The 72,089-nt window shown below is 40.5% G+C and overlaps 1 protein-coding gene and 1 pseudogene across 1 annotated transcript; both read left to right on the forward strand.

The window, feature by feature from the left end:
• The first annotated feature begins 36,555 nt into the window (after positions 1-36,555).
• Positions 36,556-37,494, forward strand: Or1j8b (olfactory receptor family 1 subfamily J member 8B). The gene is given in 1 exon segment (NM_001000831.1): positions 36,556-37,494. A coding segment is annotated over 1 exon segment (939 nt).
• Klf5-ps1 (Kruppel-like factor 5, pseudogene 1) lies at positions 58,641-61,597 on the forward strand (annotated as a pseudogene).

The following is a 72,089-nucleotide window of genomic DNA, read 5'->3' on the forward strand; positions in this document are numbered from 1 at the left end:
ATCCATGATTCCACCAGGAGGAAACAACTGATGCAAAAAGTTAGCACCGAGTTAGTGATTGTTTTAAAGACTATTATGAGACTTTTGACGCTAAAAATTCCAGTTACTGTCTTCAGTTACTGGTCTCTTATTAATGATATCCTTAGGACTATCCCCACAGCAGCCAGTTCCTGCCCCTGTGGTCACAATGCCCCAGGTTAGGGGGCAGAGGAGCCCCTAAAATAGTTTCAGAAAGAGTCTGCAGCAGACTGAGAGGAACTTTGTTTTGCCAGACAAAATTCAGAACAGGCTTTTGCTGGGTTTACCCTAAGATGATATCAGGAGAAAGTCTTGGCAGGGGCTCTTTAGCTTACTCTAGCTGAGGGCTGTGGCCAAGGTCAGGATCAATGTTTTTCCTTCCATGGCCCTTTAACCCAGTGAGACAGCTTGGTGAAGGACTGTTACTGGAGTCTTAGAATTCAGAGGCGTGGGGAGGGTTGTAGTTCTATTAAAGTCAGTACTCTGGTGTTAGTAATCTCTTTATTGGATGTAAGAGGCAGGAAGCCCAGCTCAACTGTGACTCCTGCCTCAGGAATGACAGCAGAAAGAGTCCTTATAGCCCCAGGTGAACCAGTTATCTCTGACTATATAGCTTACTCTCTGATACCTGAGGCTTCAATCGGACCACAACCCCAGCCCCGGCAAGCCTCCCTTCAATACTCAGATGCTATTTTCTCCTGGTCTCTTTACTCAAGGTTGCCAGGCGTGTCTGACTGCCTGGAAGAAACTTCCCCCATAAAGCGGATGAGCCATACAATTCTTTTGTCAGCCATTTGGCATCTAGCACCCAGGTCCTAGCCATATCTCCATCCTTTTGTTATTAGTTCTTACTGGAAGCCTCGCGTCCTTCAGAGGCTGGGTCTCTTGAAAGGCAGAGCTACTGAGCTGACACACTGAATGGAGGTACTCCTTAAGGAAGAATCTAAGTCGAGAGAGACAGTCAGTAACAGACTCCAGCTGCCCCTCTGTTCGCCTTTCTGTTTCACAGGCACAAAGTTTGTGCTCGTTTTTGCGTTGGCTTTTTTGTCCGAAGAAAGCTTCCTCATTTAGCTCTGTGACTGAATGCTAGTTGTCACCTGATCTGGTTATTCCACCAGCTCTCACTGGGCCACCCCTAGCTTTCTTGCCTGGGCCCTTTCCCCTGTTATTAAGAATTTTATCACCTAATACACTGCATTGTTTGACTTATGATACCTCCTGTCCTACTAATATGCATGTCCCAGATTCCCGTTGTGAAGGTTCTAATTATAAAACAAGGGGATGGTGCATCCCTCTAAATATTAAATTGACCTCCGTGGGTTGAAACCAGGATTGGACACGTGGATATACTTGGGGCCTTATAATGTTTCAATCAGGTGCCAGTACAGGGATTATATTTACCATAAAATTGTTAAAAGAACCTGTATATTCCTCCTCCCCAGTCCCCTTGGGCCCTAATCCAGTCTTAGTTCCTTCTGCCGCTCAAAAAACTTTCCAGAGCCCACAATAACCTCCATTGTATACAATGATTCCAGCCCAACCTGTTTATTTCCCTTGGATACCCTTAGCCCCCTGAAAATTAACCCTCCCAATACCTTGATCAATCAAACCTTTTGACCTTAAACCTTACAGATCCTAAATTAGTTGAAGATTTTTGGTTTTACTATCATTCCCAACCCCCTTTTTATGAAGGAATAGCTGTGGTTGAAGTCTTTATGACCATAAATGATTCCTGTCATTACAGATGGCAAACAGGGAAATGGAATGGTTTGTCCCTGTCCATGGTGTCAGGGCTGGGGCTTTGTGTTGGGGGGATCTCATCTCCCCACTATGTATTCCCACCTTTGTAATCAAAACCATAACCCCTGATAAATATTTTCAAAATTTATTACCTCAAAATGATACTTGGTGGATTTGCCTTAATGGCCTTACCCCCTGTTTGACTACTGAGGCTTTTTTCACTGATAGTTCTGATTGTATATTGGTTCAATTGGTTCTCCATCTTGTATATTATCATTCTGAAGAATTTTTCCACTTGTGGTACCAGTCATTTGAGTCCCCACCCGCTGTGCTGATGAGACAGCACAGAGAACCCATCTCAGTGCTCATAATCTCTGCACTCTTCGGTTTGGGGGTGGGGGGTACAGGAACAGGCATTTCTTCCCTGATCTTATCTAACTCCAGGTATCAAGAACTTAGTGCCACCATCAATGCTGATGTCCAGAGGCTCCAACAGGGGGTCGATGACCTTTCTGACTCCCTCTCATCCCTCACAGAATCTGCTCTTTTTACAACAGGGAGGACTCTGTGCAGCACTCAAAGAAGAATGCTGCTTCTATGCCGATAAGACAGGAATAGTTAAAGAGGACATGAAAAAGGCTTAGAAAAGAGAAAACAAGAAAGAGAAAAAGCTGAAAGCTGGTACCAAATTGGTTCTCCACCTCCCCTTGGTTGTCCACCCTGCTTCCCTCCCTGTTGGGCCTACTAGTAGGCCTTCTTTTGCGTATATCTTTTGGCCCTTGGGCATTTAATCATTTAACCAGCTTTGTCAAACAACAGGTAGATAATATGGCAGCAAAACCTATTCAGGTATATTATCATAGGTTATCTATGGAGGATGCCTTTGGTGAGGGCCAAACTCACCTACACATCTCCTCCCAGCCCAGGCAAGGACATTTTTGTCCTTAAGCCAAATGAGGCCAGCATTCTTTTCTGCCTGCTGTCCTGATGCCTTTGTCGAAACATTAATGAATCATCCCTGCTGTGTGCTGAGCTGGACAGTTAATGACGGGTAAGAGAATGATGTATTCACGAATAAAGGGCCTAAGACAGGAAGGCTGCCATTAGCTGCTGCCTTATCCCATGACAGACCCTGGCCATAAGATTCTCTTGGCCATGTGACAAATATCGCTCCAACCTAAGACAGACACAGTTCCTGAGGGGCTCATTCCAGGACAGCATGGCCATTGCTCACTTTTTCATTTGATTATGAGGAAGGGGGAGATGTTGGGAGCGATGTCCTTAAAATCCTCCATTATTGATGTTAATATTATAGAGTTAAGTATGACTGGGTTCATGGAAAATCCCTAGTCAACTACAGAAGACTAATACAAATCAGGTGGTCAGGATGCCCAGTGATAAGACAAATCTGTGACCTTTCTGAGAAACCAATATCCTGCTGACTTATGATATGACAAACCCGTGACCTTTCTGAAAAACCAACATCCTGTTGACATCAGCCTACCACAAGAGAGCTGTGTCTTTGGCCTGTGTAAATGTTTCCCACTTCCTCCCTTTCTCTCTGTTACCCCTGTTATGGTATAAATTCAGCCTTGGGAAAAAAATAAAATTGTTGCCTCTTGTCTTGGCATCCTTCTTCACTTCTCTTGTTCTCCATTCTCTTCCAGGTACCCTCTGCACCCTCATTGACTGTCCTGCAGGATGGAACAATTGGATGAGACAGCCATACCCAACAGTGTAACTCCCTGGGCTAAACATATACAAACCATAACATTCCACTCCCTGGCCCCCATAGGCTTGTTCAAACACATGAGCCTATGGAGACCATATCTAACCATAGCATAATAAAACGTACATTTAGTCCAACTTCCAAAGTTCCCATAGTCTATAGCAATCTCAACAATGTTAAAAGTTCAAACTTCAAGGTCTCTTCTGAGATTTATCCAACCATTTAAGTGTAATCCCCAAAGCAAGACAGGAAACAAGCTGGCCAAACTCCAAACTCTGCATATCCATGTCTGATATTATAGTAATGTTCAGATCTCCAACTTCCTTTTTATCTTTGTTGATTTCAACAAAGCTATTTTTCCTGGACTAGTTTCACTCTCTGTTAGCAGCTTCCCTCAGCAGATAACACACAGCTCTGGCATCACAACCATCTTGGGTTCTCCAAGGCAATTTCAATGTTACATCTTCTTGTTTCAATGTCTGGGATGCACATATGATCTTCTCAGCTCCTCCAAAGGGCTGGAAACACTTCTCCAGCTCCACATCTGTAGCACTTTAACCTCAGGTTGATCCACCTCACTGCCGGTGCTATTCTTGGTGATCATCCCATAGTACTAGCATCTCCAATATGCTGGAGTCTTTTGCTGCAACTAGGCTTCACTTATAGCTTCTCATAGTCTCTCCTCATGGTGCCAAACCTCAACACCTTTGCATGGCCCCTTCAGTCCTGGGCTGTCCACTACAACTGAGGCTGTACTTTCACCAATGGCCTTTCATGGCCTCTCAGAATGCCAAGCCTTCATGCCTTCAAAACCAGTACCATCTGGGTGATTCTTACCAAGTACATCTGCAGCATGGGGTACAACCTTGGCTATCTCTGGAACACAGCTTCTTTGTGCTCTCAGAAAACACTTTCTAGAATATTTCACCTCAGTGATGCTGGTCTCTTCTTTTTTTTTATTAACTTGAGTATTTCTTATATACATTTCTTTTTTTTTTTATTAACTTGAGTATTTCTTATATACATTTCGAGTGTTATTCCCTTTCCCGGTTTCCAGGCAAACATCCCCTCCCCCCTCCCCTTCCTTATGGGTGTTCCCCTCCCAACCCTCCCCCTATTGCCGCCCTCCCCCCATAGTCTAGTTCACTGGGGGTTCAGTCTTAGCAGGACCCAGGGCTTCCCCCTCCACTGGTGCTCCCACTAGGATATTCATTGCTACCTATGGGGTCAGAGTCCAGGGTCAGTCCATGTATAGTCTTTAGGTAGTGGCTTAGTCCCTGGAAGCTCTGGTTGCTTGACATTGTTGTACTTTTTGGGTCTCAAGCCCCTTCAAGCTCTTCCAGTTCTTTTTCTGATTCCTTCAACGGGGGACCTATTCTCAGTTCAGGGGTTTGCTGCTGGCATTCGCCTCTGTATTTGCTGTATTCTGGCTGTGTCTCTCAGGAGCGATCTACATCCGGCTCCTGTCGGTCTGCACTTCTTTGCTTCATCCATCTTGTCTAATTGGGTGGCTGTATATGTATGGGCCACATGTGGGGCAGGCTCTGAATGGGTGTTTCTTCAGTCTCTGTTTTTTTTTTTTTTTTTTTTTTTTTTTATTAACTTGAGTATTTCTTATATACATTTCGAGTGTTATTTCCTTTCCCGGTTTCCGGGCAAACATCCCCCTCCCCCCTCCCCTTCCTTATGGGTGTTCCCCTCCCAACCCTCCCCCCATTGCCGCCCTCCCCCCATAGACTAGTTCACTGTGGGTTCAGTCTTAGCAGGACCCAGGGCTTCCCCTTCCACTGGTGCTCTTACTAGGATATTCATTGCTACCTATGGGGTCAGAGTCCAGGGTCAGTCCATGTATAGTCTTTAGGTAGTGGCTTAGTCCCTGGAAGCTCTGGTTGCTTGGCATTGTTGTACTTTTGGGGTCTCGAGCCCCTTCATGCTCTTCCAGTTCTTTCTCTGATTCCTTCAATAGGGGACCTATTCTCAGTTCAGTGGTTTGCTGCTGGCATTCGCCTCTATATTTGCTGTATTCTGGCTGTGTCTCTCAGGAGCGATCTACATCCGGCTCCTGTCGGTCTGCACTTCTTTGCTTCATCCACCTTGTCTAATTGGGTGGCTGTATATGTATGGGCCACATGTGGGGCAGGCTCTGAATGGGTGTTCCTTCAGTCTCTGTTTTAATCTTTGCCTCTCCCTTCCCTGCCAAGGGTATTCTTTTTCCTCATTTAAAGAAGGAGTGAAGCATTCACATTTTGATCATCCATCTTGAGTTTCATTTGTTCTAGGGATCTAGGGTAATTCAAGCATTGGGCTAATAGCCACTTATCAATGAGTGCATACCATGTATGTCTTTCTGTGATTGGGTTAGCTCACTCAGGATGATATTTTCCAGTTCCAACCATTTGCCTACGAATTTCATAAACTTGTTGTTTTTGATAGCTGAGTAATATTCCATTGTGTAGATGTACCACATTTTCTGTATCCATTCCTCTGTTGAAGGGCATCTGGGTTCTTTCCATTTTCTGGATATTATAAATAAGGCTGCGATGAACATAGTGGAGCACGTGTCTCTTTTATATGTTGAGGCATCTTTTGGGTATATGCCCAAGAGAGGTATAGCTGGATCCTCAGGCAGTTCAATGTCCAATTTTCTGAGGAACCTCCAGACTGATTTCCAGAATGGTTTTACCAGTCTGCAATCCCACCAACAATGGAGGAGTGTTCCTCTTTCTCCACATCCTCACCAGCATCTGCTGTCACCTGAGTTTTTGATCTTAGCCAATCGCACTGGTGTGAGGTGAAATCTCAGGGTTATTTTGATTTGCATTTCCCTTATGACTAAAGATGTTGAACATTTCTTTAGGTGTTTCTCAGCCATTCGGCATTCCTCAGCTGTGAATTCTTTGTTTAGCTCTGAACCCCATTTTTAATAGGGTTATTTGTTTCCCTGCGGTCTAACTTCTTGAGTTCTTTGTATATTTTGGATATAAGGCCTCTATCTGTTGTAGGATTGGTAAAGATCTTTTCCCAATCTGTTGGTTGCAGTTTTGTCCTAACCACAGTGTCCTTTGCCTTACAGAAGCTTTGCAGTTTTATGAGATCCCATTTGTCGATTCTTGATCTTAGAGCATAAGCCATTGGTGTTTTGTTCAGGAAATATTTTCCAGTGCCCATGTGTTCCAGATGCTTCCCTAGTTTTTCTTCTATTAGTTTGAGTGTGTCTGGTTTGATGTGGAGGTCCTTGATCCACTTGGACTTAAGCTTTGTACAGGGTGCTAAGGATGGATCAATCTGCATTCTTCTACCTGTTGCCCTCCAGTTGAACCAGCACCATTTGCTGAAAATGCTATCTTTTTTCCATTGGATGGTTTTGGCTCCTTTGTCAAAAATCAAGTGACCATAGGTGTGTGGGTTCATTTCTGGGTCTTCAATTCTATTCCATTGGTCTATCTGTCTGTCTCTGTACCAATACCATGCAGTTTTTATCACTATTGCTCTGTAATACTGCTTGAGTTCAGGGATAGTGATTCCCCCTGAAGTCTTTTTTTTGTTGAGGATAGCTTTAGCTATCCTGGGTTTTTTGTTATTCCAGATGAATTTGCAAATTGTTCTGTCTAACTCTTTGAAGAATTGGATTGGTATTTTGATGGGGATTGCATTGAATCTGTAGATTGCTTTTGGTAAAATGGCCATTTTTACTATATTAATCCTGCCAATCCATGAGCATGGGAGATCTTTCCATCTTCTGAGGTCTTCTTCAATTTCTCTCCTCAGTGTCTTGAAGTTCTTATTGTACAGATCTTTTACTTGCTTGGTTAAAGTCACACCGAGGTACTTTATATTTTTTGGGTCTAGTATGAAGGGTGTCGTTTCCCTAATTTCTTTCTCGGCTTGTTTCTCTTTTGTATAGAGGAAGGCAACTGATTTATTTGAGTTAATTTTATACCCAGCCACTTTGCTGAAGTTGTTTATCAGCTTTAGTAGTTCTCTGGTGGAACTTTTGGGATCACTTAAATATACTATCATGTCATCTGCAAATAGTGATATTTTGACCTCTTCTTTTCCAATCTGTATCCCCTTGATCTCCTTTTGTTGTCTGATTGCTCTGGCTAGAACTTCAAGAACTATATTGAATAAGTAGGGAGAGAGTGGGCAGCCTTGTCTAGTCCCTGATTTTAGTGGGATTGCTTCAAGTTTCTCTCCATTTAGTTTAATGTTAGCAACTGGTTTGCTGTATATGGCTTTTACTATGTTTAGGTATGGGCCTTGAATTCCTATTCTTTCCAGGACTTTTATCATGAAGGGGTGTTGAATTTTGTCAAATGCTTTCTCAGCATCTAATGAAATGATCATGTGGTTCTGTTCTTTCAGTTTGTTTATATAATGGATCACGTTGATGGTTTTCCGTATATTAAACCATCCCTGCATGCCTGGGATGAAGCCTACTTGATCATGGTGGATGATTGTTTTGATGTGCTCTTGAATTCGGTTTGCCAGAATTTTATTGAGTATTTTTGTGTCGATATTCATAAGGGAAATTGGTCTGAAGTTCTCTTTCTTTGTTGTGTCTTTGTGTGGTTTAGGTATAAGAGTAATTGTGGCTTCGTAGAAGGAATTCGGTAGGGCTCCATCTGTTTCAATTTTGTGGAATAGTTTGGATAATATTGGTATGAGGTCTTCTATGAAGGTTTGATAGAATTCTGCACTAAACCCGTCTGGACCTGGGCTCTTTTTGGTTGGGAGACCTTTAATGACTGCTTCTATTTCCTTAGGAGTTATGGGGTTGTTTAACTGGTTTATCTGTTCCTGATTTAACTTCGATACCTGGTATCTGTCTAGGAAATTGTCCATTTCCTGAAGATTTTCAAGTTTTGTTGAATATAGGTTTTTATAGTAAGATCTGATGATTTTTTGAATTTCCTCTGAATCCGTAGTTATGTCTCCCTTTTCATTTCTGATTTTGTTAATTTGGACGCACTCTCTGTGTCCTCTCGTTAGTCTGGCTAAGGGTTTATCTATCTTGTTGATTTTCTCAAAGAACCAACTTTTGGTTCTGTTGATTCTTTCTATGGTCCTTTTTGTTTCTACTTGGTTGATTTCAGCTCTGAGTTTGATTATTTCCTGCCTTCTACTCCTTCTGGGTGTATTTGCTTCTTTTTGTTCTAGAGCTTTTAGGTGTGCTGTCAAGCTGCTGACATATGCTCTTTCCTGTTTCTTTCTGCAGGCACTCAGCGCTATGAGTTTTCCTCTTAGCACAGCTTTCATTGTGTCCCATAAGTTTGGGTATGTTGTACCTTCATTTTCATTAAATTCTAAAAAGTTTTTAATTTCTTTCTTTATTTCTTCCTTGACCAGGTTATCATTGAGTAGAGCATTGTTCAATTTCCATGTATATGTGGGCATTCTTCCCTTATTGTTATTGAAGACCAGTTTTAGGCCGTGGTGGTCTGATAGCACGCATGGGATTATTTCTATCTTTCTGTACCTGTTGAGGCCCGTTTTTTGACCAATTATATGGTCAATTTTGGAGAAAGTACCATGAGGAGCTGAGAAGAAGGTATATCCTTTTGCTTTAGGATAGAATGTTCTATAAATATCCGTTAAGTCCATTTGGCTCATGACTTCTCTTAGTCTGTCGACATCACTGTTTAATTTCTGTTTCCATGATCTGTCCATTAATGAGAGTGGGGTGTTGAAATCTCGCACTATTATTGTGTGAGGTGCAATGTGTGTTTTGAGCTTTAGTAAGGTTTCTTTTACGTATGTAGGTGCCCTTGCATTTGGGGCATAGATATTTAGGATTGAGAGTTCATCTTGGTGGATTTTTGCTTTGATGAATATGAAGTGTCCTTCCTTATCTTTTTTGATGACTTTTAGTTGGAAATTGATTTTATTTGATATTAGAATGGCTACTCCGGCTTGCTTCTTCTGACCATTTGCTTGGAAAGTTGTTTTCCAGCCTTTCACTCTGAGGTAGTGTCTGTCTTTGTCTCTGAGGTGTGTTTCCTGTAGGCAGCAGAATGCAGGGTCCTCGTTGCGTATTCAGTTTGTTAATCTATGTCTTTTTATTGGGGAGTTGAGACCATTGATATTGAGAGATATTAAGGAATAGTGATTATTGCTTCCCGTTATATTCATATTTGGATGTGAGGTTATGTTTGTGTGCTTTCATTCTCTTTGTTTTGTTGGCAAGACGATTAGTTTCTTGCTTCTTCTAGGGTATAGCTTGCCTCCTTATGTTGGGCTTTACCATTTATTATCCTTTGTAGTGCTGGATTTGTAGAAAGATATTGTGTAAATTTGGTTTTGTCATGGAATATCTTGGCTCCTCCTTCAATGTTAATTGAGAGTTTTGCTGGATACAGTAACCTGGGCTGGCATTTGTGTTCTCTTAGGGTCTGTATGACATCAGTCCAGGATCTTCTGGCCTTCATAGTTTCTGGCGAGAAGTCTGGTGTGATTCTGATAGGTCTGCCTTTATATGTTACTTGACCTTTTTCCCTTACTGCTTTTAATATTCTTTCTTTATTTTGTGCGTTTGGTGTTTTGACAATTATGTGACGGGAGGTGTTTCTTTTCTGGTCCAATCTATTTGGAGTTCTGTAGGCTTCTTATATGTCTATGGGTATCTCTTTTTTTAGGTTAGGGAAGTTTTCTTCTATGATTTTGTTGAAGATATTTAGTGGTCCTTTGAGCTGGGAGTCTTCACTCTCTTCTATACCTATTATCCTTAGGTTTGATTTTCTCATTGTGTCCTGGATTTCCTGTATGTTTTGGACCAGTAGCTTTTTCTGCTTTACATTATCTTTGACAGTTGAGTCAATGATTTCTATGGAATCTTCTGCTCCTGAGATTCTCTCTTCCATCTCTTGTATTCTGTTGGTGAAGCTTGTATCTACAGCTCCTTGTCTCTTCTTTTGGTTTTCTATATCCAGGGTTGTTTCCATGTGTTCTTTCTTGATTGCTTCTATTTCCATTTTTAATTCCTTCAACTGTTTGATTGTGTTTTCCTGGAATTCTTTCAGGGATTTTTGTGTCTCCTCTCTATGGGCTTCTACTTGTTTATTTATGTTTTCCTGGAATTCTTTCAGGGATTTTTGTGTCTCCTCTCTATGGGCTTCTACTTGTTTATTTATGTTTTCCTGGAATTCTTTCAGGCATTTTTGCGATTCCTCTCTGTAGGCTTCTCCAGCATCATGATCAAAAATGATTTTGAAACTAGATCTTGCTTTTCTGGTGTGTTTGGATATTCCATGTTTGTTTTGATGGGAGAATTGGGGTCCCATGGTGCCATGTAGTCTTGGTTTCTGTTGCTTGGGTTCCTGTGCTTGCCTCTCGCCATCAGATTATCTCTAGTGTTACTTTGTTCTGCTATTTCTGACAGTGGCTAGACTGTCCTATAAGCCTGTGTGTCAGGAGTGTTGTAGACCTGTTTTCCTCTCTTTCAGTCAGTTATGGGGACAGAGTGTTCTGCTTTCAGGCGTGTAGTTTTTCCTTTCTACAGGTCTTCAGCTGTTCCTGTGGGCCTGTGTCTTGAGTTCACCAGGCAGCTTTCTTGCAGTAGAAAATTTGGTCTTACCTGTGGTCCCGAGGCTCAAGTTCGCTCGTGGGGTGCTGCCCACAGGCTCTCTGCAGCGGCAGCAACCAGGAAGACCTGTGCCGCCCCTTCCGGGAGCTTCAGTGCACCAGGGTTCCAGATGGTCTTTGGCTTTTTCCTCTGGCGTCCGAGATGTGTGTGCAGAGAGCAGTCTCTTCTGGTTTCCCAGGCTTGTCTGCCTCTCTGAAGGTTTAGCTCTCCGTCCCACGGGATTTGGGTGCAGAGAACTGTTTATCCGGTCTGTTTCCTTCAGGTTCCGGCGGTGTCTCAGGCAGGGGTCCTGCCGCTCCTGGGCCCTCCCCCACGGGAGCCCAGAGGCCTTATACAGTTTCCTCTTGTGCCAGGGATGTGGGCAGGGGTGAGCAGTGTTGGTGGTCTCTTCCGCTCTGCAGCCTCAGGAGTGCCCACCTGACCAGGCGGTTGGGTCTCTCTCTCAGGGCGTCTGCGAGCAGAGAGCTGCTGCGGGCCGGGATCCGTGGGTGTGGGACTTCCGGTAAACACAGAATGTGCCCGGTCCTAGAGGAATTCTGCTTCCGTGTGTCCCAAGCTCACCAGGCAGCTTTCTTGGAGCAGAAAAGTTGGTCTTACCTGTGGTCCCGAGGCTCAAGTTCGCTCGTGGGGTGCTGCCCATGGGCTCTCTGCAGCGGCAGCAACCAGGAACGCTGGTCTCTTCTTAACCACCACTAATTTCTAAGCTCCAACTAACCAGCATCAATTGTCCCAGTAGTCTCCTCCTCTTGAAAATAAAACCAGAATCATATGGCTGAAGTTGCTGAGTTCTGCTGCTTGAATGGGGCTGAAATATGGCCTCCTTGTTCTATTACATTATCACTAGCTTCCTCCTTTTCAATTCCTCCACTGTCTAAGCTTGGCTGTCCTGGATCTTGTTCCATAGTAGATTGATCTTGAACTCAAAAGTTCTGCATGCTTGTCTCTTGGGATTAAAGGTATGTAACACCATGCCTGGACTTAAGCCTTTCTTCACCTAGCATTTGCTCTGTCCCAGAATGGCCTTGAACTCAGATATCTGCTTGGCTTTATTTCCTGGGATTAAAGGTTTGTACTACCAAGCCTGGACCTAAAACTAGCTAGGTGGGATCTTGCCCCATGTTCTCTATACCCTTAATTCAATTTAATATCCTTGAAGGAAGGATTCAGTTCCATCTCACTTCCTGGTGTCCCTTTAATACTCAAACTTTATATTTTGTATGTTTCCTTTCTCAGCTTGTTACATTTGTTCAAAATGCTCTTCATCAGACTTAACCAGAAAGCAAAGTCTCTCTTGGGCTTTTTTGAGTCTTCCTTTGTCAATGCAATTGATCTGAGTCTCTTCACCTTAGCCCCAGGCAGTTTCTTTGGACAATGACAAAAAGCAGCCACATTCTTCACCAAAACATCACAAAAACAGTCTCTCTGAAACATATTAAAGTTCTTCTCCACTGAAACTTCTTGGTCCAGTAGGCCTACACAGTTCAAATGACCCTCAGCATCACTGTATCCCATAGTCCTATTAGGTTTGCCCAGTAAGCCACACTTAAAACATTCCAAGGCTTTCCAAATCCATAGTCCCCAAATCCACATTCTTTCAAACAAAAGCATGGTCAGGCCTATCACAGCAATATCTCACTCCTGGTACCAAATTCTGTCTTAGGGTTTTAGTGTTGTAAACAGACACCATGACTAAGGAAAGTCTTATAAAGGACAATGTATATTTGGGGCTGGCTTATAGGTTCAGTCCATTATCATCAAGGTGGAAACATGGCAGCATCTAGGCAGGCATGGTGCAGGCAGAGCTGAGAATTCTACATCTTTATCTGTAGCTGCTAGTGGAAGACTTGCTTCTAGGCTGCTAAGGCCTTAAGCTCATGCCCACAGTGACATACCTATTCTAACAAGGCCACATCTCCCAACAGTGCCACTTCCTTGACTAAGCATATACAAAGCATAATAGTTGGGTCCTAGGAACCTCTTGTTTCCTTGACATCTGAGACTCTCTAGTAGCTACCCAAGTTCCCCATTCACTATTGCTACATATTTCTGTTCAATTTTCTGACCCTCTTTTCTTCTCTCCTGTTTCTTCCCCTACCTGACTGTTTTTTAAATCACCACCACCACCACTACCACCACCACTACCACCATCATCATTATTTAATCTTTTCTTTACATTCCAGTCATAATCCCTCTCCCTGTTCACCCTCTGACACTTCTTCATCCCATTCCTCCTTTCCTATCTCCAAGAGGATGTCCCCATCCCCATATCCAAGCAGACCTTCACCCTCCCTGGGACCTTAAGTTTCTTTTTTTTTTTTCAAAAATCTCTCTATGATGCTCCTTTTTATATTTTTTAATAATTTTTTTTATTAACTTGAGTATTTCTTATATACATTTCGAATGTTATTCCCTTTCCCGGTTTCCGGGCAAACATACCCCTCCCCCCTCCCCTTCCTTATGGGTGTTCCCCTCCCAACCATCCCCCCATTGCCGCCCACCCCCCATAGACTAGTTCACTGGGGGTTCAGTCTTAGCAGGACCCAGGGCTTCCCCTTCCACTGGTGCTCTTACTAGGATATTCATTGCTACATATGGGGTCAGAGTCCAGGGTCAGTCCATGTATAGTCTTTAGGTAGTGGCTTAGTCTCTGGAAGCTCTGGTTGCTTGGCATTGTTGTACTTTTGGGGTCTCGAGCCCCTTCAAGCTCTTCCAGTTCTTTCTCTGATTCCTTCAATAGGGGACCTATTCTCAGTTCAGTGGTTTGCTGCTGGCATTCGCCTCTGTATTTGCTGTATTCTGGCTGTCTCTCAGGAGCGATCTACATCCGGCTCCTGTCGGTCTGCACTTCTTTGCTTCATCCACCTTGTCTAATTGGGTGGCTGTATATGTATGGGCCACATGTGGGGCAGGCTCTGAATGGGTGTTCCTTCAGTCTCTGTTTTAATCTTTGCCTCTCCCTTCCCTGCCAAGGGTATTCTTTTTCCTCATTTAAAGAAGGAGTGAAGCATTCACATTTTGATCATCCGTCTTGAGTTTCGTTTGTTCTAGGGATCTAGGGTAATTCAAGCATTTGGGCTAATAGCCACTTATCAATGAGTGCATACCATGTATGTCTTTCTGTGATTGGGTTAGCTCACTCAGGATGATATTTTCCAGTTCCAACCATTTGCCTACGAATTTCATAAACTTGTTGTTTTTGATAGCTGAGTAATATTCCATTGTGTAGATGTACCACATTTTCTGTATCCATTCCTCTGTTGAAGGGCATCTGGGTTCTTTCCATTTTCTGGCTATTATAAATAAGGCTGCGATGAACATAGTGGAGCACGTGTCTCTTTTATATGTTGAGGCATCTTTTGGGTATATGCCCAAGAGAGGTATAGCTGGATCCTCAGGCAGTTCAATGTCCAATTTTCTGAGGAACCTCCAGACTGATTTCCAGAATGGTTTTACCAGTCTGCAATCCCACCAACAATGGAGGAGTGTTCCTCTCTCTCCACATCCTCGCCAGCATCTGCTGTCACCTGAGTTTTTGATCTTAGCCAATCGCACTGGTGTGAGGTGAAATCTCAGGGTTGTTTTGATTTGCATTTCCCTTATGACTAAAGATGTTGAACATTTCTTTAGGTGTTTCTCAGCCATTCGGCATTCCTCAGCTGTGAATTCTTTGTTTAGCTCTGAACCCCATTTTTTAATAGGGTTATTTGTTTCCCTGCGGTCTAACTTCTTGAGTTCTTTGTATATTTTGGATATAAGGCCTCTATCTGTTGCAGGATTGGTAAAGATCTTTTCCCAATCTGTTGGTTGCCGTTTTGTCCTAACCACAGTGTCCTTTGCCTTACAGAAGCTTTGCAGTTTTATGAGATCCCATTTGTCGATTCTTGATCTTAGAGCATAAGCCATTGGTGTTTTGTTCAGGAAATTTTTTCCAGTGCCCATGTGTTCCAGATGCTTCCCTAGTTTTTCTTCTATTAGTTTGAGTGTGTCTGGTTTGATGTGGAGGTCCTTGATCCACTTGGACTTAAGCTTTGTACAGGGTGATAAGCATGGATCGATCTGCATTCTTCTACATGTTGCCCTCCAGTTGAACCAGCACCATTTGCTGAAAATGCTATCTTTTTCCATTGGATGGTTTTGGCTCCTTTGTCAAAAATCAAGTGACCATAGGTGTGTGGGTTCATTTCTGGGTCTGCAATTCTATTCCATTGGTCTATCTGTCTGTCTCTGTACCAATACCATGCAGTTTTTATCACTATTGCTCTGTAATACTGCTTGAGTTCAGGGATAGTGATTCCCCCTGAAGTCCTTTTATTGTTGAGGATAGTTTTAGCTATCCTGGGTTTTTTGTTATTCCAGATGAATTTGCAAATTGTTCTGTCTAACTCTTTGAAGAATTGGATTGGTATTTTGATGGGGATTGCATTGAATCTGTAGATTGCTTTTGGTAAAATGGCCATTTTTACTATATTAATCCTGCCAATCCATGAGCATGGGAGATCTTTCCATCTTCTGAGGTCTTCTTCAATTTCTCTCCTCAGTGTCTTGAAGTTCTTATTGTACAGATCTTTTACTTGCTTGGTTAAAGTCACACCGAGGTACTTTATATTTTTTGGGTCTAGTATGAAGGGTGTCGTTTCCCTAATTTCTTTCTCGGCTTGTTTCTCTTTTGTATAGAGGAAGGCAACTGATTTATTTGAGTTAATTTTATACCCAGCCACTTTGCTGAAGTTGTTTATCAGCTTTAGTAGTTCTCTGGTGGAACTTTTGGGATCACTTAAATATACTATCATGTCATCTGCAAATAGTGATATTTTGACTTCTTCTTTTCCGATCTGTATCCCCTTGATCTCCTTTTGTTGTCTGATTGCTCTGGGTAGAACTTCAAGAACTATATTGAATAAGTAGGGAGAGAGTGGGCAGCCTTGTCTAGTCCCTGATTTTAGTGGGATTGCTTCAAGTTTCTCTCCATTTAGTTTAATGTTAGCAACTGGTTTGCTGTATATGGCTTTTACTATGTTTAGGTATGGGCCTTGAATTCCTATTCTTTCCAGGACTTTTATCATGAAGGGGTGTTGAATTTTGTCAAATGCTTTCTCAGCATCTAATGAAATGATCATGTGGTTCTGTTCTTTCAGTTTGTTTATATAATGGATCACGTTGATGGTTTTCCGTATATTAAACCATCCCTGCATGCCTGGGATGAAGCCTACTTGATCATGGTGGATGATTGTTTTGATGTGCTCTTGAATTCGGTTTGCCAGAATTTTATTGAGTATTTTTGCGTCGATATTCATAAGGGAAATTGGTCTGAAGTTCTCTTTCTTTGTTGTGTCTTTGTGTGGTTTAGGTATAAGAGTAATTGTGGCTTCGTAGAAGGAATTCGGTAGTGCTCCATCTGTTTCAATTTTGTGGAATAGTTTGGATAATATTGGTATGAGGTCTTCTATGAAGGTTTGATAGAATTCTGCACTAAACCCGTCTGGACCTGGGCTCTTTTTGGTTGGGAGACCTTTAATGACTGCTTCTATTTCCTTAGGAGTTATGGGGTTGTTTAACTGGTTTATCTGTTCCTGATTTAACTTCGATACCTGGTATCTGTCTAGGAAATTGTCCATTTCCTGAAGATTTTCAAGTTTTGTTGAATATAGGTTTTTATAGTAAGATCTGATGATTTTTTGAATTTCCTCTGAATCCGTAGTTATGTCTCCCTTTTCATTTCTGATTTTGTTAATTTGGACGCACTCTCTGTGTCCTCTCGTTAGTCTGGCTAAGGGTTTATCTATCTTGTTGATTTTCTCAAAGAACCAACTTTTGGTTCTGTTGATTCTTTCTATGGTCCTTTTTGTTTCTACTTGGTTGATTTCAGCTCTGAGTTTGATTATTTCCTGCCTTCTACTCCTTCTGGGTGTATTTGCTTCTTTTTGTTCTAGAGCTTTTAGGTGTGCTGTCAAGCTGCTGACATATGCTCTTTCCTGTTTCTTTCTGCAGGCACTCAGCGCTATGAGTTTTCCTCTTAGCACAGCTTTCATTGTGTCCCATAAGTTTGGGTATGTTGTATCTTCATTTTCATTAAATTCTAAAAAGTTTTTAATTTCTTTCTTTATTTCTTCCTTGACCAGGTTATCATTGAGTAGAGCATTGTTCAATTTCCACGTATTTGTCGGCATTCTTCCCTTACTGTTGTTGAAGACCAGTTTTAGGCCGTGGTGGTCCGATAGCACGCATGGGATTATTTCTATCTTTCTGTACCTGTTGAGGCCCGTTTTTTGACCAATTATATGGTCAATTTTGGAGAAAGTACCATGAGGAGCTGAGAAGAAGGTATATACTCTTGCTTTAGGATAGAATGTTCTATAAATATCTGTTAAGTCCATTTGGCTCATGACTTCTCTTAGTCTGTCTACGTCTCTGTGTAATTTCTGTTTCCATGATCTGTCCATTGATGAGAGTGGGGTGTTGAAATCTCCCACTATTATTGTGTGAGGTGCAATGTGTGTTTTGAGCTTTAGTAAGGTTTCTTTTACGTATGTAGGTGCCCTTGTATTTGGGGCATAGATATTTAGGATTGAGAGTTCATCTTGGTGGATTTTTGCTTTGATGAATATGAAGTGTCCTTCCTTATCTTTTTTGATGACTTTTAGTTGGAAATTGATTTTATTTGATATTAGAATGGCTACTCCAGCTTGCTTCTTCTGACCATTTGCTTGGAAAGTTGTTTTCCAGCCTTTCACTCTGAGGTAGTGTCTGTCTTTGTCTCTGAGGTGTGTTTCCTGTAGGCAGCAGAATGCAGGGTCCTCGTTGCGTATCCAGTTTGTTAATCTATGTCTTTTCATTGGGGAGTTGAGGCCATTGATATTGAGAGATATTAAGGAATAGTGATTATTGTTTCCCTTTATATTCATATTTGGATGTGAGGTTATGTTTGTGTGCTTTCATTCTCTTTGTTTTGTTGGCAAGACGATTAGTTTCTTGCTTCTTCTAGGGTGTAGCTTGCCTCCTTATGTCGGGCTTTACCATTTATTATCCTTTGCAGTGCTGGATTTGTAGAAAGATATTGTGTAAATTTGGTTTTGTCATGGAATATCTTGGTTTCTCCATCAATGTTAATTGAGAGTTTTGCTGGATACAGTAACCTGGGCTGGCATTTGTGTTCTCTTAGGGTCTGTATGACATCAGTCCAGGATCTTCTGGCCTTCATAGTTTCTGGCGAGAAGTCTGGTGTGATTCTGATAGGTCTCCCTTTATATGTTACTTGACCTTTTTCCCTTACTGCTTTTAATATTCTTTCTTTATTTTGTGCGTTTGGTGTTTTGACAATTATGTGACGGGAGGTGTTTCTTTTCTGGTCCAATCTATTTGGAGTTCTGTAGGCTTCTTGTATGTCTATGGGTATCTCTTTTTTAGGTTAGGTTAGGGAAGTTTTCTTCTATGATTTTGTTGAAGATATTTACTGGTCCTTTGAGCTGGGAGTCTTCACTCTCTTCTATACCTATTATCCTTAGGTTTGATTTTCTCTTTGAGTCCTGGATTTCCTGTATGTTTTGGACCAGTAGCTTTTTCTGCTTTACATTATCTTTGACAGTTGAGTCAATGATTTCTATGGAATCTTCTGCTCCTGAGATTCTCTCTTCCATCTCTTGTATTCTGTTGGTGAAGCTTGTATCTACAGCTCCTTGTCTCTTCTTTTGGTTTTCTATATCCAGGGTTGTTTCCATGTGTTCTTTCTTGATTGCTTCTATTTCCATTTTTAATTCCTTCAACTGTTTGATTGTGTTTTCCTGGAATTCTTTCAGGGATTTTTGTGTCTCCTCTCTATGGGCTTCTACTTGTTTATTTATGTTTTCCTGGAATTCTTTCAGGGATTTTTGCGATTCTTTCAGGCATTTTTGCGATTCCTCTCTGTAGGCTTCTACTTGTTCTCTAAGGGAGTTCTTCATGTCTTTCTTGAAGTCCTCCAGCATCATGATCATAAATGATTTTGGAACTAGATCTTGCTTTTCTGGTGTGTTTGGATATTCCATGTTTGTTTTGATGGGAGAATTGGGCTCCGATGGTGCCATGTAGTCTTGGTTTCTGTTGCTTGGGTTCCTGCGCTTGCCTCTCGCCATCACATTATCTCTAGTGTTACTTTGTTCTGCTATTTCTGACAGTGGCTAGACTGTCCTATAAGCCTGTGTGTCAGGAGTGCTGTAGACCTGTTTTCCTCTCTTTCAGTCAGTTATGGGGACAGAGTGTTCTGCTTTCGGGCGTGTAGTTTTTCCTCTCTACAGGTCTTCAGCTGTTCCTGTGGGCCTGTGTCTTGAGTTCACCAGGCAGCTTTCTTGCAGCAGAAAGGTTGGTCTTACCTGTGGTCCTGAGGCTCAAGTTAGCTCGTGGGGTGCTGCCCACGGGCTCTGTGCAGCGGCAGCAACCAGGAATACCTGTGCCGCCCCTTCCGGGAGCTTCAGTGCACCAGGGTTCCAGATGGTCTTTGGCTTTTTCCTCTGGCGTCCAAGATGTGTGTGCAGGGAGCAGTCTCTTCTGGTTTCCCAGGCTTGTCTGCCTCTCTGAAGGTTTAGCTCTCCGTCCCACGGGATTTGGGTGCAGAGAACTGTTTATCCGGTCTGTTTCTATCAGGTTCCGGCGGTGTCTCAGGCAGGGGTCCTGCCGCTCCTGGGCCCTCCCCCACGGGAGCCCAGAGGCCTTATACAGTTTCCTCTTGTGCCAGGGATGTGGGCAGGGGTGAGCAGTGTTGGTGGTCTCTTCCGCTCTGCAGCCTCAGGAGTCGGGACCTTAAGTTTCTTGAGAGTTAGTTGCTTGTTTCACTTAGGCTATACCACACAGCCCTCTGCTACATGTGTTTTGGGGGCCTCATATCAGTTAGTGTGTGCTTCCTGGTTGGTGGCTCAGTTTCTGAGAAATCTCAGGGGTCCAGGTTAGTTGAGACTGCTGATTTTCCGATGGGGTCACCCTCCTCCTCAGCTTCTTCTAATCTTTCCCACCAGCATCTGTGTTTTCTGTCTTTGGTTGGGTGTCAGTATATGCACCTGACTCTTTCAACTGCTTGTTGGGCCTCTCAGCCATGCATGCTAGGCTCCTGTCTGTAAGCACACAATAGCATCAGTAATTGTTCCAGGCCTTGGAGCCTCCCCTTGATCTGGGTCCCAATTTGGGCTAGTCACTACATGTCCTTTCCCCAGTCTCTTTTACATTTTTGTCTCTGCAGTTCTATTAAACAGGAACAATTCTGGGTCAGAGATTTTGACTGTGGGATGGCAACCCAATCCCTCCACTTGATGCCCTGTTTTTCTACTGGAGTTGTTCTCTATAAGTTCCCTCTCCCCACTGTTGGGCATTACATCTAAAGTCCCTCCCTCTGATTCCTGAGTGTCTTTCTCCTTCCAGGTCTCTGAAACACTCTAGAGGTCTCCCTTCTACTTCCTAAGATTTCCTGATTCCATTCTTTTTATTTTATTTTTTTATTGGATATTTTTTATATTTACATTTCAAATGTTATACCCTTTCACAGGCTCCTGTCCATAAGCCCCCTATCCCCTCAATCCCCTTCTTCTACAAGGGTGTTCTTCTCTCCATACACCCTTCCTTCCAACCCAATTCCCCTTCACTGGGGGGTACAACCTTGACAGGACCAAGGGCTTCTCCTTCCACTGGTGCCCAACAAGGCCATCCTTTGCTACAGGTGCAGAAGGAGCCAAGGGTCAGTCCATGTATAGTCTTTGGGTAGTGGTTTAGTCCCTGGGAGATCTGGTTGGTTGACTTTGTTCTTATGATGTTGCAAGCCCCTTCAGCTCTTTCAATCCTTTCTCTAATTCCTCCAACAGGGGTCCCATTTTCAGTTCAGTGATTTGCTGCTAGAATTTGCCTCTGTATTTGACATGCTCTGGCTGTATCTTTCAGGAGACATCTATATCTAGTTCCTGTCAGCATTCACTTCTTAGCTTCATTAATCTTATCTAGTTTTGGTGGCTGTATATATATGGGCCACATGTGGGGCAGGTTTGGAATGGCCATTCCTTTAGCCTCTGCTCCAAACTTTGCCTCCATATCTCCTCCTATGAATAGTTTTGTTCCTCCTTTTAAGAATGAGTGAAGCATGTGCATTTTGGTCACCCTTCTTCTTGAGCTTCATGTGGTCTGTGGATTGTATCTTGGGTAATTTGAGCTTTTGGACTAATGTCTACATATCAGTGATTGCATACCATGTTTGTTTTTCTGTGATTGGATTATCTCACTCAGGATGATATTTTCTAGTTCAATCCATTTGCCTATGAATTTCATGAAGTCATTGTTATTGATAGCTGAGTAGTGCTCCATTGTGTAGATGTACCACATTTTCTGTCTCCATTCCTCTGTTAGAGGACATAAACATCTCTAGCAATCCCAATCCTACATCTGATAGAGGGCTAATATCCAAAATATACAAAGAACTCAAGAAGGTAGACTCCAGAGAGCCAAATACCCTGTTAAAATGGGGTACAGAGCTAAACAAAAAAATCTCAACTGAGGAATATTGAATGGCTGAGAAGTACCTAAAGAAATGCTCAACATCCTTAGATATCAGGGAAATGCAAATCAAGACAATCCTGAGATTCCACCTCACACCAGTCAGAATGCCTAAGATAAAAAACTAAGGTGACAGCAGATGCTGGTGAGGATATGGAGAAAGAGGAACACATAGTGGAACACATGTCCCTGTGGCAATGTGGGGCATCTTTTGGGTATATGCCCAAGAGTTGTATACCTGGGTCTTCAGGTAGGCTTACTTCCAATTTTTCTGAGAAACTTCCAGATTGATTTCCAGAGTGGTGGTACCAGTTTACAATCCTACCAGCAATGAATGAGTGTTCATCTTTCTACACATTCTTGCCAACATATGCTGTCACCTGAATTTTTTTTATCTTAATCATTCTGATTGGTGTAAGGTGGAATCTCAGTGTTGTTTTGATTTGCATTTTCTGACTAAGAACTTTGAACATTTCTTAAATTGCTTCTCAGCCATTTGAGATTCTTTTTGTGAATTCTCTGTTTAGTTCTATACTGCATTTTAACATTCTATTTATTTATTTAAAATTGGATATATTATTTATTTACATTTCAAATGTTATCCCCTTTCTTAGTTTCTCCTCTGCAAACCCCTATCCTATACTTCCTTACCCTGCTTCTATGAGGGTGCTCCCCCATCCACCCCCCCATTCCCACCTCAGCATCCAAATATTTTTCTACATTGGGATATCAAGCCTTCAAAGGACCAAGGGCATCCCCTCCTATTGATGCCAGATAAGACCCCTTCTGCCCCTTCTGCCCCTTCTGCCCTTCTCTTAACTCCTCTACTGGGGTCCCTGTACTCAGTTCAAAGATTGGCTTTGAGCATCTGCATATGTATTGGTCAGGATCTGGCAGAGCTTCTCAGGAGACAGTTATATCAGGCTCCTGTCAGCAAGCACTTCTTGGCATCAGTAAGAGTGTCTGGGTTTGGTGTCTGCATGTGGAATGGATCCCCAGGTAGGGCAGTCTCTGGATAGTCTTTCCTTCAGTCTCTGCTCCACTCTTTATCTCTGTATTTCCTTTAGACAGGAGGAATTCGGGTTAAAATTTTTGAGATGGGTGGGTGGCCCCATCCCTCAACTGGGGAATGATCTTGACAGGTTCTCCCTCCCCTTTGTGGGTTATTTCAACTAACATCATCCCTGTGGTGTCATGGGAGGATCTTGTTTTCCTGGCAACTGGTTGCTACCCCTAGTTCCTCATCTCCCATTGCTACATGCATATGCTTAATTTTCTGGCTTTCTGTACATCTCCTCCATCTCCTCTCAGACACGATTCTGCCTCTCTTTTCCCTTCCCCCTCCTTTCTTCCTCCCAAGTCCCTCCCACTCTCTGCTTCCTTTGATTATTTTGGTCCCTCTTTGAAGTAGGAATTAAACATCTACTCTTTGGTCTTCCTTTCTCTTGAGCTTCACATGGTCTGTGGGACATATCCTGGGTATTCCAAGCTCTTTACCTACTATCTTCTTCTGAGTGAATACGTAACATGTGTGTTCTTTTGTGATTGAGTAATCTCACTCAGAATGATATTTTCTAGTTCCTTCCATTTGCCTGCAAATTTCATGAAGTTGTTTTTAATAGCTGAGTAGTATTCCACTGTGAAAATGTACCACATTTTCTGTATCCATTCCTTTGTTGAAGGATGTCTGGGATGTTTTCAGTTTCTGGCTAAGATAAATATGGCTGCTATGAACATAGTGGAACATGTGTCATTATTACATGTTAAAGCATCTTTTGGATATATGTTCAGGAGTGGTATAGCTGGGTCACAGGTAGTACTATGTCCAATTTTCTGAGGAACTGCTAGACTGATTTCCAGAGCTGTTGTACCAGTTTGCAAAACCACTAACAATGGAGGAGTGTTCCCTTTTCTCCACATCCTTGCCAGAATCTGCTGTCACTTGAGTTTTTAATCTTTGCCATTCTGACTGGTATGAGGTGGAATCTCAGGGTCTTTTGATTTTCCTTTCCCTGCTAACTAAGGTGTTAAATATTTCATTAGGTGCTTCTGGGCCATTTGAGTTTCCTCAGTTGAGAGTTCTCTGTTTAGCTCTGTACCCAATTTTAATAGGGTTATTTGATTCTCTGGAGTCTAACTTCTTGAGTTCTTTGTATATATTAGATATTAGCCCTCTATCAGATGTAGGATTAATAAAGATCTTTTCCCAATCTTTTGGTTGCCATTTTGTTTAGTTGACAGTGTCCTTTCAATATTATGAGGTCCCATTTGTGGATTCTTGATCTTAGAGCATAAGCCATTGGTGCTCTGTTCAGGACATTTTCTCCTGTGCCCATCTATTTGAGGATTTTCTCCAATTTCTCTTCTATTAATTTGAGTGTATCTGGTTTTATGTGGAGGTCCTTGATCCACTTGGAATTGAGCTTTGTAGAGGAAGATAAGAATGGATTGATTTTCATTCTTCTACATGCTGACCACCATTTGAACTAGCAACATTTATTGAAAATACTGTCATTTTTCCACTAGATGGTTTTAAGTTCTTCATCAGAGGTCAAGTGACCACACATGTGTGGGTTCATTTCTGGGTCTCCAATTCTATTCCACTGATCTACCTGTCTATCTCTCTACCAGTACCATGCAGTTTTGATCACTATTGCTCTGTAGTACAGCTTGAGGTCAGGAATTGGGATTCCCTTAGAAGTTCTTTTATTGTTGAGAATTGTTTTTGCAATCCTGGGTTTTTTGTTATTTCAAATGAATTTGCAAATTGCCCTTTATAACTCTATGATGAATTAAATAGGAATTTTGATGGGGTTTGCATTGAATCTGTAGAGTGCTTTTGGCCAAATGGCCATTTTTACTATATTAATCCCCCCAATCCATGAACATGGAGATCTTTCCATCTTTTTGAGACTCAAAGTTTTTGTCATATTGATCTTTGTCATGTTTGGTTAGAGTCATCCAAAGATATTTTATATTATTTGTGACTATTGTGAAAGATGTTATTTTTCTAATTTTTTCCCTAGCCTGTTTATCCTTTGAGTAGAGGAAGGCAACTGATTTGTTTGAGTTAATTTTATACCCAAACACTTTGCTGAAGTTGTTTATCAGGCTTAGTAGTTCCCTGGTGGAACTTTTGGGGTCACTTAAGTATACTATCATGTCATCTGCAAATAGTGATATTTTGACTTCTTCCTTTCCAATTTGTATCCCTTTGACCCCCTTTTGTTGTCTGAATGCTCTGGCTAGGACTTTGAGTACTATATTGAATTAGTAGGGAGAGAGTGGGCAGCCTTGTCTAGTCCCTGATTTTAGTGGGATTGTTTCAAGTTTCTCTCCATTTATTTTGATGTTGGCTACTGGTTTGCTGTATATTGTTTTTAGTATATTTAGGTATGGGCCTTGAATTCCTGATTTTTTCAAGATTTTTTTGGTTGTGAGCCTAGCCTTTAACGGCTGAGCCATCTCTCCAGCCCTTTTTTCAAGATTTTTAACATGAAGGTGTGTTGAATTTTGTCAAATTCTTTGTCAGCATCTAATGAGATGATCATGCGGTTTATTTCTTTGAGTTTGGTTACTAAGTGGATTATGTTGATGGATTACTGTTTATTGAACCATCCCTGCCCTTCTGAGATAAAGCCTACTTGATCATGATGGATCATCATTTTGATGTGTTCTTGGATTCGGTTTGTGAGAATTTTATTGAGTTATTTTGCATCTATAACCATAAAGGAAATTGATCTGAAGTTCTCTTTCTTTTTTGGGTGTTTTTGTGATTTAGGTATAAGCATAATTGTGGCTTCATTTAAGTATTTGGGTAGTGTTTCTTCTGTTTCTATTTTGCGGGATAATTTGGACAGTATTGGGATTAGGTCCTCTATGAAGGCCTGATAGACTTGTCCACTAAATTCATATGTTCCTGGGCTTTTTCTGATTGGGAGACTTTCAATAACTTCTTTAATATTTTAGGAGTTATGGGACTGTTTAGATGGTTTATCTGATATAACCTTGGTACCTGGTGTCTGTCTAGAAAGTTATCCATTTCATCCAGATTTTCCAGTTTTGTTGAATGTAGGGTTTCCTAGTAGGTTCTGCTGATTTTTGAATTTCCTCAGATTCTGTCTTTTCTTTTCTGATTTTGTTAATTAGGATACTCTCTTCGTGCCCTCTTGTTAGTCTGGCTAAGGGTTCATATATCTTTTTGACTTTCTCAAAGAACCAGCTCCTGGTTTATTGATTCCTTCTGTAGTTCTTTTTGTTTCTACTTGGTAGATTTCAGCCCTGATTTTGATTATTTCCTGCCTTCACCTCTTGGTATATTTACTTCTTTTTGTTCTAGATCATTCAGGTGTGTTATCAAGCTGTTAGTGTATGCTCTCTCCAGTTTCCTTTTGGAGATACTCAGAGCTATGAGCTTTCCTCTTAGCACTGCTTTCAATTGTTTCCCATAAATTTGGGTATGTTGTGCCTTCATTTTCATCATATTATAAGAAGTCTTTAATTTCTTTCTTTATTTCTTCCTCAACCAAGTTGTCATTGAGTAGAGCATTGTTCAACTTCCATGTTTATGTGGGCTTTATGTCATTTTTGTCGTTATTGAAAACTAGCCCTAGTCCGAGGTGATCTGATAGGATACATGGGGTTATTTCAATCTTCTTGTATCTGTTGAGGCCTGTTTTGTGACCAATTTTGTGGTCAGTTTTGGAGAAGGTGCCATGAGGTGCAGAGAAGAAGGCATATTGTTTTGTTTTAGGATGAACTGTTCTATAGTATCTGGTAAATCTGTTTGGTTCATAACTTCTATTAGTTTCTCTATGTCTCTGTTTAGTTTTTGTTTCCATGATCTGTCCATTGCTGAGACTCTCCCACTATTATTATGTGAGGTGCAATATGTTCTTTGAGCTTTAGTAAGGTTTCTTTTATGAGTGGAGGTGCCCTTGCATTTGGAGCATAGCTATTAAGGATTGAGAGTTCATCTTGGTTGATTTTTTCCTTTGATGAATATGAAGTGTCCTTCCTTATCTTTTTTTGATGATTTTTTGTTGAAAATCGATTTTATTCAATATTAGAATGGCTACTCCAGCTTGCTTTTTTGGACCATTTGATTGGAAAGTGGTTTTCCTGCCTTTTACTCTGAGGTAGTGTCTGTCTTTGTCTCTGAGGTGTGTTTCCTGTAGGCAGCAAAATGCTGGATCCTCTTTATGTATCCAGTCTATTAGTCTATGTCTTTTTAGTGGGGAATTGAGTACATTGATATTAAGAGATATTAAGGAATAATGATGGTTGTTTCCTGGTTTTTTTGTTGTTAGAGGTGGAATTATGTTCATGTGGCTCTTTTCTTTTTGTTTGTTGCAAGAAAACTACTTTCTTGCTTTTTCTAGGGTACAATTTTCCTCCTTGTGTTGTAGTTTTCTATCTATTATTCTTTAGGGTTGAATTTGTGGAAAGATATTGTGTAAATTTGGTTTTGTCATGGGATATCTTGGTTTCTCCACCCATGTTAATTGAGAGTTTTGCTGGATATAGTACTTAGGGTTCTCTTAGGGTCTGTATGGCATCTGCCCAGGATCTTCTTGCTTACTCCTAGTCTCTGATGGGAATTCTGGTGTAATTCTGATAGGTCTGCCTTTACATGTTACTTGATCTATTTCCCTTACTGCTTTTAATATTCTTTCTTTGTTTTGTGCATTTGGTGGTTTGACTATTATATGACAGGAGGAATTTCTTTTCTGGTCCAATCTATTTGGAGTTCTGTAGGCTTCTTGTATGCTTATGGGCATCTCTTTCTTTGCATTAGGGAAATTTTGTTCTACAATTTTGTTGAAGATATTTACTGGCCCTTTAAGAGTCTTTGCTCTTTTCTCTACCTATTATTTTTGATCTTCTCATTGTGTCCTAGATTTCCTGGATGTTTTGTGTTAGGGGCTTTTTGCCTTTTACATTTTCTCTGGTGGTTGTGCCAATGTTTTCTATGGTATCTTCTGCTCCTGAGATTCTCTCTTCTATATCTTGAATTCTGTTGGTGATGCTTGTGTTTATGACTCCTGATTTCTTTCCTAGCTTTTCTATCTCCAGTGTTGTTTCCCTTTTCAATTTCTTTAATGTTTCTTTTTCCAGTTTTAGATCTTGGATGGCTATGTTTAATTCCTTCACCGGTTTGGTTGTGTTTTCCTGTAATTATTTAAGGGATTTTTGTCTTTCTCTTTAAATTCTTCTACTTGTTTACCTGTGTTGTCCAGTATTTCTCTAAGGGAGTTATTTATGTCCTTCTTAAATCCTCTCTCATCATCATGATATCTGATTTCAAATCTAAATCTTGCTTTTCTGTCATGTGGGGATATCCAGTATTTGCTTTGGTAGAAGAACTGGGCTCTGATGATGGCAAGTAGTCTTCAGGTTGTCATCAGGTTGTTTCTGTTGTTAGCTGGTCTTGCTGTCTCTGACAATGGCTTGATCCTACTGTAAACCTGTGTGCCAACACTCCTGGATACCAGCTTTCTTTCAGTGGGATCTGGATATGGAGATCTGTGGGACTGGGTTAGCTCTGGGTTCAGGCAGAAACTGGAAGTAGCAATCTGCTCCTGGGTTTCTATGTCCTGAGGGCTCCAAATGGGTCCCTTGGAGCAGAAGTGGTGGTCTTCCCTCTGCTCTCTGGTGTGCCAGTGTTCATGGAGACTGGCTTTCAGTTCTGGTTGCAGGCAGGATCTGTAAGGATCCTGTCCCTGACTGCTCCTAATTTCCTATGTCTAGAGGGCTCTAGGCGGGTTCTTCTTGGGCCAGGAATGTGAGCAGAAGTGGTGGCCTCCCCTGAGCTCTCAGGATTGTCCTCACTCTCAGAGTCCAGCTCTCTACCTAGGGTATTTGAGTACAGAGAGTTGTGGGATCAGCTCAGCTCTGGGCACAGGCAGATACTTGAAGGATCCTGTTCCAGACTGCTCCTGGGTTAATGTGTCCTGATGGCTCCAGGTGGGTCCCTTGGAGCAGAAGTGGTGGTCTTATCTCTGTTCTCAGGTACCCCTACATTATTATCCTTGCTAACATTGACAGTGATGTAGAAGTTTTATCTTGGTAGGGTGGTCTCAAATTCAAGCTGGAAATGGCTAGTTACTCCCATAATATTTGTGCCATTATTGCCCCTAGAATTCATAAAAGTAACTGAATAACAAACCTCTAGCAGTTTCATTTTGTATTTGAAAAAGTTTATTGTGCAATAAAATTATTGTTATTTTCCTTATTTGAGAGTTTCATGCAATTATGTGGTATGTGCATATTTTGCTACCTCAATTCTTATTGCAGTTTGCAGGGTTCACAGCTAGGTAAGACTGATTTTTTTCCATAGCACCTTTGTGTACTATGAAAGCTATCCAGTAGGAATGTTTCTGCCAACATTGGATTGTTGGATTTCTACATGTTCTATGACTTTAAGTATGTCATTTCTTCAGCAATAGAGTCTCATGGTTACCCTCCAGAACATGATATTGAGACCCTAATATTACTATTCTTGGAACAAATTTATAATTTATAATATGTCTGTGTCCACATTTTTATACTTTTTACTGGATTTTTCATGTATTGTCCATTTAGTTTTATTTTATTAATTCACACCATAATAACTACTATTTCTTGTTTATATACTTGGCTTTAGTTTAGTTTTTCATTTTGCTAGAGCCTTGTGGTATATCATTATATTATTTGTTTAAAGTCTGCCTGGATTAAAAAATAGAAAAGATTATTTTATTTAATAACTGTGTTTTGCCTGTGTGTATGACTGTGTGCTACTCATATGCCCACCTGCCACGGAGTTCAGAAGAAGGCATTGGATCCCCCAGAACCAGAGTTATAAAGGTTTGTGAGTTGTTATGTAAATGCTGAGAATTAAACCTAGTTCTTTTGGAAAAGCAGCCACTGCTCTTTACCCACTGAGTCATTTCTCCAGCACAATCTTTTGCTCTCTCTCTCTCTCTCTCTCTCTCTCTCTCTCTCTCTCTGTGTCTGTGTGCGCGCATGTGCGCATGCGTGTGCATGCACAGAGTATGTCAGAGGACTACTTTCAGGAGTAAGTTGTTTCCTTCCATCATGTAGGTTCAGACATTGAATTCCTGTCATCAGGCTTGGGGTCATGCAACACTTAAGCCATCTCACTGGGCCCTTTTTAAAAATGTGAACACTTATAGCTATGAACATTTCTTGTACCACTGCCTTATTTGTATCCCAGAATATCTGTGTAGTCATGCTAGCATTTTTCATTTGTTTCTAGGCATAAAATTCTATATTTGATTGAGATCTAGCTAAGACCCTTGACTCAGACTCACTTGGACGTTCATGTCAAATTTCCCAGGCTAGCAGTGGTGTAAGGTGAAGGAAACTTTAAGAAGTGGGGTCTACCAATCACAGAAAAACACACATGGTATGCACTCATTGATAAGTGGCTATTAGCCCAAATGCTTGAATTACCCTAGATGCCTAGAACAAATGAAACTCAAGACGGATGATCACTCCTTCTTTAAAAGGGAACAAGAATACCCTTGGCAGGGAAGAGAGAGGCAAAGATTAAAACAGACACAGAAGGAACACCCATTCAGAGCCTGCCCCACATGTGGCCCATACATATACAGCCATCCAATTAGACAAGATGGATGAAGCAAAGAAGTGCAGGCCGACAGGAGCCAGATGTAGATCGCTCCTGAGAGACACAGCCAGAATACAGCAAACACAGAGGTGAATGCCAGCAGCAAACCACTGAACTGAGAATAGGACCCCCGTTGAAGGAATCAGAGAAAGAACTGGAAGAGCTTGAAGGGGCTCGAGACCCCATATGAACAACAATGCCAAGCAACCAGAGCTTCCAGGGTCTAAGCCACTACCTAAAGACTATACATGGACTGACCCTGGACTCTGACCTCATAGGTAGCAGTGGATATCCTAGTAAGAGCACCAGTGGAAGGGGAAGCCCTGGGTCCTGCTAAGACTGAATCCCCAGTGAACGTGATTGTTGGGGGGAGGGCGGCAATGGGGGGAGGATGGGGAGGGGAACACCCATAAAGAAAGGGAGGGGGAGGGGGAAGAGGGTGTTTGCCCAGAAACCGGGAAAGGGAATAACACTCGAATTGTATATAAGAAATACTCAAGTTAATAATAATAAAAAAAAAGAAGTGGGGTCTACCAGCTATACCTCTCTTGGGCATATACCCAAAAGATGCTCCAACATATAACAAAGATACATGCTCCACTATGTTCATTGCAGCCTTATTTATAATAGCCAGAAGCTGGAAAGAACCCAGATGCCCTTCAACAGAGGAATGGACACAGAAAATGTGGTACATCTACACAATGGAATATTACTCAGCTATCAAAAACAATGACTTTATGAAATTCATAGGCAATTCATGGATGGAACTGGAAAATATCATCCTGAGTGAGGTAACCCAATCACAGAAAAACACACATGGTATGAACCCATTGATAAGTGGATATTAGCCCAAATGCTTGAATTACCCTAAATGCACAGAACACATGAAACTCAAGAAGGATGACTAAAATGAGGATGCTTCACTTCTTCTTTAAATGGGGAACAAGAATACCATTGGGAGGGGCTAGGGAGACAAAGTTTAGACTAGAGACTGAAAGAACGCCCATTCAGAGCCTGTCCCACATGTGGTCCATACATATACATCCACCAAACTAGATAAGATGGATGAAGCAAAGAAGTGCAGGCTGACAGGAACAGGATGTAGATCTCTCCTGAGAGACACAGCCAGAATACAGCAAATACATAGGTGAATGCCAGCAGCAAACCACGGAACTGAGAACGGTGCCCCCATTGGAGGAATCAGAGAAAGGACTGAAAGAGCTTGAAGGGGTTTGAGACCCCATATGAACAACAATGCCAACCAACCAGAGCTTCCAGGGACTAAGCCACTACCCAAAGACTATACATGGACTGACCCTGGGCTCCAACTGCATAGGTAGCAATGAATAGCCTAGAAAGGGCACCAGTGGAAGGGGAAGCCGAGGGTCCTGCCAAGACTGAACCCCCAGTGAAGGGTATTGTTGAGGGGAGGGCAGTAATGGGGGGAGGATAGAGAAGGGGACACCCATATAGAAGGGGAGGGGGAGGAGCTAGGGAGATGTTGGCCTGGAAACCGGGAAAGGGAATAACGATTGTAATGTAAATAAGAAATACCCAATTTAATAAAGATGGAGAAAAAAAAGAAGTGGGATCTATAGTAGGAGGTTCTTTTGGGCTTCCAATTAGTGACACAATTAGGCCTTTACCTTCCATGCATTCCCATCATGATGTGCTTCTTCATCATAGGTGGGAAATAATGGAGAAAACTACTCATGGTTGAAAGGTCCAAAACTGGATAAAATATTCTAGACTTTGCCAGTTTATTGCATCACATATTTTTGTGATAGTGGCAGGTTCATGACTAATATAGAATCCTTGATATGGAGGACATATATAGCTAGGTGACTCTTGGATGAGAAGTTCAGTGTCTGCTCAGCTACTAGCCCTCTGGGCAAGCTCCTCCCCAAGGACTGGCAGGAATTGAAGCTCATTATTGTGTTTGATTATTTTTCCTAGCCAGAGCTCTGGAACTCTGCCCAAGTCTTTTTGTATCCTCCCACTTATTTATCTAGAACTCAAGGATAGACAGAGAAAAGCCAGGAGGTTATTATTTTTTTCTTGATGGTCTTAATGAAATCCAAAGTCTCAGAGATATGTGTTTGTTATCTGGTGCCTGAGTAAACCAAGGGCTGATAGAAGTCAGAAGGAGCTGGGAGCTCTTGGTGGGCAAGGTGTGTCTTTGTTTCTATATGTCTTTGCATATGGACTCCATGTATATTCTCTCTCTCTGTATGTATGCTTACATACATATACATATTTTATGTCTTGTAAAATGTGGCATTTTATTGCTTGTAAAATGTTAATATATTTACTCCTTGAGATTTCCTCATTGTGTGTGTGTTTGTGTGTGTGTGTGTTTGTGTGTTTGTGTTATGTAACTGACTAGTTTTTCCACCTCTAGATCCAGAACACACAAATCTGAATTATGCCTACAAGTGTTGGTCATTTATATGTGTTTTGGAGTCTCCAAATCAGTTCATTTATTCTAAAATATTTGCCATGCTCTCGTTTGGTTAACTCCTCCCTTTTTATATAATGGCAGATACAGTCAAGAAGAGGATATTGAAAGGTCTGAACACAAGATGTATTCAGCAGTCTGAAACCGTTTACTGTACTTGTTTGTTTTTACTCATGTGGGTGTGACCTTGCATTTTATATGAATCATATACTGTATATAATTGCATGTCACTGAGAGTAGTATGTGTGTGTGTATGTATGTGTTTGTGTGTGTGTGTGTTTTGCTATTTTAATTATTAAGAGGTAATGTTCTTGTAATATACCTGTGAGTGAAAGGGGCTTAGAGCTTCACTGACTGAACAGCTTCATGTATGTTAGGCACAGATTAGTGGGAACCTGAATTGTTGTTCTGAGTGGAGATGTATGTGTGCACAGTGTATATGTTTTGTTCCCTGTGGAGATGAGGGATATGTATGTAATTGGTATTTTAAAAATACTTTTATTCATTTATTTTTTATTTGATATTTTCTTTACATTTCAAATGTTATCTCCTTTCCTGGTTTCCCCTCTGAAAACCCCCTCTCCCATCCCTCCTCCCTCTGTTTCTGTGAGGGTGCTCCCCCACCCACTTATCCACTCCCTCTCTCCTCCCTGCCCTGGCATTCCCCTACATGCCTCTACACTGGGACATCAAATCTTCACAGGACCAAGGGCCTCTCCTCCCATTGATACTCAACAAGGTCATTCTCTAACTCCTACATTGGGAACCTCATTCTCAATCCAATGGTTGGCTGCGAGCATCTATCTCTGTATTTGTCAGGATCTGGAAGAGCCTCTCAGGTGACAGCCATATCAGGCCCCTGCCAGCATGTACTTCTTGGCATCCTCAATTGTGTCTGGGTTTGGTGACTGTATATAGGATGGATCCCCAGGTGGGGCAACCTCTGGTAGTTTTTAAGTGTCATTTCCATGATCTTTTTGATTTTGCATTTTGGTTGTCTTTTGTCTGTGTTTTTGTTCCTGTGTATGTGTGTGTATATGTGCCTATATTGAGGATATGATCTTATCCCACTGAGGGGTAATTGTATTGTTGAGTGTGTTGTGCTGCTTTTAAAGTGTCTGCATGTGAGAGTTATTCATGTGTTTTGTGTAAAATATTGCATATTAGTTATGAATTTATTGTTATTACTCTTTAAATACTGTACCTTGTTTAGGACAACTGTTCCTGGTCAATCACAAATCAACAACTCAAATGTCTGCATATACAGTCAATGTCTGTTTCATCTGTGTGTTCTTGAGGCTCTGGTTGGTACCTGAAAAGTCAATTATCTCCTTAGTAGTCTTTCAACAGTTGTGATTCTGCATAGGACAAATAGCTAATATGTATTTCCTTACCATATAGCTCCTATCTAAGAAGAGATCAGCATCAGTAAGCCATAATTGTGTCTAATCACCAATATGGATACTATCAATTTTTTTGTGACTGTAACTAGTGAGTTCAGCTGGAAATAGATTCATTATGCAAGAACAGTGACTAGCCTAACTTTCCAGACATATTTTGAGGAATAAACAAACCAATATATAATATAAATTATTGAAAACCAGGCTTGGTAATGGTAGTCAGCAAGAAGAAGTTATTGCCTTTCCCCAAGTCCAATGTTTGGCTGCTGGAGGTTCATTAGTTCACTATTATCTAGAGAAAGAACACATAGAAACCAGGGAAATTTCCCCTTTCAGAATTGCTCTCACACCTCATAGTCATAAGTTGACTTCTTCCTGCAAGAAATTTCCTACTGTAGTGTTTCAGGGGTTGTAAGTGCTTTCCTTTTGCTTCCCGAGGTGTTACAGAATCTTTTAGTGAGCAGACAGGCCTCTGCACTGACATCTGGTCACCATTTTTCTTGGGACCCATACTTTGTAATAACCTGTGCCCTGGTGAAGGTAAAAGTTCCTACAGGATGACTCTCTGCCATGTCTCAGCAAAGACATGTCACCTCTCACAACATCTCTGTCCAAGGTTAAGTTTAATTTATTTGTGTTCTTCTCCACCCAACCCCATCTCTTTATGTGTGTGAATGCAGCCATGTCATACAGCAGGTGTGCAGGTCAGAGGAAAACTTGGAATTGGTTCTCTCCTTCCACCATATCATTCCAGGGATCAAAATCAGTCCATCATGTCTGACAAGTACCTTTATCCACCAAGCCATTGTGCTCAAACTTTCCAATGCTTCAATCCTTTAATACAAGAATTATGGTTGGTGATCATATGTTTTATTTGCTACTTCCTAACTTTGCTACTGTTATAAATCATAATACAATTTTTTTGAAGATTAAGGTTCACCAAAGGGTTCATGACCCAGAGGTTGAAAACAATTGTGACTGTCTTGTTGGTCCAAAATACATACTTATTGCTTTGAAAGAAATTAAACTTGGAAATCTCTCATAAACTGCATGATATATAAAATATGAGTGGCACTCTTTTGTAGGGTTTTTGAAAAAAACTGTCATGGGCATTTTATAGCATCTTTGGAAACTTTACTGAGTAAGGAATGTATTTCCGTTAGAAATGACTAAGAGCATGGATTCTGTCAGTTAAAAACAAATTGAGATTTGATCTGATACACTTGCAGATGACTTAGATACTCTAAATTTTTCACTGTTAAAATGGGTATAATAACACATGTCCAGAAGGACCATGGTGAGGATTGAATTAGAAAATGTTTGTAAACCACTGAGATTGGTATTTGATGCTAATTTAATGTTGCCTTGGACAAGACCTGCACACTTTTGGTAACAGGTAATTTGTAAGGACTCAGAACAGTTAAGATTTTAATAATTCTGTTTTGTTTTAAAGTGTTTACATTATTAAAAGTAATAAATAATTATCACATAATTGTTTATTTATATTTGAATATATTAAAATTGCACATATGAGATTTTAACAGTATTTTCTTCTTATAGTTTTCCAAGAAAAGCTAGGATGTGTTGTAGAAAAGAGAGTAAATAAGTCTTAATTCTTGGAATTATAATTCTTAGTAGCTGGGAAAAACAAACAAACAAACAAACAAACAAACAACCCCATGTAAATGATGGATGCCTGTTTCTTACTGTCCATTTCCAATTTCAGAATAAAGTACTGAGTCTGTCTTGATAGATACGAAGACACAATCTCCTACACAGACACTTCACTGTTTGTTCAATGCTATTGTTCATGTCCTTAAACATGAGTATGTGATGAGGTCAAGACTCTTTCTAAGCAAATGTGGGTTAAGCCAAGTGCTGCTAACCTTAGTTTCTTTGGAAAGACATTTATGTAATGTGAAGGTGAGATGTACCATTAAAATTAGAATAGTAGATGCTTATTTATTATTCATGCTCTAAAAATCAAAATGAGCATTGCTGGAGTTAAGTAGAGTGGAGGAGTGACTAATTGGTGGGCGTGGAGGACTATGCTGAACATGACATATGACATACTTAAATAAATATATTTTAATGAAATCTATCACTAAGTTACAATACTCGTCAATAAACATTTAGAAAAACAGGAATAAATTTCTGTATCAAAACAAGCAAAAATCCCTCCAAAATTTAAATTTAAAATGAGCTAATATGCACACATGGTATTCTCCATAGCCTATGAATGCCGGGATTTTTATTATTGTAGTGCAGATAAAGAAGTAGCATTTAATATCAATTGTATATTGCCAAAAGAAGCTTCTTTTAAGTAAAAAGTAATTAGAAACCAAACTGTGAAAAATTCTCCAGTCTCATGTGCTGACTAATTACTTACATCTAAAGCAAAAAAGAACCATACGGAAAAGATGGTTGCAATAATATCATAGTCATCCTCCCTGGTGTTTCATCTTTTTTCTAATTCCCAGAAGAGTCAAGAGAAGCATGAGGAAGGAGAACCAGAGTACTGTGTTTGAGTTCCTCCTCCTGGGACTCCCCATCAGACCAGAGCATCAGAATGTCTTCTTCACTCTGTTCCTGGCCATGTACCTGACCACAGTGCTGGGGAACCTGCTCATCATCCTGCTCATCAGGCTGGACTCTCACCTCCACACCCCCATGTACTTCTTCCTCAGCCACTTGGCCTTCACAGACATCTCCCTTTCATCCGTTACAGTCCCTAAAATGCTGATGAATATCCAGGCTCAGCAACATTCCATCTCCTACAAGGGCTGCATCTCTCAGATGTATTTTTTTGTTCTGTTTGGCTGCCTGGACAATTTCCTTCTTGCAGTGATGGCCTATGACAGATATGTGGCCATCTGTCATCCACTGCACTACATCACTGTCATGAGGGAGGAGCTCTGTTTCTTCCTAGTTGCTGCATCCTGGTTCTTCTGTTGTGTCCATGCCCTGCTGCACACCCTCCTCTTGATCCAACTGTCCTTCTGTGCCAGCAATATCATCCATAACTTCTTCTGTGATCTCACTCCCCTACTGGAGTTGAGCTGCTCAGACATCTCCCTCAATAAGCTAGTAATTTTCACTGAAGGAGGCTTACTTTTCATCCTGCCTCTGAGTAGCGTCATGGGCTCTTATATTCTCATAGGATGCACTGCCTTGAAGGCCCCCTCCACAAAGAGATTTATTAAAACCTTTTCTACCTGTGGCTCTCATCTCCTTGTGGTGTTTTTGTACTATGGTACAGTTGCATGTGAGTACTTTTTCTCTTCATTCCAGAACTCCAGTGACAAAGACATAGTTGCTTCTGTATTTTATGCAGTAGTCACACCCTTGATGAACCCTTTCATCTATAGCTTGAGGAACAGAGATATAAAACAGGCTCTAGAAATAGTTGTTACTAGGATCAACTGCTTTAAGTGAGAGATATTCACCCCAGTTATGAATACTTAGCTGTATATTCCCTAAAATTATTATATAGTTGTTATTTCTCTGTGTTTAATATAGTAGCATTATTATATTGGTATTATGTGCAGGATTTTGTTTTTGCTTGGTTGTTTTGGTGTGGTTCTGTAGTTTACCTCAGGGACTCACTAATGGGAGACTCCATCTTATGTCCTGTACAGTGTTCTTATTATATTAACTGGTTCAAGGTTAAATCTTGAGTTGTTTGATCTCTATCATTAGTCTTTGCTTCCTCATCATTCTACCAATTCAACATTATGATCTATGCCCATTGAACTGATTCATGTATTGTGGTGTGCTTAAGCAGGCTTTTATTGATTTTATGTTCTTTGTATACATTTCTTCCCAAATGGAAAGTTCTGATATCACATTACTAGCTTGAAATCAGACATCATGGGAATGATTATAGTATGGAAACTGACCAGTCCTGCAAACATGCATTATTCAGTCAGCACACATAATAGCACTTATACTTGGATGAGAATTCATTTAATCTTTATTGACATTCTCTGCCTTGTTATGTGTACTTTTCTTAGTAGCAAAAGAAGGCCATCTTTTTTACCTTGTTTGGCATCGATGGTAGGAGAGGCCCTTGGTCCTGTGAAGGATCAATGCCCCAGTCTGGGGGAATGCCAGGGCAGGGAGGTGTGAGGCAGTGGCTGAGTGGGTAGGGGAGCACCCTCATGGAGGAAGGGGGTGGGGAAGAGGATAGGAAGTTTTTAGAGGGGAAAGCAGGAAGGGGGAAATATTTGAAATGTAGATAAAGAAATATCTATGTTCATAGCAGCCTTATTTATAATAGCCAAAAGCTGGAAAGAACCCAGATAACCTCAACAGAGGAATAGATACAGAAAATGTGGTACATCTACACAATGGAGTATTACTCACTATCCAAAACAATGACTTTATGGAATTCATAGGCAAATGGATGGAACTGGAAAATATCATCCTGAGTGAGGTAACCCAATCACAGAAAAACACACATGGTATGCACTCATTGATAAGTGGATATTAGCCCAAATGGTTGAATTGCCCTAGATGCACAGAACACACGAAACTCAAGAAGGATGACCAAAATGCGGATGCTTCACTCCTGCTTTAAAAGGGGAACAAAATACCCTTGGGAGGGGATAGGGAAGCAAAGTTGAGACTAGAGACTGAAGGAACACCCATTCATAGCCTGTCCCACATGTGGCCCATACATATACAACCACCAAACTAGATAAGATGGATGAAGCAAAGAAGTGCAGGTTGACAGGAACTGGATGTAGATCTCTCCTGAGAGATACAGCCAGAATATGGCAAATACATAGGTGAATGCCAGCAGCAAACCACGGAACTGAGAACGGGGCCCCCGTTGAAGGATTCAGAGAAAGGACTGAAAGAGCTTGAAGGGGCTTGAGACCCCATATGAACAACAATGCCAACCAACCAGAGCTTCCAGGGACCAAGCCACTACCCAAAGACTATACATGGACTGACCCTGGGCTCCAACTGCATAGGTAGCAATGAATAGCCTAGAAAGGGCACCAGTGGAAGGGGAAGCCGATGGTCCTGCCAAGACTGAACCCCCAGTGAAGGGTATTGTTGAGGGGAGGGCAGTAATGGGGGGAGGATAGAGAAGGGGACACCCATATAGAAGGGGAGGGGGAGGAGCTAGGGAGATGTTGGCCTGGAAACCGGGAAAGGGAATAACGATTGTAATGTAAATAAGAAATACCCAATTTAATAAAGATGGAGAAAAAAGAAATATCTAATAAAAATTACAAAAGAATATCATCTTTTTATTTATCAGAGAATACATATTTTTCAGTAATTTTACTTTTCTAAATCCTAACATATATGATGTATCCATTTTGTAACAATGTAAAGTCAATATTTTTTCTGTTTATGCACTTTGAAAATTATATTTTTAGGAAATTTAATTATCATTTAATGTAACTGTGGTACATGTGGATTTATATTTTCTTTACTGTTCTTTTCTGTTTAAGATATTTATTACAAACATTTCTTTGCATTTTGATTAAGTGTTTTGTTTATTTTATTTCTCCTAATAACTTGCTTTTGTGGTTTTATTTGTTTGTTTGAGACAGGTTCTCACAATGTAGGATGGGCTCTCCTAGAACTCACTATGTAGATTAGGCTGGCCCTGACTCACAGAAATTCACCTGTCTATATCTCCTGATTATAGGAATTAAAGGTGCATGTCACAAAGCTCAGCTCTTTTACTAACTTGTTAATGATATGTAATTTTTCATTAAAGATTTTTATTTTCTGTGAGGAATTTTAAATTGAGGCATATTATGTATACCATAATATAGGATTTATTATTTTAAACACTAGAGGTATATGATTAACCATTATAATTATCCAATATTCAGACTTCCAATGGGAAAGGCTATAATCTTGATTGGGGATATTTTTGATGGTTTTGGTGTTTATATTTTTTATTCATGTATATTATTTTCTTGAAATTATATTACCAAGAGTTGTAATTATGGCTCAGTAATTAAAAGCAAGGACTGCTCTTCCAGAGTACTTAGGTTTGATTCCTAGCCCCCACGTAGTGGCTTACAACTGCATGTAACTCCGCTTATAGGGGATCCAAGGCTGATTTGGGATTTAACAGACACCACGGATTCACCTTGTTTGCAGACAAACACACAGGCAAAGCAGATAGTTAAAAATTAAAAAGTAGAGACACCGCCCAGACCTGAAGAGAATTGGTCAACAGTTCTCTGCACCCAAATCCCATGGGAGGGAGAGCTAAACCTTCAGAGGGACAGACACACCTGGGAAGCCAGAAGAGACTACACTCTGCCCACATTTCTGACTCCAGAGGAAAACACCTAGCGCCATCGTGGACCCCGGTGCACGGGAGCTCCTGGAAAAGGCAGTGCAGGCCCTCCTGGTTGCCGCCCTCACAGAGAGCTCAAAAGCAGTCCCCCACAAGCAACTTGAGCCACAGAACCACAGGTAAGACCAACTTTTCTGCTGCAAGCAACCTGCCTAGTGGACTCAGGACACAGGCCTACAGGGCAGCTGAAGACTAGTAGACAGGAAAGACTGCATGCACGAAAGCAGAACACTCTGTTCCCATAACTGGATGAAAGAAAACAGGAAAACAGGTCTGTAGTAATCCTGACACACAGGCCTATAGGACAGCTTAGCCACTGTCAGAAATAGCAGAACAAGGTAACACCAGAGAAAACCTGATGGCAAGAGGCAAGCTCAGGGACCCAAGCAACAGAAACTAAGACTACATGGCATCATCGGAGCCCAATTCTCCCACCAAAGCAAACACTGAATATCCAAATACACCAGAAAAGCATGATCTAGATTTAAAATCACATTTGATAGTGATGCTGGAGGACTTCAAGAAAGACTTAAAGAACTCCCTTAGAGAAACACAGGAAAACATAAATAAACAAGTAGAAGCCTACAGAGAAGAATCACAAAAATCCCTGAAAGAATTCCAGGAAAACATAATCAAACAGGTGAAGGAGTTAAAAATGGAGATAGAAGCAATAAAGAAGGGATACAGGGAAACAACCTTGGATATAGAAAACCAAAGGAAGAGACAAGGAGCTCTAGATACAAGCATAACAAACAGAATACAAGAGATAGAAGAGAGAATCTCAGGAGCAGAAGATTCCAGAGAAATCATCGACAAAATGGTCAAAGATAATGTAAAATGGAAAAAGCTACTGGACCAAAACATACATGAAATCCAGGACTCAATGAGAAGATCAAACCTAAGGATAATAGGTATAGAAGAGAGTGAAGCCTCCCAGCTCAAAGGACCAGTAAATATCTTCAGCAAAATCATAGAAGAAAACTTTTATAACCTAAAGACAGAGATGCTCATAAACATACTAGAGGCCTACAGAACTCCAAATAGATTGGACCAGAAAAGAAACTCCTTCCATCACATAATAGTCAAAACACCAAATGCATAAAATAAAGAAAGAATAGTAAAAGCAGTAAGGGAAAAAGGCCAAGTAACATATAAAGGGAGACCTATCAGAATCAAACACAACTTCTCACCAGAGACTATGAAAGCCAAAAGAACATGGACAGATGTCATACAGACCCTAAGAGAACACAAATGCCAGCCCAGGTTACTGTATCCTGAAAACTCTGAATTAATATAGACGGAGAAACCAAGATATTCCATGACAAAACCAAATTTACACAATATCTTTCTACAAATCCAGCGATACAAAGGATAATAAATGGTAAAGCCCAACATAAGGAGGCAAGCTACACCCTAGAAAAAGTAAGAAACTATTCATCTTGGCAATAAAACAAAGAGAAGAAAAGCACACAAACATAACCTCACATCCAAATATGAATAGAACAGGAAGCAATAATCACGATTCCTTAATATCTCTCAACATCAATGGTCTCAACTCCTGAATAAAAGACATAGATTAATAAACTGGATACGCAATGAGGACCCTGCATTCTGCTGCCTACAGGAAACACACCTCAGAGACAAACACAGACACTGCCTCAGAGTGAAAGGCTGGAAAACAACTTTCCAAGCACATGGTCGGAAGAAGCAAGCTGGAGTAGCCATTCTAATATTGAATAAATTTTCAACTAAAAGTCATCAAAAAAGATAAGGAAGGACACTTCATTATTCATCAAAGGAAAAATCCACCAAGATGAACTCTCAATCCTAAGTATCTATGCTCCAAATACAAGGGCACCTACCTACATAAAAGAAACCTTACTAAAGCTCAAGGTACACATTGCACCTCACACAATAATAGTAGGAGATTTCAACATCCCACTATCATCAATGGACAGGTCATGGAAACAGAAATTAAACAGAGACATAGACAGACTAACGGAAGTCATGAACCAAATTGACTTAACAGATATTATAGAACATTCTATCCTAAAGCAAAAGGATATATATTCTTCTCAGCACCTCATGGTACTTTCTCCAAAATTGACCATATTGGTCAAAAAACAGGCCTCAACAGGTACAGAAAGATAGAAATAATCCCATGCGTGCTATCAGACCACCATGGGTTAAAGCTGGTCTTCAGTGAGTGTAAGGGAAGAACGCCCACATATACATGGAAGTTGAAAAATGCTCTACTCAATGATAACCTGGTCAAGGAAGAAATAAAGGAAGAAATTAAAGTCTTCTTAGAATTTAATGAAAACGAAGGTACAACATACCCAAACTTATGGGACACAATGAAATCTGTGCTAAGAGGAAAACTCATAGCTCTGAGTGCCTCCAGAAAGAAACAGGAGAGAGCATATGTCAGCAGCTTGACAGCACACCTAAAAGCTCTAGAATGAAAAGAAGCAAATATACCCAGGAGGACTAGAAGGCAGGAAATAATCAAACTCAGAGCTGAAATCAACGAAGTAGAAACAAAAAGGACCATAGAAAGAATCAACAGAACCAAAAGTTGGTTCTTTGAGAAAACCAACAAGATAGATAAACCCTTAGCCAGACTAACGAGAGGACACAGAGAGTGTGTCCAAATTAAAAAAAATCAGAAATGAAAAGGGAGACATAACTACAGAATCAGAGGAAATTCAAAAACTCATCAGATCTTAGTATAAAAGCCTATATTCAACAAAACTTGAAAATCTGCAGGAAATGGACAATGTCCTAGAGAGATACCAGGTACCGAAGTTAAATCAGGAACTGATAAACCAGTTAAACGACCCCATAACTCCTAAGGAAATAGAGGCAGTCATTAAAGGTCTCCCAACCAAAAAGAGCCCAGGTCCAGACGGGTTTAGTGCAGAATTCTATCAGACCTTCATAGAAGACCTCATACCAATACTATCCAAACTATTCCACAAAATTGAAACAGATGGATCACTACCGAATTCCTTCTATGAAGCCACAAATTACTCTTATACCTAAACCACACAAAGACCCAACAAAGAAAGAGAACTTCAGACCAATTTCCCTTATGAATATCGACGCAAAAATACTCAATAAAATTCTGGCAAACCAAATCCAAGAGCACATCAAAACAATCATCCACCATGATCAAGTAGACTTCATCCCAGGCTTGCAGGGATTTTTTTTTTTTTTGGTTCTTTTTTTCGGAGCTGGGGACCGAACCCAGGGCCTTGCGCTTCCTAGGTAAGCGCTCTACCACTGAGCTAAATCCCCAGCCCCAGGGATGGTTTAATATACGGCAAATCATCAACGTGATCCATTACATAGACAAACTGAAAGAACAAAACCACATGATCATTTCATTAGATGCTGAGAAAGCGTTTGGCAAAATTCAACACACTTTCATGATTAAAGTCCTGGAAAGAATAGGAATTCAAAGCCCATGCCTAAACATAGTAAAAGCCACATACAGCAAACCAGTAGCTAACATTAAACTAAATGGAGAGAAACTTGAAGCAATCCCACTAAAATCAGGGACTAGACAAGGCTGCCCACTCTTTCCCTACTTATTCAATATAGTTCTTGAAGTTCTAGCCAGAGCAATCAGAAAACAAAAGGAAATCAAGGTGATACAGATTGGAAAAGAAGAAGTCAAAATATCGCTATTTGCAGATGATATGATAGTATATTTAAGTGATCCCAAAAGTTCCACCAGAGAACTACTAAAGCTGATAAACAACTTCAGCAAAGTGGCTGGGTATAAAATTAACTCAAATAAATCAGTAGCCTTCCTCTACACAAAAAAGAAACAAGCCAAGAAAGAAGTTAGGGAAACCACACCCTTCTTAATAGTCCCAAATATTATAAAATACCTCAGTGTGCCTGTAACCAAGCAAGTGAAAGATCTGTATGATAAGAACTTCAAGCCTCTGAAGAAAGAATTTGAAGATCTCAGAAGATGGAAAGGTCTCCCATGTTCATGGGTTTGCAGTATTAATGTATTAAAAATGGCCATTTTACCAAAAGTGATCTACAGATTCAATGCAATCCCCATCAAAATACCAATCCAATTCTTCAGATCGTTAGACAGAACAATTTGCAAATTCATCTGGAAGAATAAAAAACCCAAGAGAGCTAAAACTATCCTCAACAATAAAAGAACTTCTGAGGGAATCACTATCCCTGAAGTCAAGCAGTATTACAGAGCAATAGTGATTAAAAACTGCATGATATTGGTACAGAGACAGACAGATAGACCAGTGGAATACAATCGACGACCTAGAAATGAACCCACACACCTATGGTCACTTGATTTTTGGCAAAGGAGCCTAAACCATCCAATGGAAAAAAGAGCATTTTCAGCAAATGGTGCTGGTTCAACTGGAGGTCAGCATGTAGAAGAATGCAGATCAATCCATGCTTATCACCCTGTACAAAGCTTAAATCCAAGTGAATCAAGGATCTCCACGTCAAACCAGATATACTCAAACTAATAGAAGAAAAAGAGGGGAAGTATCTTGAACACATGGCACTAAAGAAAATTTCCTGAACAAAACACCAATGGCTTATGTTCTAAGATCAAGAATCAACAAATGGGATCTCATAAAACTGCAAAGCTTCTGTAAAGGGAAGGCTTATATCCAAAATATACAAAGAACTCAAGAAGTTAGACTGCAGGGAGACAAGTAACCCTATTAAAAAATGGGGTTCAGAGCTAAACAAAGAATTCACACCTGAGGGATGCCGAATGGCTGAGAAACACCTAAAGAAATGTTCAACATCTTTAGTCATAAGGGAAATGCAAATCAAAACAACCCTGAGATTTCACCTCACAACAGTCAGAATAGCTAAGATCAAAACTCAGGTGACAGCAAATGCTGGCGAGGATGTGGAGAAAGAGGAACATTCCTCCATAGTTGTGGGATTGCAGACTGGTAAAACCATTCTGGAAATCAGTCTGGAAGTTCCTCAGAAAATTGGACATTGAACTACCTGAGGACCCAGCGATACCTCTCTTGGGCATATACCCAAAAGATGCCCCAACATATAACAAAGATGCGTGCTCCACTATGTTCATAGCAGCCTTATTTATAATAGTCAGAAGCTGGAAAGAACCCAGATGCCCTTCAATAGAGGAATGGATACAGAAAATGTGGTACATCTACGCAATGGAATATTACTCAGCTATCAAAAACAACGACTTTATGAAATTCATAGGCAAATGGAGGCAACTGGAAAATATCATCCTGAGTGAGGTAACCCAATCACAGAAAAACACATATGGTATGCACTCATTGATAAATGGATATTAGCCCACATGCTTGAATTACCCTAGATGCACAGAACACATGAAACTCAAGACGAATGATCAAAATGTGAATGCTTCACTCCTTCTTTAAAAGGGGAACAAGGGGGCTGTAGAGATGGCTCAGTGGTTAAGAGCACCAACTGCTCTTCCAGAGGTCCTGAGTTCAAATACTAGCAACCACACGGTGTCTCACAACTATCTGTAATGGGAACCTGAAGCCCTCTTCTGGTGTGTCTGAAGACAGCTACAGTGTACTCATATACAAAATAAATAAATTAAAAAAAAGGGGAACAAGAATACCTTTGGGAGGGAATAGGGAGGCAAAGATTAAAACAGAGGCAGAAGGAACACCCATTCAGTGCCTGCCCCACATGTGGCCTATACATATACAGCCACCCAATTAGACAAGATGGATGAAGCAAAGAAGTTCGGGCCGACAGGAACTGGATTTAGATCTCTCCTGAGAGACACGGCCAGAATACAGCAAATACATAGGCGAATGCCAGCAACAAACCACTGAACTGAGAACGGGATCCCCGTTGAAGGAATCAGAGAAAGAACTGGAAGAGCTTGAAGGGGCTCGAGACCTCATATGAACAACAATACCTACAAACCAGAGCTTCCAGGGACTAAGCCACTACCCGAAGATGATACATGGACTGACCCTGGACTCTGACCTCATAGGTAGCTATGAATAGCCTAGTAAGAGCACCAGTGGAAGGGGAAGCCCTTGGTTCTGCTAAGACTGAACCCCCAGTGATCGTGATTGTTGGGGAGAGGGCAGTAATGGGGGGTGGATGGGGAGGGAAACACCCATATCAAAAGGGAGGGGAAGGGGTTAGGGGGATGTTGACCCGGAAATCGGGAAAGGGAATAACAATAGAAATGTAAATAAGAAATACTCAAGTTCAAATAGAAAAAAAAGAAAAAAAAGAAAAGAAATGTGGGCAGAGTGTAGTCTCTGCTGACTTCCCATGTGTTTCTGCCTCTCTGAAGGTTTAGCTCTCCCTCCCACAGGATTTGGGTGCAGAGAATTGTTGATCCATTCCCTTCAGGTTCAGGATGACATTTTCTAGTTCATTCCATTTGCCATGAATGTTATGAAGTCATTGTTTTTGATAGTTGAATAGTACTCCGTTGTGTAGATGTACCACATTTTCTGTATCCATTCCTCTGTTGAAGGGCATCTGGGTTCTTTCCAGCTTCATGTTATTATAAATAAGACTGTTATGAACATAGTGGAGCACGTGTCTTTGTTGTATTTTGGAGCATCTTTTGGGTATATGTCCAAGAGAGGTACAGCTGAGTCCTCAGATAGTGCAATGTCCAATTTTCTGAGGAACTTCCAGACTGATTTCTATAGTGATTGTACAAGTTTGCAATCCCACCAAAAATGGAGGAGTGTTCCTCTTTCTCTACATTCTCACCAGCATCTACTGTCAACTAGTTTTTTTTTTTTTTATCTTAGCCATTCTGACAGTTGTTAGGTGGAATCTCAGGGTTGTTTTGATTTGCATTGCCCTGATGACTATGGATGTTGAACTTTTCTTTATGTGCTTTTTGGCCATTCGATAATCCTCATCTGAGAGTGTTTTGTTTAGCTCTGTACCCCATTTTTTAATAGGATTATTTGGTTCTCTGGAGTCTAACTTCTTGAGTTCTTTGTATATTTTGGATATTAGCCCTCTATCAGACGTAGGATTGGTAAAGATCTTTTCCGAATCTGTCAGTTGCTGTTTTGTGCTAATGATAGTTTCTTTTGCTTTATAGAAGCTTTGCAGTTTTATGAGGTACCATTTGTCAATTCTGATCTTAGAGTGCAAACCATTGGAGTTTTGTTCATGAAATTTTCCCCAGTGCTCATGTGTTCAAGACTCTTCCCCACTTTTTCTTCTATTAGTCTGAGTGTATCTGGTTTGATGTGGAGGTCATTTCATTCAATATTAAAATGGGTACTCCAACTTGTTTCTTGTGACCATTTGCTTGAAAATTTGTTTCCCAACCTTTTACTCTGAGGTAGTCTTTGTGACTGAGGCACTTTTCCCCATATACAGCAAAATGCTAAGTTCTGTTTACATATCCTGTCTGGTAGTCTATGTCTTTAATTTCTGAACTGAGTCTGTTGATGTTAAAAGATATTAAGGAGTAATGATTTCTGTTTCCTGTTATTTTTGTTGTTAGATGTGGAATTATGATTGTTTGGCTATTTCTTTTTGTGTTTTCTTTATATTCACAACTACATTTTATTGATTTTTTCCTTCACCTTTATTAACTTGGATATTTCTTTTCCTTTTTGTTTTTTTCTCCATATTTATTAAATTGGGTATTTCTTATTTACATTTCAATTATTATTACCTTTCCCATTTTCCAGGCAAACATCCCCTTAACCCTTCCTCCTCCCCTTCTATATGGGTGTTCCCCTCCCAATCCTCCTCCCATTACTGCCCTCCCCCCTACAGTCACGTTCACTGGGGGTTCAGTCTTGGCAGGACCAAGGGTTTCCCCTTCCACTGGTGCCCTTACTAGGCAATTCATGGGTACCTATGAGGTTGGAGCCCAGGGTCAGTCCATGTATAGTCTTTGGGTAGTGGCTTAGTCCCTGGAAGGTCTGGTTGGTTGGCATTGTTGTCCATATGGGGTCTCGAGCCCCTTCAAGCTCTTCCAGTCCTTTCTCTGAGTCCTTCAATGGGGGTCCCATTCTCAGTTCAGAGGTTTGCTGCTGGCATTCGCCTATGTATTTGCCATATTCTGGTTGTGTCTCTCAGGAGAGATCTACATCCGGCTCCTGTCGGTCTGCACTTCTTTGCTTCGTCCATCTTGTCTAATTGGGTGGCTGTATATGTATGGGCCACATGTGGGGCAGGCTCTGAATGGGCATTCCTTCTGCCTCTGTTCTAAACTTTGCCTCCCTATTCCCTGCCCAGGGTATTCTTGTTCCCCTTTTAAAGAAGGAGTGAAGCATTCCATTTTGGTCATCCTTCTTGAGTTTCATGTGTTCTGTGCATCTAGGTCAATTCAAGCATTTGGGCTAATATCCATTTATCAATGAGTGCATGCCATGTATGTTTTTCTGTGATTGGGTTACCTCACTCAGGATGATATTTTCCAGTTGCCTCCATTTGCCTATGAATTTCATAAAGTCATTGTTTTTAATAGCTGAGTAATATTCCATTGCGTAGATGTACCACATTTTCTGTATCCATTCCTCTATTGAAGGGCATCTGGGTTCTTTCCAGCTTCTGACTATTATAAATAAGGCTGCTATGAACATAGTGGAGCACGCATCTTTGTTATATGTTGGGGCATCTTTTGAGTATATGCCCAAGAGAGGTATAGCTGGGTGCTCAGGTAGTTCAATGTCCAATTTTCTGAGGAACCTCCAGACTGATTTCCAGAGTGGTTTTACCAGTATGCAGTCCCATCAACAATGGAGGAGTGTTCCTCTTTCTCCACATCCTCGCCAGCATCTGCTGTTGCTGGAGTTTTTGATCTTAGCCATTCTGACTGTTGTTAGGTGGAATCTCAGGGTTGTTTTGATTTGCATTTCCCTTATGACTATAGATGTTGAACATTTCTTTAGGTGTTTCTCAGCCATTCGGTATTCCTCAGCTGTGAATTCCTTGTATAGCTCTGAACTGCGTTTTTTAATAGGGTTATTTGTCTCCCTGCAGTCTAACTTAGTAAGTTCTTTGTATTTTTTGGATATAAGCCCTCAATCAATTATAGAATTTGTAAAGATCTTTTCCCAATCTGTTGGTTGCTGTTTTGTCCTAACAACAGTGTCCTTTGCCTTACAGAAGCTTTGCAGTTTTATGAGATCCGATTTGTTGATTCTTGATCTTATAGCATACCATTGGTGTTTTATTCAGGAAATTTTCTCCAGTGCCCATGTGTTTGAGATTATTCCCCACTTTTTCTTCTATTAATTTGAGTGTATCTGATTTGATGTGGTGGTCCTTGATACACTTGGACTTAAATTTTGTACAGTGTGATAAAATTGGATTGATCCTCCTTCTTCTACATGTTGACCTCCAGTTGAACCAGCACCATTTGCTGAAAGTGCAATTTTTCCCCATTGGATGGTTTTGGCTCCTTTGTCAAAAATCAAGTGACCATAGGTGTGTGGGTTCATTTCTGGGTCTTCAATTCTATTCCACTGGTCTATCTGTCTGTCTCTGTACCAATACCATGCAGTTTTTATCACTATTGCTCTGTAATACTGCTTGAGTTCAGGGATAGTGATTCCCCCGGAAGTCCTTTATTGTTGAGGATAGTTTTAGCTATCCTGGGATTTTTGTTATTCCATATGAATTTGTAAATTGTTCTGTCTAACTCTCTGAAGAACTGGGTTGGAATTTTGTTGGGGATTCCATTGAATCTGTAGATTGCTTTTGGTAAAATGGCCATTTTTACTATAATAATCCTGCCACACATGAGCATGGGAGATCTTTCCATCTTCTGAGATCTTCAATTTCTTTCTTCAGAAGCTTGAAGTTCTTATCATACAGATCTTTCACTTGCTTGTTTAAATCACACCGAGGTACTTTATGTTATTTGGGACTATTATGAAGGGTGTCATTTCCCTAATTTCTTTCTTGGGTTGTTTCTCTTTTTTGTAGAGGAAGACTACTGATTTATTTGAGTTAATTTTATATCCAGCTACTTTGCTGAAGGTGTTTATAAGGTTTAGTAGTTCTCTGGTGGAACTTTTATGATCACTTAAATATATCATCATATTGTCTGCAATAGTGATATTTTCATTTCTTCCTTTACAATGTGCATCCCTTTGATCTCCTTTTGTTGTGTAATTGCTCTGGCTAGGATTTTGAGAACTATATTGAATATGTAGGGAGAGAGTGGGCAGCTTTGTCTAGTCCCTGATTTTAGTGGGATTGCTTCAAGTTTCTCTCCATTTAGTGTAATATTAGCTATTGGTTTGCTGTATATGGCTTTTACTATGTTTAGGTCTGGGCTTTAAATTCCTGTTCTTTCAAGGACTTTTATCATGAAGTGGTGTTGACTTTGGTCAAGTGCTTTCTCAGCATCTAATGAAATGATTATGTGGTTTTTATCTGTCTGTTTGTTTATGTAGTGGATTATGTTGATGGTTTTCATTGTATTAAACCATCGTGCATCCCTGGAATGAAGCCTATTTGATCATTTTGGATTGTTTTGATGTGCTCTTGGATTCGGTTTGCAAGAAATGTATTGAGTATCTTTTCGTCGATATTCATAAGGGAAATTATTCTGAAGTTCTGTTTCTTTGTTGGGTCTTTGTGTGGTTTAGGTATAAGAGTAATTTTGGCTTCATAGAAGGAATTTGGTAGCACTCCATCTGTTTCAATTTTGTGGAATAGTTTGAATAGTATTGTTATGAGGTCTTATATGAAGGTCTAATAAAATTCTGCACTGAACCCACCTGGACCTGGGCTCTTTTTGGTTGGGAGACCCTTAATGACTGCTTCTATTTCTTTAGGAGTTATGGGGTTGTTTAAATGGGTTATTTGTTCCTGATTTAACTTTGGTACCTGGTATCTGTGTAGGAAATTGTCCATTTTCTCCAGATTTTCAAGTTTTGTTGAATAGAGGATTTTGTAGTAGGAAGTGATGATTTTTTTGAATTTCCTCTGACTCTGTTGTAATGTCTCCCTTTTCATTTCTGAGTTTCACAATTTGTACACACTCTGTGTGTCCTCTGGTTAGTGTGTCTAAGGGTTTATCTATCTTGTTGATTTTCTGAAAGAACCAGCTTTTGGTTTGGTTGATTCTTTGTATAGTCTTTTTTGTTTCTACTTGGCTGATTTCAGCTTTTAGTTTGATTATTTTCTGCCTTCTCCTCCAGAGTGTGTTTGCTTCTTTTTGTTCTATAGCTTTTAGATGTGCTGTCAATCTGCTGATATATGCTCTCTCCTGTTTCTTTCTGGAGGCACTCAGAGCTATGAGTTTTCCTCTTAGCACAGATTTCATTGTGTCCCATAAGTTTGGGTATGTTGTACTTCCCTTTTCATTAAATTCTAAGAAGTCTTTAATTTCTTCCTTTATTTCTTCCTTGACCAGGTTATCATTGAGTAGAGCATTTTTCAACTTCCATGTATATGTGGGCGTTCTTCCCTTACTCTCACTGAAGACCAGCTTTAACCCATGGTGGTCTGATAGCACGCATGGGATTATTTCTATCTTTCTGTATCCGTTGAGGCCTGCTTTTATGACCGATTATATGGCCATTTTTGTAGAAAGTACCATGAGGTGGTGAGAAGAATGTATATCCTTTTGATTTAGGATAGAATGTTCTATAAATATCTGTTAAGTCCATTTGGTTCATGACTTCTCTTAGTCTCTCTATGTCTCTGTTTAATTTCTGTTTCCATGATCTGTCCATTGATGATAGTGGGATGTTGAAATCTCCTACTATTATTGTGTGAGGTGCAATGTGTGTTTTGAGCTTTAGTACCGTTTCTTTTATGTATGTAGGTGCCCTTGTATTTCGAGCATAGACATTTAGGATTGAGAGTTCATCTTGGTGGGGTTTTCCTTTGATGAATATGCAGTGTCCTTCCTTATCTTTTTTGATGACTTTTGCTTGAATATCGATTTTTCGATATTAGAATGGCTACTCCAGCTTGTGTCTTCAGACAATTTGCTTGGAAAATTGTTTTCCAGTCTTTTACTCTGAGGTAGTGTCTGTCTTTGTCTTTGAGGTATGTTTCCTGTAGGCAGCAAAATTTTGGGTCCTCTTTGTGTATCCAGTTTGTTAGTCTGTGTCTTTTTGTTGGGGAATTGAGTCCATTGATGTTGAAAGATATTAAGGAATAGTGATTGTTGCTTCCTTTTATGTTCATATTTGGATGTGAGATTATGTTTGTGTGCTTTTCTTCTCTTTGTTTTATTGCCAAGATGATTAGTTTCTTGCTTTTTCTAGGGTGTAGCTTGCCTCCTTGTGTTGGGCTTTAGCATTTATTATCCTTTGTAGGGCTGGGTTTGTAGAAAAATATTGTGTAAATTTGGTTTGGTCATGGAATATCTTGATTTTTCCATCTATGTTAATTGAGAGTTTTGCTGCATACAGTAACCTGGGCTGGCATTTGTGTTCTCTTAGGGTCTGTATGACATCTGTCCATGTTCTTCTGGCTTTCATAATCTCTGGTGAGAAGTCTGGTGTAATTTTGATAGGTCTGCCTTTATATGTTATTTGATCTTTTTCCCTTACTGCTTTTAATATTCTTTCTTTGTTTTGTGCATTTTGTGTTTTGACTATTATGTGATGTGAGGAGTCTCTTTTCTTGTCCAATCTATTTGAGTTCTGTAGGCTTCTTATATGTTTAGGGGCATCTCTTTCTTTAGGTTAGGGAAGATTTCTTCTATGATTTTGTTGAAGATATTTACTGTTCCTTTGATTTGGGAGTCTTTACTCTGTTCTATACCTATTATCCTTAGGTTTCATCTTCTCATTGTGTCCTGGATTTCCTGAATGTTTTGGGCCAGTAGCTTTTTCTTTTTTACATTATCTTTTAAAGTTGTGTCTATGATTTCTATGAAGTCTTCTGCTCCTGAGATTCTCTCTTCTATCTCTTGCATTCTGTTGGTGATACTTGTATCTATGACTCCTTGTCTCTTCCTTTGGTTTTCTATATCCAGGATGTCTCCCTTTGTGCTTTCTTTATTGCTTCTATTTCCATTTTCAATTCCTTCACCTGTTTGATTGTGTTTTCCTGTAATTCTTTCTAGGATATTTGCCTTTCCTTTCTAAAGGCTTCTGCTTGTTTATTTGTGTTTTCCTGGATTTCTCTAAGGGGATTCTTTATGTCTTTCTTGAAGTCCTCCATCATCATATTCAAATGTGATTTTTAAATCTAGATCTTGCTTTTCTGGCGTGTTTGGATATTCACTCTTTGCTTTGGTGGGAGAATTGAGCTCCACTGATGCCATGTAGCCTTGGTTTCTGTTGCTTGGGTTCCTGCACTTGCCTCTTGCCATCAGGTTGTCTCTGGTGTTACCTTGTTCTACTATTTCTGACAGCAGTTAGAACGTCCTATAGGCCTGTGTGAGGAGTGCTATAGACCTGTTTTCCTATTCTTTTTCAACCAATTAATGTAACAGAGTGTTCTGTCTTCAGGTGTGCCGTCTTTCCTGTCTACTGGTCTTCAGGATTTCCTGTGGACGTTTGTCCTGAGTCCACCAGGCAGGTTCCTTTGAGCAGAAAAGTTGGTCTTACCTTTGGTCTCGGGCCTGACTTCGCTCCTCAGAGCTGGGTTTCAGCTCTCCATGAGGGCCTCAACCAGGAGTTCCTGCCCCCTCTTCTCTTGGGACCCTGTGCACATGGGACCCAGATGGTGCTAGGAATTTTCCTCTAGAGTCAGAAATGTGGGCAGAGAGTAGTCTCCTTTAGCTTCCCAGGCATGTCTGCCCCTCTGAAAGTCTAGCTCTCCCTCCCACTGGATTTGGGTGCTGGGAGCTGCTTGACCGGGTCCCTTCAGATCCAGGCAGTGTGTGGACCACAGCGTTGAGTGCCCCTATCTTCCTGTTCCCAGAGGCCCTCTACAGTTTCCTCCTGGTCCAGGGATGTGGGCAAGAATGGGCAGTACTGGAGGTCTCTCCTGCCCTGTAGTCTCAGGAGTGCCCAACTGTCTGGGTGATGAGCTCTCTCTCCCACGGGATTTGGGAGCAGGGAGCTGTGGGCTGGGATCAGTGAGCTCTTTTTGTGTTTTTTGAAGGAAGATTTCTTTCTTGCTTTTTCTTTTTTCTTTTTTTAATTTTTTTCTCCATCTTTATTAAATTGGGTATTTCTTTTTTTTTATTTTTTATTAACTTGAGTATTTCTTATTTACATTTAGAATGTTATTCCCTTTCCCAGTTTCCAGGCAAATATCCCCCTAATTCCTCCCCCTCCCCTTCTTTATGGGTGTTCCCCTCCCCACCCTCCCCCCATTGCCGCCCTCTCCCCAACAATCACGTTCACTGGGGGTTCAGTCTTAGCAGGACCAAGGGCTTCCCCTTCCACTGGTGATCTTACTAGGATATTCATTTCTACCTATGAGGTCAGAGTCCAGGGTCAGTCCATGTATAGTCTTTAGGTAGTGGCTTAGTCCCTGGAAGCTCTAGTTGCTTGGCATTGTTGTTCATAAGGGGTCTCGAGCCCCTTCAAGCTCTTCCAGTTCTTTCTCTGATTCCTTCAATGGGGATCCTATTCTCAGTTCAGTGGTTTGCTGCTGGCATTCGCCTCTGTATTTGCTGTATTCTGGCCGTGTCTCTTAAGACAGATCTACATGTAGTTCCTGTTTGAATGCACTTCTTTGCTTCATCCATCTTGTCTAATTGGGTGGCTGTATATGTATGGGCCACATGTGGGGCAGGCTCTGAATGGGTGTTCCTTCTGTGTCTGTTTTAATCTTTGCCTCTCTATTCCCTGCCAAGGGTATTCTTGTTCCCCTTTTAAAGAAGGAGTGAAGCATTCACATTTTGATCATCCGTCTTGAGTTTCATTTGTTCTGTGCATCTAGGGTAATTCAAGCATTTGGGCTAATAGCCACTTAGCAATGAGTGCATACCATATGTGTTTTTTCTGTGATTGGGTTACCTCACTCAGGATGATATTTTCCAGTTCCAACTATTTGTCTATGAATTTCATAAAGTCATTGTTTTTGATAGCCGAGTAATATTCCATTGTGTAGATGTACCACATTTTCTGTATCCATTCCTCTGTTGAAGGGCATCTGGGTTCTTTCCAGCTTCATGTTATTATAAATAAGACTGTTATGAATATAGTGGAGCATGTGTCTTTGTTGTATTTTGGAGCATCTTTTGGGTATATCCCCAAGAGAGGTACAGCTGAGTCCTCAGGTAGTTCAATGTCCAATTTTCTGAGGAACCTCCAGACTGATTTCCAGAATGGTTTTACCAGTCTGCAATCAAATTGGGTATTTCTTATTTACCTCTCAAATTTTATTTTTCTTGCTTTTCTATGTTGCAGTTTCCATTCTTGTGTTGGAGTTTTCCATCTGTTATCCTTTGTAGAACTGTATTTATGGAAAGATTTTGTATAGATTTGGTTTTGTCTTGTAATGTCTTGGTTTCTCCATCTATGTCAATTGAGAGTTTTGCTGGATATAGTAGCCTGGGCTGGCATTTGTGTTCTCTTAGGATTTGTATGACATCTGCCCACAATATTCTGGCTTTCTTTTATGCTACTTGATGTTTTTCCTTTACTGCTTTTAATATTCTGTCCTTCTTTTGCATATTTTGTGTTTTGACTATTATATGATGAATGGAATTTCTTCTGCGGTCCAATTTTTTGGAGTTCTGTAGGATTCTTGTATGTCCATTGGCTTTTCTTTCTTTAGTTTAGGGAAGTTTTCTTCTATAATTTTGTTGAATATATTTACTGTCCCTTTATGTTGGGAGTCTTTGCTCTTTTCTATACCTATTATCCTTGTTTGGTCTTTTCATTGTGTGCTGGATTTCCTGGGTGTTTTGGGTTAGGTGCTTTATGCTTTCTTTTCTCTTGTATTCTGTTGGTGATGCTTGTATCTCTGACTCCTGATCTCTTTTCTAGGTTTTATACCTGTAGTAGTAGTCTTATATTCTGTTGCTTAGGTTCTTTTGCTTGCCTCTCACCATCTGCTTACATCTGATGTGTTGGTCTTGCTGTCTCTGATTGGATTTTTTCCCTCCTGTGGGCTTGTGAGTCTGTGAACTAGTAATCTTAGGAGTGAGAGTGCTCCTGGCAAGCCTGCTCTCTGTGGGTAGTTTTGGTGGCTGTGTGCTGTGGGAGGGACCCAGCACTGGGCACAGTTGGAGACCAGAATGGTCCTATCCCAGGCTGTCCTGGGGCTCCTGAGCTCTGTTCACTCCTGGTGTGTCTCTTTTGATAGTCAGTGGAAAGAAAATGGGGTCCCACCTGTGTCCTTAGGAGGAAGAGCGCTCCTGGCAGACCAGCTCTTTGTGGGTAGGTTTTGGGTCTGAGAGCTGTGGGGTAGCCCTATCTCTGGGTGCAGATAGAGACTGGCAAAATTTTATTCTTTGTAGGAAAAATCTGCTAGAACATATATAAATATCTATCAGGTGGCAAATGTTAATTAGAATGTTTTTGTTCATATTATGGACATACAACATTTATCTTAGACAGTGCTTCTAGCTGTGAAAAGACACTAGGACTATGTCAACTCTTATAAAGGAAAAGATTTAATTTGGGCTAGCTTACAGGTTCAGAGTCTTTCCTTATAGTCGTGGCAGGAAGCATGGTGGCATGCTGAAGGATGTGCTGGAGAAATAGTAGAGAATTCTTTATTTGGATTCATCACCACTAGGAAGAAAGCACCGTTCCTGGCAGGAGCATTTTAAACCTCAAAGGTCATGTTCAGAGACACACTGCCTTGAACAAGGCCACATCTAATTCAAAATGCCATATCTCCTAATCTCTGTCAAGTAGTGAAATTTCTAATGATTAAGCATTCGAATCTATGAGGGCCGTTAATATTCAAACTACCAAAGTATAAAATTTAACAAGAAAGTGTTTGGTTTCTTTTATAACACTTGTGCCGCTATTACACCAGAGAGCATATCTTGTCAGTCTAGTTGTTATTGTAGCTCACAGGTTTTCACAAATGGGTGAAACTGAAGATTTCTTTTCTTTCTGTAGCATGTACACCAACTTCCAGCACTATGAAAGCTAGGATGATGATGATGATGGTGATGGTGATGATGATGATGATGATGATGATGATGATGATGATGATATGAGAATGAAATTTCCAATTGAATGCTCACTCAATTTTCTGATATTCTAAGACCCAAGTACATGGCCTTCAGCAATAAAGTCTTACCAACAGCAATGACAGTACTCTTTAAAGTTTGTGGGTCTATGAGACTTTACAAATCAAGAACTTAAAAAAGATAACACATTGTAATTATTACAAAGAGAGAAAAGTTTCTACAGAAGAACAAAAAGCCATCTGAGAAAATACTTGGTGATGCAACTCAAGGAATGAGAAAAGCAAGAACACATAAAATCCTGAATTAGTAGTAAGAAAGAAAATATAGCATAAGTTGAACAGAAATAAGTGAAATAGGCCCTGCAACGAAAATATAAAATATCAAGATGAAAATGGTGTTTTTAAGAGTTTGAACACATGTGATGAACATTTGGTGGTATAACTCCCCAAGAAAGAGAGACAATAAATAAGTAAAATCAGAGATGAAAAAAGAGACATTTCAAATAATACTATGGAAATTAAAAAGACTACCAGGGAGTATCATGAATGGCTTATCAATTAAAAACATAAAAAATGTATAAATAGAGGACAGACAATTTTTTGTTTCCTGACTTGTTGTATATGAAAAGCGAGAGGTTTGTTATTAAGTAGTAAGATTTTTAGGCCAAGATACGGAGAGTTGAAGAAGAATAGGATTAACATGGTTTAGAGGACAATGTAAAAACCTAGATATCTGAAAATAGTAACATCATTTGTTAATTCACAGACTCATGAATTTACGTACTTCATGAATGTAGGAAAAGAGGGAGATGAAATGATATTCTTCCATCTGAGGAAAACATTACATCAGCTCTAGGCAGGTCAAATGTAAGATTATTTTTGAGACAAAAGATGATCTGGTATAGGACCCAGAGCACATTCAATGTCTAAGTCTTTTTTACCAGATTATTTCATTCTAATATCAGTTCAAAGGATCAGAGAGATGACTCAAAGTGTGAGAACATTGGCTGCTCTTACAGAAGACCTCAGTTTGTTCCCAAAACCCTTATGGCATCGCCGAACCATCAATAACACCACTCCCAGGGGATCTAATGTATTCTTTCTGCTTTCTCCAGTATCAGGCACATGTCACACAGACATACATTCATGCAAACACTCATACACATAAAACAATATTTAGAAATTCAATTCAGTTGCGGGGCAGGTACGCGCCCTCTTAGCTTGCTGGTGGAGCTTGGAGGTGGCGGGAGCGGTTCCGGCGAGGGAGCGAGCGAGGGAGCGAGCGAGTGCCGGGGCGGGACGGGAGAAAGTGGCGGTCGGAGTACGTCGGCCGTGACGCGTGGCCGAGCCCAGGAGCCCCGATCTTCGTGCCCGCCTTCTTGAGCGTCTGGCTGCGGGCCCAGGGGTCTCCCGCTGCGGCCCCGCGCCGAGTCCTCCGTCCTGTGCCAGCCCGGGCGAGGTGGGAATCGCGATCGCCCCGTGTCCCGCTCCCGTAGTCTCCAGACCGTCCATGCCCACGCGGGTGCTGACCATGAGCGCCCGCCTGGGACCAGTGCCCCAGCCGCCGGCCGCGCAGGACGAGCCAGTGTTCGCGCAGCTCAAGCCGGTGCTGGGCGCTGCGAACCCGGTCCGCGACGCGGCGCTCTTCCCGGGAGATGATCTGAAACACGCGCACCAACACCCGCCTGAGCCGCCGCCAGCCCCGGCCCGCGACTGCCTTCCGAGGAGCTGGTCCAGACAAGATGTGAAATGGAGAAGTATCTGACACCTCAGCTTCCTCCAGTTCCGATAATTTCAGAGCATAAAAAATACAGACGAGACAGTGCCTCAGTGGTTGACCAGTTCTTCACTGACACTGAAGGCTTCCCTTACAGCATCAACATGAACGTCTTCCTCCCTGACATCACGCACCTGAGAACTGGCCTCTACAAATCCCAGAGACCATGCGTAACACAGATCAAGACAGAACCTGTTACCATTTTCAGCCACCAGAGCGAATCCACCGCCCCTCCTCCTCCTCCGGCCCCCACCCAGGCCCTCCCTGAGTTCACCAGTATATTCAGCTCCCACCAGACCACAGCGCCAGAGGTGAACAATATCTTCATCAAACAAGAACTTCCTATACCAGATCTTCATCTCTCGGTCCCTTCCCAGCAGGGCCACCTGTACCAGCTGTTGAATACACCTGATCTAGACATGCCCAGCTCGACAAACCAGACAGCAGTCATGGACACCCTTAATGTCTCTATGGCTGGCCTTAACTCACACCCCTCTGCTGTGCGGCAGACGTCCATGAAACAGTCCCAGGGCATGCCTCCTTGCACGTACACCATGCCGAGTCAGTTTCTTCCACAGCAGGCCTCCTACTTTCCCCCATCACCACCGAGCTCAGAGCCTGGAAGTCCTGATAGACAAGCTGAGATGCTCCAGAATTTAACCCACCTCCGTCCTATGCTGCTACAATTGCTTCGAAACTGGCAATTCACAATCCAAATTTACCTGCCACTCTGCCAGTTAATTCGCCAAATATCCAACCTGTCCGATACAACAGAAGGAGTAACCCGGATCTGGAGAAGCGACGCATCCATTTCTGTGATTATGATGGTTGCACAAAAGTTTATACAAAGTCGTCTCATTTAAAAGTTCACCTGAGGACTCATACGGGCGAGAAGCCCTACAAGTGCACCTGGGAGGGCTGCGACTGGAGGTTTGCCCGGTCGGACGAGCTGACCCGCCACTACAGGAAGCACACGGGTGCCAAGCCGTTCCAGTGCGTGGTGTGCAACCGCAGCTTCTCCCGCTCCGACCACCTGGCGCTGCACATGAAGCGCCACCAGAACTGAGCACTGCGCACACCGGCTCGACGCCTCGCAGTCCGCTCGCCATCCTTTAAACCGCAGACCTAACTTCATATAAAAAAAAATCAAAAGAACTGGAAATGTATATTTTGTATATTTGAGGCCACAGGGAATACATTGTATCAATACCAAAGTGTTTGGTCATTTTGAGAACCCGGAAGCTTGCTGTCATGCTCACTACTAGCTTTTTTCCAGCAAACTTCATCTCCAGACAGGCAGCCGCATCTCAGTATGGGGAACTGGTGGGGGTGCACGGGGTGCGTATGCTGTTTCTATACAGACTGCGCACGCGCAATCCTGTGTGACATTGTTTAGGATAAACAAACCCTCTTGGCAGGCACCCAGACAGATTGTCAAGATTTTACTTGACGCGGACTCGTTTTTCTTAAGACTAGATTTTTTCTACAGAGAGGAGGTACACAGTGTACCTGGCAATTCACAAAATAGCCATTGAACAAATGTTTTTGTTTGTTTTGTTTTTTTTATATGAGTTGCCTATATTTGCTATTCAGAATTTTGTAAATATGCAAATCAGCTTTATAGGTTTATTACAAGTTTTAAAGGATTGTTTGGGGGGGAGAAATCGTACTTTGAAGATAATTATGAATACATTTACAGTTAGAGTTTGTGGTAAGATACCTCAATTACCAAATCCATTTCTTTGGGGAGGGGATAAATTTGAATAAATAAGAGTAAAATGCAAATTTCACTCACTGATTGAAATAAGATTTTATTTTAAATATAAGACTTTTCTTATGTGAATTTAAGCTGAAATGCTTAAAGATAGTTAATACACAGACATTAATGGTCTTACCATAGTTGAACAGTATCATTTTTTAAGTGGAGAAAGGACGGTTGTGTTTCTTGTTGAACTTAAGGACGCTGTTTTCACGAGTGGAAGCATTGAACTTCCGGTGCAGTTTTTTGTCAGACATGGATGTTTGCTCCTGCAGTGCTGCTGGTTAAATGACAATTTGTGGATTTTTGCATGTAATATCCAGTGAGACAGTAATTTTATTGAAATTACAGTGCCACGTAGTTAAATCTGTTATTAATACTGACTCGGTATCTGCCTTTGATATCAGTGATGTGTTGAAAGCTTACCAATATGCAATATGGCTAGGAATGTGACATTGATGCTGTTAACCAAAGGGCAGAAATCACAAGCAAAATGCCAAAAGCAGTCTTAATTAAAAGTTTAATTTTGTTTAAAAAAAAGAAATTCAATTCAAAGTATATATTTAATATAAAAAATTGTAACTTTCATAATATTTATGAATATATACAGGTATTTATCTGAATATGAGTACATGTTATACTCTGTCAGGCATTGAAAAAATAAAGCTGAGAGGTATGGTATAGATTTAGGATCAGTTTTCTAAGGGCTAAGTATAAAAATACATTAAATGGTTATTTAATAATGTTGTGACAAATATACAATGAAATGTAACCTGGATCAGTCTTGGCGAAGAGAATGATATTTCATAGAAACATTTCTTTTTCCAGTGACCTGGGACATGATGAGATAATGTTTTCTTTACCATTAAAAACAGACAATTAAGGTGAACTGTTTATAGTGTCTTTGAAATAATATAGGGCTAGGAGTCTGCAGATACAGCTTAGTAGTCAAAGAGAACATACGGTTCTTGCAGAGGATCTGACTTCAGTTCCCAGTATCGTTTCGGACAGTATAACCACCTGGGACACCAACTTTAAGGGATCTGACAACTACTTCTGGCTACTGTAGGCACCTGCACTCATAACCACATTAACCAAACCCCATACACATGTAATAAAAATTTCAAAATTTCAAAAATAAGTAACCTCTGTTCAGAAGAGGCTTTAGTTATTACCCTCATTAGCTTACTTTATTGTGGACTCTGGACTACATTTTTCCCAATGCAAATTTAGAAGGCATGGAACCCTTCGAATTGCCAGTTTTCTATTGGCTCCCTGAGAGTATTATTATATTCCTCAAAGGTGAACTCCCTTGTGCCTGTTTTAGTAAGAAATTTCTTCCCCAGGGAGCCAGAGGAAATTCAGTAATTATATCTTGTTTGTCTCTATGTCAAAGCCGAGGATGGTGGGTTTATTTCCTGCGTGTTCCTCATTGTTTATATTAAAATCATTCACTATGTTACTAACTGCAAATACAAGAGTATGGTATAAATATAGTGTCTGGATTTGGTTTCAAATGTATTCAATCACAGTGGAACTTTGAGCTTCATAGAGGCTACCCATCTCACTATGCCCTTTGCCTTTTAGGGAGAAATGGAGGAATCAGCACATACAATATGGATAAAAGTAAGTATTTTCAGTAAGAGGTCTTGTCAGGGCAGGTGTAGTATTTATGTTACATTACCATGTTTGTGTACAAATGTGCAGATGTGAGCATGTCTAGTGTGTGCTACTGGTCTCTGATATCTCCTCCATGAACCAGAGCATAACAGGTACTTCTTCTGAAAACAGTTCATCTTGAACTGGTGTGCACTAAAAGTTTGAAAGGATAGGATCATATCAAAACTATATATAAAATAATTTCTGTCACTCTGATCCTTGTATCTAGAACTTGCTCTGTAGATCAGGCTGTTATTGAATTCAGAGATCTGCCTACTTCTTCCTCCCAAGTTCTGTGGTTAAGGATGTACCCTTCTTGCTATTAACCACTATTTTAAAATTTAAAAAATTGAGATTTGATATCTAAGCACTATATTTAATATTGTTTAGGAATTTGTCAGTGTCAGGTTCTCCCTTAGCATCCTTGATCTCAGCAACCATGGGCAACTGGGTAAATTTACACCAGGAGTGTTCTTTTATGACTAGGTTACCTCACTCAGGATGATATTTTCAAGCTCCATCCATTTGCCTATGAATTTCATGAATTTCATTGTTTTTAATAGCTGAGTAATGCTCCATTGTGTAAATATACCACATTTTCTGTTACCATTCCTCCGTTGAGGAACATCTGGGTTGTTTTCAGCTTCTGGCTATATAAGTAAGACTGCTATGAACATAGTGGAGCATGTGTCCTTGTTATATGTTGGATCATCTTTTGGTATATGACCAGGAGTGGTATATCTGGGTCAGGAAGTAGAAATACTTCCATTTTCTGAGGAACTGCCAGACTTATTTCCAGAGTGGTTCTACCAGCTTACAATCCCACCAGCAATGGAGGTGTCTCTTCACATCCTCTCCAGTATCTGCTGTCACCTGAGTTTTTGATCTAAGCTATTCTGATTGGTGTGAGGTGGAAACCTAGCATTGTTTTGATTTGCATTTCCCTGATGACTGAGGATGTTGAACATTTCTTTAACTGCTTTTCAGCCATTTGATATTCCTCAGTTGAGAATTCTGTTTAGCTCTGTACCTCATTTTTAATAGGGCTTTTTGGCTCTCTGGAGTCTAACTTCTTGAGTTCTTTGTATATATTGGATATTAACCCTCTATCGGATGTAGGATAGATAAAGGTCTTTTCCCAATCTTTTGGTTGCCATTTTGTCCTAATGAAAGTGTCCTTTGCCTTACAGAAGCTTTGCAATTTAATGAGGCCTCATTTGTTGATTCTTGATTTTATAACATAGCTATTGGTGTTTTGTTGAGGAAAATTTCCCCAGTGCCCATGTGTTCAAGGTTCTTCCCCACTTTTTCTTCTATTAGTGTCATTTCCCTAATTTCTTTTTCAGCCTGTTTATCATGTGAGTAGAGGAAAACTACTGATTTATTTGAGTTATTTTTGTATCTAGCTGCTTTGCTGAAGCTGTTTATCAGCTGTAGGAGATCTCACATGGATTTTTTTGGGTCACATTTATTTATTATCATATCATTTGCAGATAGTGATATTTTGACTTCCTCCTTTCCAATTGGTTTCCCTTTGATCTCCTTTTGTTACCTAATTTCTCTGACTAGAATTTTAAGTACTATATTCAATAGATAGGGGGATAGTGGGCAGCCTTGTCTCATCTCTGATTTTAGTGGGATTGTTTTAAATTTCTCTCCATTTCATTTGATGTTGACTATTGACTCACCATATATTGCTTTTATTATATTTAAGTATATACCTTGAATTCCTATTCTCTCTAATACTTTAGCAGGAAGGGGTATTGTATTTTGTCAAAACTTTTCCAGCATGTGGCCTCTAAACTACTTGGGGCCTCCAGTCTCTTCAGGGTTAGGTGCATCTTCTCTGACTGACCCAGACCTGGCAGTCCTCTACTGTGTATGTGTTGGGGGCCTCATCTCAGGTGGTGTATGCTGCCTGGTTAGTGAGCCAGTGTCTGAGAGATCTCGGGGGTACAGGTTATTTGAGACTGTTGGTCTTCCTACAGGGTCACCCTCTTCCTCAGCTTCTTTCAGATTTTCCCTAATCCAAACCAGGGGTCAGCAGCTTCTGTCCATTGGTTGGGTGAAAGTATTTGCATCTGACAGTTTCAGTTGACTGTTGGATCTTTTGAAGGGCAGTCCTGATAGGTCCCTTTTTGTGAGCACTCCACAGCCTCAGTAATGGTATTAGGTCATGGCACCTCCCCTTGAGCTAGATACCACTTTGGGCCTATTGTTGGACCTTTCTTCCTCAAGCTTTTCTTCATTTCCAGCACTGCAGTTCTTTCAAATTGTAAGAATTATGGGTCAGATTTTTGACTGTGTGATGGCAACCTTATCCCTTACTTGATACCCTGTCTTTCTGCTGGAGGTGGGCTCAGCAAGTTTCCTCTCCCCACTGTAGGGCACTTCATCTAGGGTCTCCCCTGCTTTGAGTCCTGAGAGTCTTTCACCTCCCAGGTCTCTGTTATATTCTGGAGGGTCCTTTCAACCTCATTTCTATTGAGGTTGCCTGCTTACATTCTTTCTGCTGGCCCTCAGGTTTTCAGTCTTTCCCCCCACCCAATACCAGATAATTTCCCTTCCCCATCCCCCTTCCTTCCCTAATCCCTCCATATCTCCCTCTTTGTAGTTGCTTTGTTTTCCCACCCAAGTGGGACTGAGGTGTCCTCCCTTCAGCTTGTTGATCTTTTGAGTTCTGTGGACTGTATCTTGGGTATTCAGTACTTTTTTTTCTTTTTGCTAATATCCACTTATTAGTAAGTACATACTGCGCATGTCATTTTGGGTCTGAGTTACTTCACTCAGGATAACATTTTCTTTTTTTTATCATTGGATATTTTAAATTTACATTTCAAATGTTAATCCCTTTCCCAGTTTCCCAGCCATAAGATCCCTATCCCAACCCTTTCCCCCTTCTTCCATGTGGGTGTTCCCCCCCAACAACTCCCTCTTCCTAACTCTCCTGACATTCTCCTGCACTGGGGGTGGCGGGGTCCAGCCTTGGCAGGACCAAGGGCTTCTCTTCCCATTGGTGCCCAACAGGGCCATCCTCTGCTACATATGCACCTGCAGCCAAGGGTCTGTCCATGTGTAATCTGTGGGTAGAGGTTTAGTCCCTGGGAGCACTAGTTGGTTGGTATTGCTATTCTTATGGGGTTGCAAGCACCTTCAGCTCCTTCAATACTTTCTCTAATTCCTCTAAAGGGGACCCTGTTCTCAGTTGCTGCTGCTAGCATTCGCCTCTGTATTTGACATGCTCTGGATGAGTCTCTCTGGAGACAGGTATATCAGGCTCTTGTCAGCATGCATTTCTTGGCTTTATCAATATTATCTAGTTTTGGAGGCTGTATATAAGTGGGCTGTATACCCAGGGAGGGGGCAGGCTCTGAATGGCCATTCCTTCAGTCTCTGCTCTAAACTTCCTCTCCATATCTCCTCCTATGGATATTTTTGTTCCCCCTTTTAAGAAAGACTGAAACAATCACACTTTTGTTGTCCTTTTTCTTGGATTTAATCTTGGGTAGTTCAAGCTTTTGTGCTAATATATACTTATCAGTGAGTGTATACCATATCTGTTTTTTTTCTTGTGATTAGGTTACCTCACTTAGGATGATACTTTCTAGTTCCATCAATTTGCCTATGGATTTCTCGAAGTCATTGTTTTTGATAGCTGAGTAATACTCTATTGTGCAGATGTACCGTATTTTCTGTACCCATTCCTCTGCTGAGGAACATCTGTGTTCTTTCTGTCTTCTGACAATTATAAATAAGGCTTCTGTGAACATAGTGGAGCATGTGTTCTTGTTGTATGTTAGAACATAATTTAGGTATATGCCCAGAAGAGGTATAGCTGGGTCCTCAGGTAGTGGAATGTCCAATATTCTGAGGAACCTCCAGACTGATTTTCAGGGTGGTTGTAAAAGTTTGCAACCCCACCAGCAATGGAGGAGTGTTCCTCTTTCTTCACATCCTCTCCAGAATCTGTTGTCACCTGAGTTATTGATCTTAGCCACTTTGGCTGTGTGAGTTGGCATCTCAGGGTTGTTTTGATTTGCAATTCCCTAATGACTAAGGATGAACATTTCTTTAGCTATTTCTCAGCCATTCACTATTTCTCAGCTGAGAATTCTTTGTTTAGCTCTGTAACCCATTTTTAAAATAGAGTAATTTGGCTCCCTAGAGTCTACCTTCTTGAGTTCTTTGTATATTTTGGATATTAGCCCTCTATCAGATGTAGGATTGGTAAAAATGGAATATTACTCAGCTATCAAAAACAACGACTTTATGAAATTCATAGGCAAATGGAGGCAACTGGAAAATATCATCCTAAGTGAGGTAACCCAATCACAGAAAAACACACATGGTATGCACTCATTGATAAGTGGCTATTAGCCCAAATGCTTGAATTACCCTAGATGCACAGAACACATGAAAGTCAATACGGATGATCAAAATGCGAATGCTTCACTCCTTCTTTAAAAGGGGAACAAGAATACCCTTGACAGGGAATAGGGAGGCAAAGATTAACAGAGACAGAAGGAACACCCATTCAGAGCCTTCCCCACAGGCCCATGCATATACAGCCACCCAATTAGACAAGATGGATGAAGCAAAGAAGTGCAGACTGACAGGAACCGGATGTAGATCTCTCCTGAGAGACATGGCCAGAATACAGCAAATACATAGGTGAATGCCAGCAGCAAATCACTGAACTGAGAACGGGATACCCGTTTAAGGAATCAGAGAAAGGACTGGAAGACCTTGAAGGGGCTCGAGACCCCATATGAACAACAATGCCAACCAACCAGAGCTTCCAGGGACTAAGCCACTACCCAAAGACTATACATAGATTGACCCTGGACTCTAACCTCATAGGTAGCAATGAATAGCCTAGTAAGAGCACCAGTGGAAGGGGAAGCCCTTGGTCCTGCTAAGACTGAACCCCCAGTGAACGTGATTGTTGGGGGGAGGGCGGTAATGGGGGGAGGATGGGGAGGGGAACACCCATAGAGAACGGGAGGGGAAGGGATTAGGGGGATGTTGGCCTGGAAACTGGGAAAGGGAATAACATTCGCAATGTAAATAAGAAATACTCAAGTTAATAAAAAAAAAAAGAAAAAAAATCTTTTCCCAATCTGTTGGTCGTGTTTTGTCTTAATGACAGCGTTCTTTGCATTACATTTTCAGTTTTATGAGGTCCTATTTGTCTATTCTTGATCTTAGGGCATAAGTCATTGGTGTTCTGTTCAGTAAATTTTCCACAGTGCCCATGTGTTTAAGGTTATTTCCCACTTTTCTTCTATTAGTTTGAGTGTATGTGGTTTTCTGTGGAGGTCCTTGATCCACTTGGACTTAAGCTTTGTACAGGGTGATAAGAATGGGTCGATTCACATTCTTCTACATGCTGACTTCCAGTTGAACCAGCACCATTTGTTGAAAATACTATCTCTTTTCCATTGAATGGTTTTCACTCCTTTGTCAAAAATCAAGTGATCCTAGGTGTGTGGGTTCATTTCTGGATCTTCAATTCTATTCCACTGGTCTATCTGTCTATCTCTGTACCAATATCATACAGTTTTTTATCACTATTGCTCTGTAATACTGCTTGAATTCAGGGATAGTGATTGCTCTGGAAGTCCTTTTATTGAGGATAGTTTTAGCTATCCTGGGTTTTTTGTTATTCCAGATGATTTTGCTAATTGTTCTGTCTAACTCTATGAAGAATTGGGTTGGAATTTTGATGGGGATTACATTGAATCTGTAGATTGCTTTTGGTAAAATGACCATTTTTACTATAGTAATCCTACCCATCCATGAGCATGGGAAATCTTCCCATCTTCTGATTTCTTTGATCTCTTTCTTGAGGGACTTGAAGTTATTGTCATACAGATTTTTCACTTGTTTGGTTAGAGTTACCCTAAGATATTTTATATTTTTTTTGTGGCTATTGTGAAGGGACTTGTTCCCTAATTTTTTCTCAGACTGTTTATCATTTGTATAAAGGAATGCTACTTTTCAGTTGAGTTCATTTTATATCCATCCACTTTGCTGAAGTTGTTTATTTGCTGGAGATGTTCTCTGGTAGAAATTTGGGGTCATTTATGTGTAGTATCATACCATCTGCAAATAGTAATACCTTTATTTCTTCTTTGTCAATTTCTATCACCTTGATCTCTTTTTGTTGTCTTATTGATCTAGCTGGCACTTCAAGTACTATGTTGAATAGATGTGGGGAGAGTGAGCATCCTTGTCTTGTCCCTGATTTTAGTGTGATTGCTTCATGTATCTCTCCATTTATTTTGATATTTGGCTGTTGGTTTCTAGTAAATTGTTTTTATTATTTTTAGATATAAGCCTTCAATTCCTGATCTCTCCAATACTTATAACATGAAAGTGTGTGGTATTTTGTTAAATGCATTTTCTGCAGCTAAGCAGATGATCATGTGGTTTTTCTTTGAGTTTGTTATAGAGTGTATTATGTTAGTGGATTTTTGTATATTGAATCAAACTTACATCCCTGGGATGAAGCCTACTTGATCCTGGTGAATGATGTGCTCTTGGATTCAGTTTGCAAGAATTTTATTGAGTATTTTTTCATCAATATTAACAAGCAAGATTGGCCTGAAGTTCTCTTTTTTGGTAGGGTCTTTTTTTGTGTGGTTTAGGTATCAGTAATTGTAACTTCATAGAATTAATTAGGTAATGTTTCTATTTTATGAAATAGTATGAAGAATATTGGAATCAGGTCTTATTTGAAGGTCTGCTAGAATTCTGAGCTAAATCCATCAGGTCCTGGGCTTTTTTTCCCCGTTTGGAGATTTTTAATGATTTTTGTATTTCCTTATGGGGTATGGGACTGTTTAGAAAGTTAACTTGCTCTTGATTTAATTTTGGTATGTGGTTTGTATCTAGAAAACTATCCATTTCATTTAGATTTTCCAGTGTTGTTGAGTATAGGCTTTTGTAGTAGGATCTGATGATTTTTTGAATTTCCTCCATTTCTGTTGTTTTCTCTCCCTTTTCATTTCTGATTTTGTGAATTTGGGTACTGCCTCTGGGCTTTTTAGTTAGTTTTGCTAGGGGTTTTTATGTCTTGTTGATTCTCTCAAAGATTCAGGTTTTGGTTTTGCTGATTCTTTGTATTGTTCTCTTTTGTTTCTATTTGGTTGATTTCAGCCCTGAGTTTGGAAATACCTGCCTTCTACTCCTCTTGGGTAAGTTTGCTTCTTTTTGTTTTAGATCTCTCAGGTGTGCTGTTAAGTTACTAGTGTAAGATCTCTCCACTTTCCTTACCAGGGCACTTAGTGTTTTTAATTTTCCTCTTTGTACTGCTTTCATTGTGTTCCATAAGTTTGAGTATGATGTATCAATATTTTCATTAAATTCCAGGAAGTCTTTAATTTGTTTCTTTATTTCATCCCTGACCAAATTATCACTGAGTAGAGAATTGTTCAATGTCCATATGTATATGGGTTTTCTGTTGTTTTTGCTGTTATTGAAGACCACCCTTAGGCCATGGTGGTTTGACTGGGTGCATGAGATTATTTCAATTTTCTTGTATCAGTTGAGAGTTATTTTGTGACCAATTATATGGTCAATTTTGGAGAAGGTACCATGAGGTGTTGAAGAAAAGGTGTATTCTTTTGTTTCAGGGTGAAGTGTTCTGTTGATATCTGTTAAATCCATTTGGTTCATAACCTCTGTTAGTTTCACTGTGTCTCTGTTTAGTTTCTGTTTCAATGACCTGTCCATTGGTGAGAGTGGGATTTTGAAGTCTCGCACTATTATTGTGTGGTGTTCAATATGTGTTTTGAGCTTTAGTGAAGTTTCTTTTATGAATGTGGGTTCACTTGCATTTGAAGCTTATATGTTCATAATTGAGACTTTCAATTGGTGGATTTTTCTTTTGATGAATATGAAGTGTCCTTCCTCATCACATTTGACAGTTTTGATCAAAAGTCTCTTTTATTGAATATTAGAATGGCAACTCCAGCTTGTTTCTTGGGACCATTTTCTTGCAAGACTTCTTTCCATCATTTCACTCTGAGATAGTGTTTGTCTTTGTTATTGAGATGTGTTTTTTTGTATGCAGCAAAATGCTTGATCTTGTTTGTGTATCCAGTCTGTTAGCTTATGTGTTTTTGTAGGTGAGTTGAGTCCATTAATATTGAGAGATATTAAAGAGAGATGACTGATGGTTACTGTTATATATGTTTTTGTAAGTGGCTTTATGTGCTTGTGGTTTTCTCCTTTTGGCATTGTTGTGAGATGCTTAATATCTTGTCTTTTCTTTTGTGTAGGCATCTTGCTTGTGTTGGAGTTTTCCTTCTAGGATCCTCTATAGGGCTGGATTGGTAGATAGATACTGTTTGAGTTGGGTTTTGTCCTGGAATATTTTGTATTCCCCATCTATCTTGATTGAGAGTTTTGCTGGGTATAGTAGCCTGAGCTGGCATCTATGTTCTCTTAGAGTCTGCTTGACCTCTGACCAGGATTTTCTGAATTTCATAGACTTTGTTGAGAAGTTGGTATAATTCTGATAGGCATGTGACTGTGTTATTTGTCCCCTTTCCCTTGCAACTTTTAATATTCTCTCTTTGTTTTGTACATTCAGTGTTTTAATTATTATGTGAAGAGTGGATTTTCTTTTCTGGTCCCATTTGTTTGGTGTTCTCTAGGCTTCTTGGACCTTTATAGCCATCTCTTTCTTTAGGTTGCAGATGTTTTCTTCTCTGATTTTGCTGAAGATGCTTTCAGGTCCTTTGAGCTGGGAATCTTCATTCTCCTCTATTCCAATTATTCTTAGATTTGGTCTTTTCATTGTGTCCTGAATTTCATGGATGTTTTGGGTTAGGAGTTTTTCATGTTTTGAATTTTCTTTGACAGTTGTGTCAATCTCTTCTACAGTATCTTCTACACCTGAGATTTTCTTTTTCATATCTTGTATTCTCTTGGTGATACTTTATATCTGCAATTTCTGACCTAGGTTTTCCATTTCCAATTTTGCCTCCAATTGTGTTTTCTTTATTGTTTCTATTTCCACTTTTAGGTGTTGGACCACTTTATACAATTCATTCATCTGTTTGTGTTTTCCTGTATTTCTTTAAGGCATTTATTTGTTTCCTTTTTAAGGGCTTCTACCTGTTTACCTGTGTACTCCTGTATTTCTTTCAGTGAGTTAATTATATTCTCCTTAAATGTCACTATTATATCCATGAGATAGGATTTTAGGTCAGCTTCTTGATTTTCAGGTGTGTTGGTTTATTCAGGGTTTGCTGTGGTGGGAGAATTGGGTTCTGATGATGCCCACGTATATTGGTTTCTGTTGCTTATGATCTTGAGCTTGCCTCTTGCCATCTGGTTATCCCTAGTGTTTGTTGGTCTGGGTGACTCTGTGTGGAGTCTGCCTCTTTTGTCCCTGGGTTGTAACAGGTCTCTTGGTAGGCCTGTGGCCCTGGCTGTAGCAGACCTCC

Source organism: Rattus norvegicus, chromosome 3 (genome assembly GCF_021556685.1).
Source record: "Rattus norvegicus strain SHRSP/BbbUtx chromosome 3, alternate assembly SHRSP_T2T, whole genome shotgun sequence".
In the NCBI taxonomy this organism is placed as follows: domain Eukaryota; kingdom Metazoa; phylum Chordata; class Mammalia; order Rodentia; family Muridae; genus Rattus; species Rattus norvegicus.